Below are 68,927 nucleotides of genomic sequence, written 5' to 3'. Positions count from 1 at the left end.
TGGGCGTCCAAAAGGTCTTTGTTGGATGAATTGAATGATGAAATATTTACTGAGCGGTTACCATGTGCCAGGGGTGGCGCCAGGCCCTGTGGGCGCAGCCGATCCCACCCTGGGCGAGCGTCACTGTCTCTTGGAAGCTTGTCAAACATGCAGGTTCCCAGGGCCCCTCCTGGTGGCTGAATGAGTCTCTGAGGGCAGGGCCTGGGAATCTGCATGTTTAACAAGATTCCCCAGATGATTCATGCAGGCGGACACAGGCCACAAGGGCCCCGATCCCATCCATTCGTTCAAGGAATATCCGTGAAGCACCTACTGTGCGCCAGACACTGTGCAGAGTGCTGGGGAAAAACAGTGAAAAGCAGCGATGGTCTCTGCCCTCACGGAGATGACAGTGGGATGGGGAGACAGACATGAGCAAACAATAACCATCAAACAGATGGAGCTGCTGGGAGGGAAGGACTGGGTACCCGCCTTCAACCTTGTATCCTTCTCCTCAGTTGATAAACGTATTCCAACACCTTAACATTGTTCAGGTTCTAAATTAATGGAGGAAACAGACGTCGGCTCTGTTCCATCCCTGTCAGAGCTCAGAGATCTCAGTCAGAGAACCTGCTAGATGCACGGAAAAGCTAAACAGCAGCAGGAAATGTTCGCCTCAAAGCTGAAGAGGGCAGATAAAGCCTCAGAAGCGTGTGGTTCGAGGGCTCAGGGAGGAGGCCACCACCCCCAGCCCCATCCTGTCGTCGTCAAGCTTCAATCCTCCCCACTGTCCCCAGACACCCCTGCTCCCACCCCGCCCCCCGCCCCAGGCAACCACAAATCTGCTTCCTGTCTCCCCAGATCTGCCTTTCTGGACATTTAATGCAAACGGAATCACAAGACAGAACTTTGGGGGGTGATGAGAATGTCCTGAAAGTGGGCTAAGGCGATGCTGAGATATCTCTGTACATTTACTAAAAATCATTGATGTGTACACTTAAAACGGGTACATTTTATGGTATGTAAATTATACCTCAATAAAGTTTAAAAAAGACCACCTTCCGGTGGCTTTCTGTTTCACTCAGCTGACAACCCAACTCATTTCCCCAGAGCCCTGCGGGATCTGGCATTGGCCTGGCCCGCCCACTTCAACCCTCCCAACATGCTCTGCTTGCCTCGATGGCTCATCTTCCTCCTCTTCTGGCCAAGCTCTGTCCTACCTCCCGGCTCTGTAGTGACCTCTGCTGCAAAGCTCTGGCCCCATCTCCCCACGGCTGTCCCCTTCTGTCCCCTTCTGTCCCATCCTTTACGTCTGGGCTTACAGAAGCCTTCCCTGCCACCCCCAGGACATCGTTCTTTCTCAACCCTGCTTCTTCCAGGCCCTCACCACGCTTGCATCATTTAGTGTCTGTCTCTGCCATTAAAATCTAAGCTCCACGAGGGCAGGGCCACCGTCCGTTTCATCAGCCTCTCGCACACGGGAGGTGCTCAATTTGTTGAATCCACAAATGATGGCACAACCCGGATGAGGATGCTCAGAAGGGACCAAGGTTTTCCAAAATGAAGCGTGGGTGTGAGCACCGGAGAAAGCTGGGTTGGTTAGCTCGTTTGCCTAGCTGGCTGTCTGTGACTGGTTGTTCTGTGCATTTTGATTTCACAGCTTTGAGGCATTTATAGGCTTAGGTTTTGGTTTGCTTACGTAGGCCACCATGGCATTAGAGCCACACCAGTCTAATGGCCTCCGTGTTTAATTAACATCACAGGCTGCTCAGTTCCAGGGGAGCATTTCTGTGGCACTTCTGTGCTTAGAACAACTTGGGAAAGGAGTGACAAACAGCAGGGTAGGTAGGAGACTCACCAGGGATGGCCTGCGCCCCCAGTTCTTGGCTGCCATGGAGAAAAGAGGACTTCCGGGGCACGGAAGTGGGCGGCAGGCCTTGGCTTGTTTGCTGATGATTTTGGGGCAGCCTGGATGTAAAGATCAGAAAGACAGGATCCCTCCACGTCAGTATACTTGTGTCAGGCCAGGTCATTTAAACCCAGAGAGGATCAGTCATCGGGAGTGTGGCTAACAGAAGAGGATTAACTATGGTTTCCCCGCAGGCCTCAGAACCGCTCTTGGGGGCCCATTTGGGGTCCCTGACTCTGTTAGTTCTGCCAAAGTTAAGGTGTCAGTCGGGCCACACTCTCTCTCTAAAGGCTTGAGGGAAGACTCTGTCCCAGCCTCTCCCGGCTTCTGGTGGTTGCTGGCAATCTTCGGCCTCCGTTGGCTGGTAGCTGCGTTGCTCCAGTCTCTGCCTCTGTCCTTCTTTCCTCTGTGCTTCTATCTCTCTGTGTGTCTCTTCTCTTCCTATAATGACACCTGTCAAACTGGACTTAGGGCCCACTCCACTCCAGTGTGACCTCATCTTAACTAACCACATCTGCAAAGATCCTACTTCCAATGAAGGCCACATTTGAGGTTCTAGGAAGGACGTGAATTTGGGGGAACGCTATCCAACCCAGTACACTGACCCTGGCTGTCTCTAAGGGGCGTGGCTCAACGAAGGGCCAGAGTTCAAGCTCTAACGGTGCTGACTGTGGACAGAAAGGGGTTGGCCTGGCCCCAAGTATCCCTGGCACCAAAGGCAAACTAGACTTGCGCTGGCTCCTGGGTGGCCCGTGCATTGCACGGGCGCCAAAAGGCTGCCTAACCCTGGACACTGCCCCAGACCAGAGGCCCAAAGAGAGGCATCCTCTCAAAAGAAGCTCAAAGCACAAAATAACTAGCCAGCTTCATGGCGTCTGACCTGTGCAGGTGCACAGGGCCTGTGCATGAAAGAGCCCCACGCTTGCTTTCACACTCTGCTTTTGCCATCTTGAAAGTCTTAATTTTTAAACAAAGATCCTGTGAAAGATGACACGAGTGGAGCCATATTAAAATAGAGCCGGAGCAGCCATTTCAAAGGAATTGCCTTGCACGTCTTGTTTTCTTCATCTTCCTAACTGGGCCAAACTGCCAACATTCCAGAAGTCAGTAAGGATGAGGGTATCCTGTTTATGAGAACTGATGGCAGCAGGACTTTGCTGATGACCAGATCACTCAGCAGTTGATGAAGTACAAGTCTAGCCTTTTGCCTAATGACCAAACCTCAGGCCAATGTCTGAAGTACAAACCCAGCCTTACCCGATGGAGCACCAGTGAACTCTTCCTTGATACTGAGGAGGATCGAGTCTGCCCCAGGGAGAGAAACCCAAGGCGTCCTGCCCTACATACTCATCTGTATCATCCTCGGGTAGCAGGGGACTCCTGACCTGATCTGACCTGATTTCTTATCTAAAGCTATAGGACCACCCAATAAGCAGACTCCACCTACACTGATACCACTTTAATGACTTTCTTTACATAATCTTTCCTTTGCTTTGTAAAGAGATAACTCACATACCTATGCCTTAAATTTAGCCCTACTCTCAACCCGTTGCAGCTCGTCACTGCCCGTGGGTCCTGTCCCCATGCTATTCTCTAAACAAAAGAGCACTACTGCCAGACCTTGAGAGTCCAAGAAATCTTGCTTTCGACTCCTCGACTCACTGAGCCCGCATCATATAATATGGCTTCCTTTATGTCAACCTTGTGTTGAGCCCGTATCATAGGGACAATTGACAAAACTTGCATGTGACCTGCACGTTAGTTAATAGAATTCTACCAAAGTGAGTTGTCCTAATTTTACTTGGCCTGTGGTTACGTAAGAAAATGTCCTTGGGTGCCGGCCCGGTGGTTAAGTTCGCATGTTCTGCTTCGGCCCAGGGTTTGCCAGTTCGGGTCCCTGGTGCAGACACAGCACTGCTTGTCAACCCAGGTTGTGGTGGGTGTCCCACGTATAAAGTAGAGGAAGACGGGCACGGATGTTAGCTCAGGGCCAGTCTTCCTCAGCAAAAAGAGGAGGATTAGCAGCCGTTGGCTCAGGGCTAATCTTCCTCACAAAAAAAAAAAAAGAAAAGAAAATGTCCTTGTACCTAGAGGGTACATAGTGAAGTACTGAGGCCAAGGATGACGATGCCTGCAACTTGGTAGCAAACGGTTCCCAAAAAAATGCACAATGTATGAATAAAGTACAAATGACAAAGCAAATGGGGCAAACGTTAACAACCAGTAAAGATAAGTAAAAAGTATACCGGAGTTCATTATTCCACTCTTGTAACTTTCTGCAGGTTTGAAATCACATCAACATAAAAAAGTTCCCAGCACCAGCCTCCTCCCAAAACACAGTAAATTATAGGACGAGATCTCGCGACATCTGAAGGAGCGCAAGCAATTGAGTCAGAGCCGAAAGCGACCCCCGCAGATCTTGAGTCACGTGGGGAGAGGCCACGTGACCGGACGCCCGAGTCCAACATGGCGGCCTCCATGGGCCGCCGGCTTCTCTTCCTCCTTGCGCTGCTCGGCTTCCTCCGGCAGGCGTCGGGCGGCCTCGGCTCGGGGTGAGTACAGCTCCCCGTGGAGGGGTCGGGGGGCGAGCCTGACTGGGGGTCCCCCCGCGCGGGGCACAGCCCTCCGAGCTCACGGCTGCCCGGTCCCCGCAGGGCCTCCCGCGACGACGACGTGCTGCTGCCCTACTCCCGCGCGCGCGCGCGCCCCGCCCGGGACTGCGCCCGGGTGCACGCCGGGCCCCGCGAGCACGAGAGCTGGCCGCCCGCCCGCGCGACCCCCGACGCCCGCGGCCCGGCCGTGCGCGCCTTCGTTTCGCACTTCGCAGGCCGCGCGGTGGCCGGCCACCTGACGCGGGCCGCCGATCCCCTGCGCACCTTCTCGGTGCTGGAGCCCGGCGGGCCCGGAGGCTGCGCGGCGAGGCGTCGCGCCACCGTGGAGCAGACGGCGCGGGCGGCCGGCTGCAGCGTGGCCCAGAACGGCGGCTTCTTCCGCATGAACACGGGCGAGTGCCTGGGGAACGTGGTGAGCGACGGGCGGCGGGTGAGCAGCGCCGGGGGGCTGCAGAACGCGCAGTTCGGGATCCGCCGCGACGGGACCCTGGTCACCGGGTGAGGAGGCAGGGAGCCCCCGCGACTGTCGAGGGCAGAGGGCCTGAGATCTGGGTGTGCCGGTCAGCCAACCAAGCTCAGCCTCCGTGTCCCCATCTGCAGAATGGGGACAGGAATACCTTCCTTGCAGACTTTATTCATCCTCCAGAATCGTGGAGCTCTTGCTTCGTGTGAGGCAGTGAGCGGCGCGCTGGGGATACAGCGGTGAACAGGCACACACAGCCTTTGCTTTCACGGACTCTGCCTCGGTGCCAGGAAAAATAAACAAAAGCTAAGGAAGTAATTAAGATCAATTCAAATTGTGTTTGTGCAGCGAAGCAGTGAACAGGGCAAACCGATTGTAAATAGAATGTTGATTTTAGGGAGGGGGATCAGGAAACGCCTGTTTGAGAAGGAGACCTTGGAATGGAGACCTGAAGATTCATCATGAGTCAGTCAAGGTCAAAACTGGAGGAAGAGCGTTGCAGTTAGAAGGAACAGCAAGCGCTGAGAATCAGAGGTGCCTTCGGGCTGTGTGCGTGTGAGGAACTGAAGGAAGGAGCAGAGTATCAGAGGATGACAGGGCTGACTTTGATCATTTAAAAGCTTGCTCTGACCCTGCCTGGAGACTAGGCTGGAGTAGAAGCGAGGAGGCCAATAAAGAGGCTGTTGGAGGCATCAGGTGGTGGTTTCGCTAGGCTGACGGCCTCGGAGATTGAGGGCCTGAGATGAACTTGACATCTGTTGGGGATGGTGGTTTCTATTAAATGAGGTGTAGACTGGGATGCGAGACTGCTCCCAAAGGCTGCACTCAAGTCCAGGACCAGACAGGTTCCTGGGGCACTGGGAGGAATCAAGCAGCTAGACTGGGGCAGGTTGGGGAGCCCCACTACCCCCAGCTGCCCCTGCTGGTAAGTGAACCCGCAGCTGCCCCTGCTGATAAGTGAACCTCGCGCCTTCCCTGTGACCAGATACCTGTCTGAGGAGGAGGTGCTGGACACCGAGAATCCATTTGTGCAGCTGGTGAGCGGGGTCGTGTGGCTGATTCGAAATGGAAGCGTCTATGTCAACGAGAGCCAGGCGACCGAGTGCGATGAGACGCAGGAGACAGGTGGGGGCGGGGAGGGGGCAGCTCTTAAATCTCTCCACAAGTGCTATTCTAAGCGCTGAGGCTCGGTGGGGATTGAGACAGGTCCCTGCTCCCTGCCCTAAGGCGTTTGGATTTTGTTCTCAGAACCGTAAAAGGCTGGGTGGGTTTTTACCTGGAGGCTGATGCCGCTTGATTGACATTTAAGAAGAGCCCTCTGGCTACTACGTGGAGACTGGCTGGGACTGGACAGTGTGGGGGGCGGTCACGGGGGAGGCAGGAAGATGCTGGATGGCATGGACCAGGAGGTCGTGGTGGATCTGCAGGCAGGGGCAGGCAGAGCCCAGGAGGCCTCCCAAAGGGCCAGGTCATCAGCCCAGCGGCCTCTCTTTCAGGTTCCTTTAGCAAATTTGTGAACGTGATGTCTGCCAGGACGGCTCTGGGCCACGACCGGAAGGGGCAGCTGGTGCTTTTCCACGCCGACGGGCAGACGGAGCAGCGGGGGTGAGTGCTGGGAACCAGGCCTCCAGGCCTGGGCTATGTCAGCTTTGAGGAGCTTCGACCCAGTAGCCACCCTTCTGACCCCCAGCCGTTCCTTGGAATGTTCACACCCATCTGGCCCCACCTTCCCACCGGAAGAGGGCCCCTAGGTCTGTCCCACTTTCGAGAACTCACCGTCCTCCTCATACTTGCTCTCAGTCTCCCCAGCTTAGGTTAACTCTCCCGCGCCCTGGTTGGGGTGAAGGAAGGTATCACAAAGTTAGCAGGGAGAAGGCCCAGTCCCAGCTCGGCCATCTGCTCTGTGGCCATAGACAAATCACTCAACCTCTCTGAGCCACTGTTTCCTCCTCCGTAAGGAGAGTGTTAGTTTGCTATTGCTGCCTAGCAAATTAGCACAAGCAGCGCCCATGGGTTAGTTCTGTAGGTCAGAAGTGCGGGAGGGCTCCTCTGGGTTCTGTGTTCAGGGTACCCCATGGACAAAACCAAGCTGCTGGCCAGGCCAGGCGCTTCACTGAGCTTCTGGAAAGGATCCTCTTCCCAGCTCACTGAGGTTGCTGGCAGAATCCAGTTCCTCGTGGTTGTAGGACTGAGGTCTGTGTGTCCTTGCGGGCCGTGGGCCGGGGGCCTCTCAACTCCTGAGGCCGCCCTCCTTCCTCCTCATGTGTGTCCCCTCCCCGGCTTCAAGCCAGCAAAGGTGTGTTGAATCCCGCTAATTCCCTCGAATATCCAGTCTCGAACTTCATCTTCTGCCGCCAGCCAGAGGAAGTTCTCTGCTTTTCAGGGATCCTGTGACTCAGCTGAGCCCACCCAGCTGTCCCGGGACAGTGTCCTCATCTGTGGACAGCTGTGCCGAATAACCTAACACAGTCACGGGAGTGATCTCTGGTTATATTCCCAGCGTCCGGGGATTGGGATGGGACATCTGTGGGGGGCCATCCAGAAATTTGGGTGTGGTGGCCCCGCCGTGGGAAGTAGGACGCGTTAGCCCAGAAACAGCGGTGGGCGTGCTGGGCGCGGTGGGCAGCACTGCTCTTGTGCCGCAGCGTGAACCTGTGGGAGATGGCGGAGTTCCTGCTGAAACAGGACGTGGTCAACGCCATCAACCTGGACGGAGGGGGCTCTGCCACCTTCGTGCTCAACGGGACCTTGGCCAGTTACCCCTCAGATCACTGGTAAGCACGCCAGAGCCCCCTGGTTGAGGGTCCAAGGCCAGGTCTGTCCCCGACTGTCTCAGTCAACAAACATTGAGTACCTACTGTGTGCCAAGCCCTGGGGCTTCGGCAGTGAGCAAGAAGAGCCGAGGTCCCGGCGTCTCACTGCTTTAGGAAGTATACACAGTGTTCCAGGATGATCCAAGGGGACGAAAGGAGGTTGAGTGCTCTGAAAAACCTCTCTGATGATAATGAAGCATGAGCTGAGATCTGAAGCCTGCAGAGGTGGCTCCGTGGGGGTGACAATCTGTGGGCAGCAAGAACAGCATGTGCAAAGGCCCTGGGGTGGGAGGGATTATAAGGGGTGGGAAGAACCTATAAAAGGTCGGAAAAGGGATATTGGAGAGAGAGGCACCCCTTGTGGGCTGTAATAAGGGGATTGAGGGATCGGCTGGGGATGGCCAGCATTGAGGCCTCTCTTCACATAGCATGTCCCCCTGCAGCCAGGACAACATGTGGCGCTGTGCCCGCCATGTGTCCACTGTGGTGTGTCTGCATGAGCCACGCTGCCAGCCGCCTGACTGCAGCGGCCACGGGACCTGTGTGGAGGGGCGTTGCCAGTGCACAGGGCGCTTCTGGCGGGGTGCTGCCTGCGACGAGCTGGACTGTGGCCCCTCCAACTGCAGCCAGCACGGGCTTTGCACAGAGGGTGAGTAGGGGCTCTGGGGGGCAGCTCTGAGCTGGGCTGCCAGCTCCGCCCCCCTGGTCCTGCCCACCTGGCCTCCTCGGTCTTGTCTTGGCAGCTGGCTGTCGCTGTGAAGCTGGATGGACAGGGTCCAACTGCAGTGAAGGTAAGAGCCGCCAGGCCGGCCGGGCACGTGGGGACAGGGTGGGGCAGCTGTGAGCCTCTGAGGCCTGTCCCCCCACCTTCTGATCTGCAGGGTGCTCGCCTGTTGTCTCGCTCCTGCCTCAGACATAAATCCCCGTATAGGGTCCTGGGGCAGCCGCTACAAATTCCACAGACTCGGAGCTTAAAACAACACACTCCTCCTCATGGTTCTGGGGGCCAGAACTCCAGAATCAAGGTGTCGGCAGGGCCGTGCTCCTCTAGAAAGATCTAGGGGAGGCTTCTTCCTGCCTCTTCCTGCTCCTGGGGGCTCCAGTCTCTGCCTCCATCTTCACACGGCCTTCCCCCTGTGTGTCCAGTCTCCCTCTCTGTTCTCTTACCAAGACCCCAGGTCACTGGGTTTAGGGTCCACCTTAAATCCAGGATGTTGTCATCTCCAGATCCTTAACTTAATTGCACCTGCAAAGACCCTATTTCCCAATGGGCTCATGTTCACAGGTTCCGGGAGTAGGACATAGCTTTGGGGAGGCACACTTCACCCCACTGCCACCACCCGCAGCTAAAACCCTTTAGTGGCTTTCTTCTGCACTTGATGGAAAACCTGAACCTCACGGCATGAGCTGCCAGGCCCTGGTGCTTGGGCCCCTCCCTGCTTGCTGCGGCCGCTCTGCTCCTCGTGGGCGAGTCTCAGCTTAGGTGTCACCTCCTCAGAGGCCTCCCTGCCCCCTCCACGGTGTGCCGCAGCTGCCACAGGCGGTCACTTCCCTCTCATGCTTGTGCACACTTGTGCTCCGTCCGACACTTGCTGCCTGGCTCGCTGGCCGCCCGGCCTCCGAGCCCGGAAGCTCTGTGAGGGCAGGGCCTCGGGGCCTGGTGGGTGGTAAGTTCTCCGTAGCTGCTGTGGGGAGACCATGTGAGCCTCCGTACCGCTCTGGGGGTGACCGAGACCCGTTTGCAGTCCTGTTGGCCCCAGCCTGGGCTGGGCAGGGCCGGATTTTGCAAAGAGCCCACCCTCTTCCCCCATCCCAGCTTGCACCAACGGCTCCTTCGGGGAGAACTGTGCCCAGAAGTGCCGGTGTCAGAATGGAGCTGCCTGTGACCCGGTTCGGGGGACCTGCACCTGTCCCGCTGGCTTCACGGGAGACACTTGTGTGCAGGGTAAGCTGGACGAGCCCCCGAGTCAGCCGGGAGGGAGCACTCCAAGGGCACCTCCAGGTCTGGCCTCGGGGAGCCCAGGGGCCACTTCTCCTTCAGCCGGGTTCTGCACACATCCAGGGCCCTCCTGTCTCCTCTCTGCAGAGTGTCCCCTCGGCTGGTACGGGCCGGGCTGCCGGAGGCCTTGTGAGTGTGAACACAGGTGTCCCTGTGACCCCCAGACCGGCAACTGCAGCCTCGCCCAGGCACCCACCCTGAACGACATCGTCTCCCAAGGTACCGCCCCTGCCAGGTCCGCGGGGGCGGGGGGGTTGTGGGGGGGCAGCCCCTCTCCTCGCAGCCCCTCAGCCTCTCCCTGGTGTGTTACAGTGAAGCAGTGTCTCCGGCCATCGGAGGCCACCGTGAGGACAGGAGAGTTCTCCCTTCTCACCGGGTAGGTCCGGTGGGAGCTGGAGCAGGTGTGGGTGGGTGTGGCCTCTGCTCAGGGACTGGGAAAGGCTAGGAGGTGGCGGCTGGGCACCCAGGTGACGTTCCTCCAACATAAGCACAGGGAGTCACATTGATGCCGCCACCTGAACCATCCAGGGAGACGGTGAGCGGACCCTGGTCACCACCCCAGCAGGAGTCCAGGGGGCAGGCAAGGTGTCCTTTCCCTGGACGGGAGACTCACGGCTTCTCAGCTCCCGGGGCAGAAGCGCCGAGCCCTGAGGAGGTCACGTCATGTCTCAGGCCCCTCTGTGCACCCGGGCCTTGTGGTGGGGCTTTATCTCTGCTTTCTAGTTCAGTGGGTCTTACACTTGACCTCCAGGAGGGCGTAGTGAAAGAGACCTGGGCCCACCCCTGGAGTCTCTGCCCCGTGGGTCTAGGGTGGAGCCCAAGAATCTTATTTCATTGCAATCCCAGGGGATGCTGATGCTGCTGGGCCGGGGACCCCGCTCTGAGAGCCTCTCTCCTGGTTCTCACCTCCCATGGCCCTGCCCACTCCAGAGGTGGGAACCAGGTGTGGGGATGAAGGAAAAGCTCCCGGCCTTGTCCTCCGGGCAGCAGCTGGGAGCTTGTCAGTAATGCAGATCCCAGGTCCCTCCAGGACGTCCTCACCCAGCAAGTCTGGGTGAGGCCCCGAGAGAACTCCTGGAATGTGCATTGAAAATGCACCACAGTGGGGACAGTGGCTCCCGGGAGCCCCACGCCCCGGACCTGAAGTTCAGGCTCCTCAGATGCGAGGCTTGAAGCCCCCACACCATGCAGACCTGGAAGCATTGGCAGCTGCCAGCAAAAGAAGGGGAGACGGGGGCTGACGGGCATGGCTTGCAGGCCCCGCCCTGCCACAGCCTGCCTGTGTCCGATTCTGTGTTGAGGGCTTCAGTGAAAAAAAAGATATAGAAAGACCCGCCTGCACCCTGCCTTGGAGGGTGGGGTGCCTGTTCTCGCTGCTCTGTCTCTTCAAGGGCCCTGGAGCACAGGATGCAAACTGAAACCTCCCGGGCATCATTCGGTCCCCACCTGTATTTTCTTTGGCCTGCACGAAGTAAAAATTTAAGATGGATTAGCAGCACCTGAAAATCAGTAATATTTACATAAAAATTTTTTTCATGGCTTCTCTTTTTTTTTTAAGATTGGCAGCTAACATCTCTTGCCAATCTTCCTTTTTTTTTCTTCATCACCCCAAAGCCCCCCAGTACATAGTTTGTATATTCTAGTTGTGAGTGCCTCTAGTTGTGCTATATGGGATGCCGCCTCAGCATGGCTTGATGAACGGTGCCATGTCCGCGCCCAGGAGCCAAACTGGTGAAACCCTGGGCTGCGGAAGCAGGGTGTGTGAACTTAACCACTCGGCCACAGGGTCGGCCCGCCATGGCTTCTCTTGAACTATCAGCAGATGTGGCAGTGCTGGTCCGCGTCCCATATAGTGACTGACCCTGCTGCTTCCTGCACATGTGTCTGGAGTGTGCCCCCCGCCCTGCCGGGCCCATTTTGCTCCTCGACAGTCCCCCCATGTGGTCCCTAGAGACCCCAAACTCTGTGCCCCCATTCTGGGTGGAGGAGGGGAGGGAGGGTTCCCCTCCATCGCTCCCCATCCCAACAGCCCCATTCGGGGTCTCTCTCCTGCCCCCAGGACCACCTGGCTGGCCCTCACCCTGGCCCTGGTCTTCCTTCTGCTGGTCAGCACGGTGGTGAACGTGTCCTTGCTCCTCGGCTCCAGAGCAGAGCGGAGCCGGCACCTGGACGGGACGTACGTCTACCACCCGCTGCAGGAGATGAACGGGGAGCTCCTGGCCTCCGAGAAGGAGCAGCCGGGCGACGCCCAGAACCCCTTCAAGGACTGAAGCCTTAAAGCAGCCCTCCTGGCCTGTTCTGGAGGCTCGTCTCAACACGGTCTCGCTTCTGCAGGGGAAACGCCAAGGCCACTGATTGCCGGGGTGGTCTCGGCCCTGGTGCCAAGTGAAGCTTCTGATAGCCCCTGTGCCTCAGCCCCTCGCCTCGGCCCTCCCCTAGCCGCCTGCACTCGCACCCCCAGCCATACAGTGCTCCCCGGAGAGAAACTGCCTCCTCCCCCGCCTGCCTGTGTCTGCTGCTCACGAGGCCTGTCCCCCAGGGCCTGGCCCGCTGCCAAAGAGCCTCCGGCCCCCTGGGCAGGGCCACCCGCCAATGGAACTCACCGTGGCCACACAGTGCCCAAGTGGCGGGGGCCAGTCAGCCCCCTGGACAGGAGTGGATTAAAGAGACGATGGCCTCCTCAGAGGATCCTTTTCTACAGACCTCCTCACCGACTTTGCCGACAAGAATTCTGTTTCCTGTCACGGGAAGCTCCTTAGAAGGGACGGGGGGGGGGGGGGGGGTGTGAGATCATGTTTACAGGTTTCTATTTTGTCATCCTGCCGCCGAGAGAGTTTTTCTACCACTTGAATAAATTGAGATAATAAAAGGAGTCTCCGGGGGCGTCTGAATTCCGGATCGTGGACTTCGGGCAACTCCCAGGACTGAACAGGTCGGGCTGGGGAACCTGGGTCGGGGGCCGGAACGGGCGGCCCAGCACACACCCAGCTCCCTGGTCTGTTTCGTTCAGTCCTGGGTGACTCCCGCTTTGAGTCAGCTGGAGATCTTGCTGAAATGTGGCTTCTGGGCTGGGGCGGCTGAGAGTCTGCAAGCTGACCGGCTCCCCCATGATGCCCAGGCTGCCGGTGGCTGGACCACACTTTGAGTGGGAAAGATTGATGAGTTCACACCGTGACTTAATTTAAATTAGTTACCAGCATTTAAAAGTCAAGAGGTTAACGCTCCAGATTTCTAGTTTCTCTTTAAGAGAGAGCGAGCTAGGAGCCCCAGCTGACGCCCTCACCAGGCGGTGACTTGCCAGAGCCAGGAATCCACAGTCCCGCTTGGCCTGCCTGCTGTTCCATCACAGCCCCAGCAGCCGGCTTCCCTCGCCTGTGACCTGCCAGCCCTGTGAGCGTCAAGCTTGTCACTGTGGCCGTGAGGGGTCTTCAGGAAGTGCCCGGCAGCCCCATGCCCCCATAAACACATGTCACACTGTGGTCCAGTGGCCTTTGGGGAGGTGAGAGGGAGGAGGTGCCAAGCCTTCATCAGGTCCTCGCACGTCGTGGACTGAATAACGTGCCCTGCCCCGCAGTGTGATGATGCGAGGAGGTCGGGGCTTGCCTTCAGCAGGGTTAGGTGAGGTCATGAGGGTGGCGCCCTGCTGAGGGGGTCAGCGCCTCCTAACGAGGAAGAGAGAGCGCGCTCTCCGCGTGCGCACACGCGCACACACAGGTAACGTGAGCACACAACGCAGCCGCCCAACAAGCCAAGGAGGCCCTCACCGGGAACTGAGTCTGCGGGCACCTTGGTCTTGGACTTGCAGCCTCCGGAACCGTGAGAAGTAAGTCTGTGGTGTTGGTAGCAGCAGCCCCAGGAGACTGAGACACGGCGTAACTGGCAGTTCTCTAGGGCTGCATAACAAACAGCCCAAAACTTAGTGGCTTAAAGCAACACCGAGTTATTGCTTCCCGTCAGAAGTAATGCTTGCACGTGATTCTGGGGTCAACTGGGTCATTCCGGCGCTCAAACGGGGATCAGTGGTCTCTGCGGGGCTCACTCATGGTCTGCACTCAGCTAATGGGCCGGCGGGGGCTGGGCTGGGCTGGCCACGGCCGAGGATGTGGCTCTGCCCCAAGTGGTGTCTCAGCCTTGGGGAGGCTGGCTCAGGCTCGGGGTCAAGGTGGAGACAGGGTTCCCGGGACAGAAGCGCTTGCAAGGGCTTTTGAAGCCTCGGCTCCGAATGCCATGACCTCATTTCCACCACGTTCTATCAGATCAAGTGCCCCGGCCAGCCCGGATTCAAGGGGAAGGGAGACAGACTCCCCCTCCTTAAGGAGAGGAGCTACAAGGGGACCTGAACACAGCCGGCTAATCAAGCCCAGCCCAGCCGTGAGCTACTACCCTGCTGGGCACGTTTCCCTTTAGAAAGGAAGAATTCGGTTCAGATGGGTGAACCAGTGCATGCCGGCTTCCACCTGAGTTCCTGCGGGGATGTGTCCGTGGGTCGCGTGTCTTTCTGTGTCTCCTTCGAAGACGGGGATAGACAAGTGGAGAGCCGCTGTACCAGCCCCCGAGATTCCCTGCGGGGCCGTATGTTTTGGTCCCACAGTAGGTGCCACAGGCCTAGGCTGTCGGTGTCCTTGGCATAGCCGATTGAGCACCTGGTGAACCAGCCGCCCGGAGCCCACAGTACCGCCCGCCAAGCTGCTCCAGGTTCTACCTCCTGACCCAGCCCCTCTCCCGGGTTTGTGACCCAGGTTGGCGGGAGGAGCGGGATGGCGCTCACAGCGTGTCCAGGGACGAATGTCCTTGAACTCGGGGGCAGCCACTATGTTCAAGGAACCCAGTGAACACTGGGAGTTTTCGTTCCTCCTTCCAGGACTGTCAACAACCAAGGTCACGGGCTCCTCCAGGGAGCTTGTGTCTCAAGTCCACCTGGAAGTTTCACTCCGTGTTTTGCTTTCCTTTAACGCGCCAAGCAGCCCCTGGGCGGCTTGGATGTTGCTCCCGTGTTCAAGGCTGGGAAATAGTGACCAGAGCTCGGACAGGTCCCAGGCTCCCAGGATCACTCTGGCATAATCCGGGGACGCGGCTCCCAAGCCTGGCCACAGGGCAGAATGTATTCCCCAGGGATGTTCTGTGATTGCAGACTTGTGGACCCTGGCCCAGGTCTGCTGAATCAGAATCTCAGGATGGGGGGTGGGGGGGGCTCTGGGAATCTACCGGGAGCACCCCCAGGGGTTCAGAGGCAACAGATGGGGGGAAACTTTGTCCCAAAAGCTCTGATCTGCGTGGAGTCCTCTGTGTCGGAGGCCATGCTGGCCCCTGAGATGGGAAGTTACGGTACTGTGCCCAGGCTTGGTGGCTTCCATGGCAGTACCTGAAGGGGTTCCACCATGCAGGCCGGAGGGGTCCCTGGTTCAGTGACTAGGACACGCTGAGCAATGTGAGTCCTACCCGCACTCGTCCTCCTGTAGCCCCTTGTGTTTTTAAAGTTTGTCCTAGGGGTACCTGTTGTCTTGCCTGCCCACCATCCAGTCCCTCTGCCTTTAATGACTGCCCCGTCTTAGGCTGGGTCCCCCAGCAGCAGAACCTGATACAAGCATGTGAGGGCAAGTAGTTTCTTTGGGAGGTGACCCCAGGAAGCTGGGGTGGGGGACAGGGAAGTCAGGCAGGGAAGGGAAGGAGGCCCGTATGCGGTGCATGAGTGAGCAGCTCCCCGCCGTGGGCAACAGGCTCGACCCCCCCAGGGCCTCTGAGAGAGTGTAGAGGATGCAGGTGGGAAAGCTGGGGTGTTTGTCAGCCTACACTTGTTCATCATGTGTCGAGGGCTGCTCATGGGGGTTAACTCCCTGGCACTTCCAGCCTGCCCTGCACAGGGGCCGAGGATGCTCCCACAACCAGAGGTAGCCATCAGAGAGCAAGTTGCAGTTTCGTGCATTCAGACGCCCTCTCCGGTAATGACCGTGGGCCTCCCTCACATCTTTGGGGCACTACCTCTCCCCCACTCTCCATCCCTGTGGTTTGGCTGGCACCATCCCCTCCAAGTTCCAGGTGGCCTCAGTGAATGGTTTGGAGATAGGCATCTGTCCCAGTTGGCCAGTCAGAGTGCACCCTGGAACTTGTGCTGGAACTGGGGGGAAGAAACTCTCCACTGGGATTGTCCAGCTTCCAGAGTGTGGGCCACACAGAGGAGAGTGAAGCCAATGTGGGGAAGAATGCAGAGAGAGAGCACCTGGATCCAGCTATACCTGAAAGGCAGAATCACTCTTGGACTTCCCAATTACATGGACCAGTAAATGCCCATTTTTGCTTGAGGCAGTTTCTTTTGGCTTTTTGGGTCTCTGGCAACCCAAAGAGTCTGACGCTTATGACGTACCGTTCCAGAAGTGGCACATTTTGGACTCAGGCATTTGCAGAGCTTAGATGAGACATGAAACAGGAGGCAGAAAAGTGTCCAAGATTCCAGTACCTACCTTTGTTGGGGGTATGCATGATTTGACGCAAATATACAAGAGCTAGAGTCATCAAGCATCAAGCTTTGGGATTGTTGGTCAAGGATTAACATGGACTAGTTATGGCCAAGTGAGGATGCCCTCCCCTCCTCATGGTGGTGATGGAAGACCCCTGGGCACACATTATGGACCAGAAGTCCCGGGGGGACTGACTTGGAACCCCGAGTGTGTGCTGGGCAGTTGCCATGGTGACATGTCTCCGCTGTGGGGATGCTCTTTACAAAACTGTAGCATCGGGACAGACTCCAGACAAAGCTTCCCACCCGGGGGTCAATGGCTGCGTTTTTTCAAGGGCTCGTAGGAGCCGGGAAGTGGAAACAGAATTCAAGCATGACGTCCACAGCTTTCATCAGATTCTCAAAAGGGTTCGTGTCACAGAAAAATTTTGGCTCCAGAAAACCCTGGAGTGCGAGGTTTCAGATCGTGCTTTCTGGGGACCTGTGTTCCTCAGAAATGCCTTGAGGGGGCACTGAAGGGCAGGGAGGGGAAAACAGGCTGGGAAGAAGTTTGAAAGCCACAGCTGCCTCTGACGGCCCTGAGAGCTACCTGGTGCCTTTCCTTCTGGCTCTCTCCGGTTCCTTCCAGGCCTTGTCCAAACTCCCACGGCAGCCTCTGGTGCCCGACGGCCGCCTCTGCAGGGCCTCCAGACCCGGCTTCGGAGGAGAAAGAACTGGTCCCAGGGGTGGCCTCTGGGCCACAGGGAGCCCCAGTGTGTTCTGCCCTCTCCGGGCCCAAACCCCAGGGGGCTTCCGGAGAAGCGATCCTGCGCAGACAGACGTCAGCAGTGACCCCCGGCTCAGAACCAATCCAGCTCGCCTGCCCCAGGGAGCTCGTTCTCAACACCTACCACACCCGAGAGTCACCTGGCTGTTCCCCTGAGAGCCCTCAGCCACAGTTCCAGAGAAATCCACGGGGGAGTCGCAGGGAGCGAGTGGCCATGCCAGAGCAGGCGAGGGCTGCTTCCTCTCCCTCGGTGAGACGTCTTGGGCAGGGCTGGGAAGCAGAAGCCGGTGTAGACAGGGGCCCTGCCAGCGTCACACCAAAGATCCACACCCTCTCTGCTCCCCCTCCTTGGCCTCCAAAACAAAGGAGCCTCTTCAGAAGCCCATGATGTGTGTCCCAAGGGAGCTCACCGGACAGGCCCCGCCCCCTCCTCTCATCAGCACGGTGGCTGTCCTGGGGCCTGGGACTTGGGTAAATCCCCAGGGGACAGGGCTGGCCCAGGAAGACGGACGGCAGGGCCTCACCTTCACCTGGGTGCCTGGTGAGTGAAATCCAGGAAGCCACCCCCAAGATTCCGAGTCAGTGGCACCGAGGGGGCCCCAGGATCTGCATTTTAATACGACTGACAAGCCACACAGACACCTGTTCATGCACTGCAGCCACAGGCAATGGGTTGAATAGCGTGTCCCCAAAATTCACGTCCAGGCAGAACCTCTGAATGTGACCTTGTTTGGAAGTAGGGGCTTTGCAGATGTTCCTGGTGAAGGACCTCTGGACGAAATCATCCTGGATTGAGGGTGGGCCCTAAGTCCAACGGCCACTGTCCTTGTAAGAAGAGGAGACACACAGGGAGGAAGGCCGTGTGAAGACAGAGGCAGAGACGGGAGTGAGGCGGCCTCAAGCCAAGGAACGCCTGGAGCCTCCAGAAGCACCAAGAGGCAGGAAGGGTCCTCCCCAGGAGCCTTAGGAGGGAACCCGGCCCTGCGGGCAGCTTGAGCTCAGACTTCTGGCCTCCAGAACTGCGAGAGAATTGATTTCTATTGTTTTGTGGGTTTTTTTGTGGTTTTTTGCTGAGGAAGATTAGCCCTGAGCTAACATCTGTGCCCATCTTCCTCTATTTTTTTGTATGTGGGACACCTCCACAGCACAGCTTGATAAGTGGTGCATAAGGTCCACGTGTGGGATCTGAACCAGGAACCTGGGCCGCCAAGGCAAAGTGATGAACTTAACCACTCAGCCACCAGGCCGGGCCCCAATTTCTGTTGTTTTAATCCACCAAGTTTGTGGTCATTATTATTATGGCCCTAGGAAACCAACACAGTGTTACATGCTTTATGTATAGGGAATGTGATGTATTTTGGGCGCCCTCTCTCCCCCAGGAACCAACGTGCAACCCCTTGAGGGTGACAGTGCCCCTCCCCCCCCCAGACGGCTCCTGAGTCTTAGAAACAACAGCTGAGCGATTCTTGAGCCAGCCCCAGAAACCCCCAGGGTTTTAGGAAGTAGACAGAGGTACAGCCAAATCGAACACCTTTAATGCCTCTGGGCGGAGCAAACGATCAGGTCGACAAGAGACGGCGTGTTTTCCTGGCTGAAACAGACCGTGAGGGGAGGAATCACACTGTCACTGAACCATTCATTTGACGGGGGAGAGATCCCAAAGGCTGCAGGGGGGTGACAGAGTCTCAAACCCCGCTTCTGTCCGCCCACGGGCAGAACGCGCTCCAGCCAGTTGAGCAGACGCCCCTGGGAAGGACACTCTTCCAGGGGAGCGGATTTGCCCCCAAAACACAAGCAGTTTCCGAAAGGGAAGGTCCCAGGGAATTATCCCGACGCCCACTCCGCTCTGCGTGCACGGGGTGAACCTTCTGGAGAAACAGCAACGGGCATCCTTGGGGAGCCTGCAGTCTTTGGGTGAGAAGCCATAAATAACCAGAATAACCGCTGACTTTGATCGAGTGCTCTGTGTGCGAGACGCCGAGCTGCGGCCTCTATAGCCCCTCTCACTTCTTCCCCCTACAGCCCGCGAATGAGGTAGGCACTGCTATCCCCATTTTACAGACGGGGAAACTGAGGCACAGAGGTTAAGTCACCTGCTGGAGGTCACACAGCTAGCAAAAAGACGGCTGGGGTTTGGAGCCCACCCTGGCTGAATTTTAAGACCCAGTCTCCTAAACCCAGCGCCTAGGCAGGGTCCTTCTGCTAGTGGCTGTTTCTGTCCTGGCCACAGCAGGTTAATGAACAAGATGGAGAAAGAAGCCAAGCCAGGGAACCCTGGGGTCCGGGGAAATTCAGAAGCCAAGGGCTCAGCAGCCTCTCCTTGGATTTGTAATTCCAAGCCCCCCGAAGGTAAGGACGGCCTGTTGATTGATGATGCTCCATCGTGGGCCCCAGAGACCTCCAGCATGGGAGGAGAGCTGTACAGACACCACTGTGGCCATCTACTGCTTTTGTGGCCCAGCTTCTCTTGTCCTTGGGCGACTGCGCCCCACCATCCCACTGTCGCTTCTGGAGGGAATGTCGATCTCAAGGCCCCCAGCCCCTTGGGCATCCACAGGAGCAAGCACAGGAATTTTCCCAGGCCACTCAGAGCCTTCTGTGGGATCTGAGACAGAAAGAGTGTCTCTCTCAGCCTTAGAGATTGTGAGCCCTGTGGGTGTAGGCCAGGCGGTAGGCCAGTCACCTTTCCCACCATGTGGGGGAGAGGATGAGACCAGTGTGAGAGGAGATGCAGAGCCAAGAGGCCTGGGCGAGGCTGAAAGGATGAGCATGTGAGCCTGGGGACACTGGGCTCCTGGATCCAGCCATACCTGGAGTAAGACCCACCCTCAGCCAACCCAGTTACAGGAGCCAGGGAATTCCTTTTGCTGTTCAAGCCAGTTTGAGCTGGGTTTCTACAGAGGGAGAGGGAGAGAGGGCTCACAGGGGAGAGCAGAGAGGGCTGAGGCTCCTCGTCCCCGCTGTTAAGGCTGGACTGCTGACAGCAGACACTGTTCTCTGGAATCCAGTTGTGAAAAGGCACTTATCACCCCGTGAAAAGGAAAGGCATCTCCATCCTTCTCTGGGTGCTAGTCCTAGACAATAAATGTGCGGGGGGCGCCGGGGCAGCTTACCCCAAAGTGCTTCTAGGATGACACCTAGTTTTTAGAGGCAAGCTAGAAATTCATCGAAAGATAGTTGAAAATATCGCAAACTGCTCTCAGCGATAAATGCCTGGTGACAGGGGAGCAATCAGTTTTGAGAACATCTCCAGTCTCCCCCACCTCTCTCTCTCCCTCCCATGGTGCACAGACACCTTGACACGGGACGCGGAGTTCTGGATTTTGCTCCTATACCTGAGAAGTAAGCAGAAAACCAGCAGAAGGCGGACGAGGCTGGCTCCCTGCAGAGAGGATGGCCCTTCCCTCTGCTCCAGGGTGGGGATGAGGTTGTGCGGAAGGAAGTCCTTGCTGTCCTCGCCCCAGCACGCCGAGCCTGCACGGAGGCCACCTGCCCCACCCCTTGGGCAGGGCCCAGCAACTGTGGGTGCCGGCCAGAGATGACCCTCAGTACAAACAAGGCACCAAGATAAGAGTGACACTGAGCCTCCGAGCCCCAGCTTGCCCCCAGGCTGCCATTTCAGTGAGGTCCCACCCGCCCAGGCAGATAGTGTGAGTGAAGGGGGCAGGCTATGTGTGGGTCCACAAAGAGGAGTGGGGACTGCGGTGGCCCCATCCAGCGCCACAGCTGTGTTGCCTTTATGCAGCAATAGAGGCCCGTTGTGCCAACACTCCCAAATGCCTAAGGGAAACCAGAAATCCTGATTTCTGTGTGAAATGCCCCAATTTTTAAATCCCTGTATAGGCAAAAAGCAAAAACACTAAAGGCAGGCCAGATCAGACTGTGGGCTACCAGGGGGTGACCTCTAGCCTGTTGCCTTTTTGGAGGCCCAGAAAAGAAAAGGAAAAATGTCCTCAGACCCCAAGGAGACCCAAGATTCTCTGATGCAGGAACCTGGGGAAAGTCTGTCAATATTGTAGCTCGTTCCAGGGGTCAATTTGCCCCACAGCAGACACAACAGAGTCACAGCCCCCACCCCACAGGGGAGTCCTGATGCCATGGTGAGATCCTGGATCCAGCCTTACCTGAAGTAAGCCCTCCTGAACTGGCCAGTTATATGTGCCCATGAAAGGTTAGCCTTTTGTGTGGGTCTCTGTGACTTACAACCACAAGAAGGCATAATTAAACAGCTCCCAGGAGAGAAAGCGACCTCCACAGAGTATAAAGACAGTCACAACTACCATATTGCTGCCTGGAACTTAGCAGAAATCCTGGGCCTTTGCAGCCAAGCGCTGGGAAAATGGATTTCAAGTCCAAGATGGGCTGCTCCCCACAGAAAGCGGAGCCTATAGGTGATGTAACTACTCACTGTGCACATGCTGGGACACAGGGCATCCCTATGGGATCAGATGCCATGCTGAGCATGGATCAGTTCTGCCTGCCCAGCCTCCTTTCCCCCTTCTTCTGGGGGGACCCCAGTATTCCTAGAGGCACCTCCCTTGTGCTTTTCAGACCAGGAGATTGGCTCCAGGAACAAGCACGTGATCCAGGCTGGCCAATTACTGCATCCCCATCCCTGCACAGTGACTGGTCCAGACTGAACACAGGGCCCTGTTGGCCAATCAGTGTTCTCCGTTCGCCTGGCAACCACGATTGGCTAATCACTGTTCTCCAGTTCCCCTAGCAACCTTGACTGGTTCAGGGATGGAGCGGGACCCAAGCAGGCTGATAGACTCAATTCTGGAATGTTGGATGGAACTTTGGGGGAGAGACGTTTCCTTCTAGCCAAGCTTGGGGAAGGGTGGGAGGCAGCCTAATGGTGATGGGGTCCCCTATGTGGTGAAGGCACCTGAGAAGGAGGCCACCCCAGGGACAGCAGAGCCAGAGGTGGAGGAGGTGCTGAGCTAGTGACATCCCTGAGCCCCCTGATCTGGAAGACCAGAAGGTGGTCGGTCCACCCCTAAAGCAGATGGCCCTGTCCTTGCAACCTCAAGAGTCCACAAGCTGGATCATTGCCGTCGGCTCCAGACACCCCGACTTTGGCAGCGTCCGGACCAGGCTGCAGCCATGTGGTCCCAGTCCCCGCAGCAAGCCGGCCTCTGGTTCTGGGTATCTGCAGGTGCAGGAGGCAAGCGGGCTGCCCACAGGGCTTGGTCCCGGCTATCTGGAGACCAGGGAGCCACTGTGGGACTGGCCCGACGAGGAGGAGGAAGTGGCGGCGCTGAGCTGGGAGAAGCGGCTGGTGCAGGACGCCAGGCTGGACATGGAGCCCCTGGGGAAGAAGGGCGCCACAAACGCATCACCTTCTGGTCCGACACAGCCCCGGGGCCCACACGGAGCGGCAGAAAATCTGCTGATGCTGCACACGAGGCCCCAGGGCTCCGTCCACAGGGAGGGGAACTGCCCCAGGGCGCAGGGGCAAAGGCAAGCGAAGCCACGATGAGAAGTGAAGCCATTTCCTGCACCCCCAAACCCCAAGCACAGAGCCCAGCCTGCCACAAACCATTCAGGGGCCTCCCTGACCTGGGGGCCGAGCCCAGCGCAGAGGGCGCCCCATCTCCAGCCTCGTCCCCCAGCCCCTGTCAGCTCCTCCGGCACCCGCCTCCCCTGCGTGGGACCTTTGCATGTCTGCACCTGCCGCCAGAAGCCTCTTTCCTGCCTGCTCTGTCTACTCAGCCCCCACTGCAAACTTCAGAGCTGCACCGTTCCGGGGACCCCTCTGCGAGGACAGACACGTTCTAGGTCCACATCGAAGGACGCAGCAGCCATGGGCCACGCAGAGCTACCGAGTGCGGGAAACGTGGCTGGTGCACTGAGGAACTGAATCTTCACTTTTATTTAATTGTAATTGCAGGTTGAAATGGCCTCACGTGGCCAGTGTCCTGGGTTGGACCGTGTAGCTTTAGGGCCTGGCCACTCAGAGTGTGGCTGGAACCCCAGCAGCGCCGGGAGCCCGTTACAGGGGCAGACGCTCGGCGGCCCCAGGGCTGGAGACAGTCTGCCTTTCTAAGAGACCCCCAGGTGACCTGGGCGCACACCACCTGGCTCTCAACTCCCACGTCACCTCCCAGACACCATCTCCACACCCCCACCGCCCTGTGCCGGGCCCCGCGTTCTGGGCTCTGACAGCGCCCTGTGTGAATATCGCCAGCACCTCCTGGCTGTGTGACCTCAGGCAGGGACCCCAGGCTGGACATACCCCCACGGCCTCCATCACTGCTCCTGATGACACAGCTGCGATTCTGTGGCTCCATGATGGCAGACCGTGTCCGTCCAGTTCCCCCCCAGGGCCCAGCCCAGCACCTGCCCACTGAGGGCGGCCAGGCCACAGCCCTCGAACTGGTCCTCTCGTGAGGCTGTTGCAGGGCAGGGCGGCAGGATTCCCCACACTGACCCGGGCAGACAGAGCGGCAAGAGCGTCCGGCCCATCGCCAGCCTCCACCATTCCTCCCAGAGGCAGCCGCCCCCCGATGCCCACGTCCACAGCTCTGGGTCCTTCTGCCTCAGTCTCTCTCCCCCAAAAACAGGCTGCTTTCCAAAGAGGGGATGCCAGCCCCCCAACACTCTGCGGGTCTCTCTTTGGAGTAAAGATGCTGGCCCCATATTTCTAGTGCTGGCCTGCATGGGCCCCCAGGATTCCTGACGTGGGTCCAGATGCAACACCCACCTGGAACCTCAACTTAAAGTGCTATTTTTAGAAGGAAACCAACACAGTACGTCATGAAGCAGGATGCGAAATCACATTCGTTTCTAAAAGATAAAACGTGAGGCCTGGAAGAATTTGCCTGTCCAGCCCCTCACCCTCTGCTTCATTTCTGCCGTCAAGCGCTTACAGGGTGCCCAGCGGAAGGGCAGGCTTCCCCCAACCATCTCATCCTCCTGACGACCCCACGACGTAGGGGCTCCAGTGGTCCCCAGTTAACAGATGGGGAGCCTGAGGCTCAGAGAGGGGAAGTGACTTGCCCAAGGTCACACAGCAACCAGGAAGTGCCAGAGGTCTTAACCACTACACTGCCCTGTCTCTCTGAAAGCAACACTTGGGGAGAGTTGTCTGTGAGGCACTATTCTAGAATGTTCTAGAAGAGTCCAAACTCTGTTTTATGGAATTCTAGGAGGGACCTCAGGGCCCGGGCCTGGCCTGGAGGGGAGTCCGGGGGTCCCTGGTGCCAGGTCCTCTCCCGGCCTCTTGTACCTGAAGTCTTCGGAAGCCAGCACCTCGTAGTAGTAGAGTAGTTTGCACCTGGCGCCGGGGCTATGCAGAGCCGTCAAGACGTCCTCCATGCCCGGGAGGCTGCAGGCCACGTGGCCGGGGGGGCCGTGCATTTGCCACTGGAGCAAGTAGACTCCGGGCCACCGGGTCACGTGGGAGCCCTGAGACACAGCAGCCAGGCCTGAGGCCCCAGTCCTCCTGGGGAGCGAGTGCCTGCTAAACCACTCCACCAGCAACTCCTCCCTCTAGGGGCCTCCCGGAGTCATCCTTGTCCCCCTCCACTGCTACCCCACAGCCCTGGCCCGCTGAGGGCCCCGCTCTGGGTCTGGGGCAGTGGAGGCCTGGGGTTGGGGTTTGCGGGACAACAGAGGCGTGATCTGGTTAAACGCCTGGATTTTGTTGAGTTTCGTTCTGCTGAGCAGACTCTGCAGACGGAGGCAGGTGGAGAGGCATCTGGGCGGGGAGCTGGCGGGCGGCGGGAGTGTGTCGAGGGCCGAGGGGCAGCGAGAAAGGGGGCGTTAGCTGTTACAGGAAGAGCAACCGCAGGGAAGGGCTGGGATGTTCAGGGGGGTCCCGGGGGGGAGGTGCCGGTGTGCCATGTGCAAGACGGCCCTCTGCTCACTCCCACGGAACCGTCCGTGAGACCTGCAGTGCTCGCCAGTGCACGTGTGAGTGTTAGTGTGTGTGTGAGTGTCAGCGTGTGTTTGGGGTCGGTGATGTTTGACCTGCAAACACTGCCTCGTGGAGAACGTGGGGTCGCCAGGGGCGGCTCATGTTCCAGTGACACGGCCGAGTCCTGTTCCCAGCCCCACAGCTTCTCTGTTGCGTGCCTTCTGACACTTGAGTGCGCACCAGAGAGCAGCTGGGGAGGGCGAGGGACGCGGACTCCAGGCCCCCTGCCCAGAGCGCCTGAGCGAGCCCGGCTGGCAACCTGCATCTTTACAAGAGTCCCAGGGCATTCTGAGGCTGGGGTCCTGGGGTTCCCCAGGCTCCTGGATCTGCCAGGATCTTTCTCCCCCACTGTCCCGTACGGTCCCTGAGGCCGAGGACCAGATCCAGTCTGTCCACTGCTGTGCCCCCAGAACCCTGGCACACGGGAGATGCTCAGCCCTGCGTGATGAATGAATAAGTGAACCCAAGAACGCAAACCTGGATGCTCTCCCCTTCCCGGCAGACAAGGGGAGCCTCCACGCGGCTGTACTCTGAGCCCAGGACCCAGCCTTTGTCCGTCAGCTGCCCGCCGGCCCTGGCTCCGGGCTCCCGGGGGCCCGGCCTGGCTGCTCGCTTGGTGTAGTACAGGCTGAACACCACGTCCCCTCGTAGGATGTCGAAGTCCCAGGTGATGACCGACTCCCCCTCCAGAATCTCCACCTCGACCTGCGAGGGGACAGGCGAGGTCTGAGAGTCCAGTCTGGAGTCCCAGCCGGACGGGGAGCTGAGATGGGGACGTAGGCGGCAGTAGGTGCTGTGGGTGCCCCCCGGGGTCTCTGTTCCCCACTGCAGGGAGGATGGCTGCTCAAGCCCAGGTCCAAGAACTGCTCTGGGCAAAGGGACCCCCGCTCTGTGCCATGCCTGGGAGGTTCCACCCTGCCGTGGGGGGTGACCCACAGCCAACGACCTGCTGATGTGGGGGTATGAGAGCCAGCCCATCCTGCAGGGCCCCGAGAGCTCGCCTTCCACAAATCATTGCCACGAGAACCCTTGCTTCAGGCTCTGCTTCGGGGGACACTGACCTAAGACAGCACCCAGCCCAGCTGGCCCTCCCAGGACCCCAGCACCTCATGGGGCGCCCCGCGGAGCACGCTGGCCGACTGGTAGGTGTCTCTCCACTGCCTCAGCTGGTCCGCGTGCTCCTGCACCTCATCCGTCAGATAGAGGGACTTGGGGACCAGTCCTCCTTCAGGGACATTACACTGGGAAACAAAAGACAAAGGCGGCAGGTCAGGGCCCAGCCAGGCCCTGCTGACCCACAGAAGGGTGCTCTGTGACTCCATTTAACCCCCACAACCACCAATGCAGTAGGAACTATTATTCCTCCCATTTCACAGAGGAGGAAGATGGAGGTTCAGAGAGGTCAGGCCACTTGCCAGAGATCACACAGCAGAAAGTGGCTGAGTCAAACGATGAATTTTGCCCCCTCGTTTCATTTGCAAAAATACTAATATCAACAGAGTGAGGTCACTGTCACTGTCCTTCAATAAGTCACTCTCAGACGCCCCGGACTGAGACCCCGGACTCCCCTGCAGGCCCATTTACTAAATACAAACCATGCATAAGACATGTTTATGTATCACAACAACTGGAGAGAATGGGCAAGCCTGGCAAAATTCCTAGGAAACGTCCTTTGGGTACCGGCTCCCGGGTGCAGGACACAGGGACGTTCCAGACCCCGCCTCCTGCAGCAGAGCAAGCAAAGCCAGCAGGTGAACGCTTACTGCTGCCGGCAACGTCTTGGATGGGGACCACGGAGGGGTAAGCATTTGACTGGCCTGGTCCCTGGGCTTCCAGAAACTTCCCTCTTGCTCACTAAGCTTGAAAGAACCAAGGTAAGGTCCCTCCTGCAGAGAGAAGTCGTCTCTCCTTGGGGCAGCTTCTAAAACAAGCGCTGCCCCCAAAGAGCCACAGGACCCCCCAGGTACGAGCTCGCACCGCACACGACGGCCTGCCCGCTCCAGCCTCCTTCCGCCCGGCATCCCCACCCCAACCATGCACGGGTGGACCTCCCAACCCCGCCCGGGTCACCCACCAAGGGCGCCCCCAGCCCCGCCCCGGCATCCACAGGCAGTCCCCATTCCAGAGCCCAGGCGCCTGGCTGGGCCTCACCAGGCACTCCCCGCCCAGGAAGTCGGGGATGACTTCCTCCTCCAGGTAGTCCACCAGGCCGCCCGGGCCCTGGTAGTTGCTGCCACTGTAGATGAGGAACTTCTGCCTGGTGTTCTCGTTGATGAAGGGGCTGATCTGAAGTGGGGGAGAGGAGGCGAGACGGAAGCTCTTTCTATTGAGGTCTAATTCGCATAACGTAGAACGAACCGTTTCAAAGTGGACGATCAGTGGCTTTTAGTTCGTTCACCATGTTGTGAAACCATCCCCTCCACGTAATTCCGAGACATTTCCATCACCCCAAAAGGAAACCCGGTACCCATTAGCTGTCATTCGCCTCCCCCTCTCCCGCAGCCGCCGGAAACCACCAATCTGCTTTCTGTCCCTATAGATTTGCCTATTCTGGATATTTCATAGAAATGGGATACTATGACACGTGGTCTTTCGTGTCTGGCTTCTTTCACTTACAATGTTTTCAAGGTTCATCAGTGTTGTAGCAGGGGTCAGTGCTTCATTCCTTTTCATGGCTGAGTTATATTCCATTGTACAGAAAGATCTCTTTTTTTTTTTTGATAGAGAAGATTGTCGCTGAGTTAACATCTGTGCCAATCTTCCTTTATTTTATATATGGGACGCTGCCACAGCATGGCTTGATGAGTGGCGTGTACGTCCACACCCTAGATCCAAACCCACAAACCCTGGGCTACCAATGCAGAATGCATGAACTTAACCACTACACCACTGGGCCAGCCCCTAGTCCATGTTTTGTTTGTTACAGATGGAAAGTTATTTTAATGCCAAGCTCTAAGCTGCTTGTTGATCTGTTTTTCATGGCATCCCTGATGCTGGCGTGCTGTCTGACTGAATACGTAGTTGGGGAAGGAAGGAAGGACTGAGGCCTTTAGCATGGCAGGGCACAAGCCAATCCAGCGGGGAATGCCACAGGCCAAACATGGGTCAGGAACTGGGAATCCTTCAGCCCCCACCCTGGGCCCACAGTGGTCCCCTGCTCCATGCTGCTGGTGTCCACCTGGTGTGGCCAATGGGAAGGCAGCAGCAGGAGACGGGAGGTGGCAACAGAGAGTGGCCAGGGTACTTCTCGCCACTCCCTGCCCACCTCAGTGCTGCCCAGAAGGCACAGCTCCCACGGGCAGCCCCGCCACCCACCCCCATTCCAGCTCTCAGGGGGCTACACCAGCAAGGCCATACTCCTCTGGTCCCTCCTGCCCTGGGGTGGTCTGCGCTTACTAACAGCTAGTCCCTGACAGCCTCTCCATCTGCTCACACCTCTGCAAGGAGTCCCTTCATGTCACACCCCGTCTGAGCCATTTGGGTGAATCCCGCGTCCGGCCAGGACCCCAGATGATCGGCTCCCACCCCCACCCAATGCACACCATCTTAGGAGAGCTCTATACAGCGAAGGAACTTAATTTTCACAAAGATCAGCCTATTTTGGGGTAAAAAGCTGCAGTAGCAGGTCCTGCTTGTCCCCACCCCATCCCCCAAGCTCCTGCTCCCAAGCCCCTTGATGTAGCCACAGAAGCCAGAGAACTTTCCACCTCGGAAGTCAGCTCACATCCTCTTCTGCTGACAACCTGCCCGTGGCTCCCTACTGCCCCGGGACAAGGTCCCATCAGCGCCGGACCCTGAGCATCTTCCCAGCCTCCCCCGGGGCCGCGGCCTCTGGCTCCTCCTCGCTCCAGCCCCCTGCACTGGTTTCCCAGTTCCTCCAGGGCGTCAGGCACCTCCAGGCCCTGGCCGTGCTGTGCGGGTTGTCCTCCTCCTGCATTTCCCTGCTCGACTCCCGCTCCTTCCTGAGGTCTCAGCCACCTGTCACCTCCTCAAGGGGACCTTCCCCAACCTAAATCACCCCCGAGTCACCCTCTGCCTGGCTTAGTCTCTCCAAGGACCCTGAAGGTCCTCACGCCCTCGTCACAGGGAACTGTGACACTTTTACTGGTGGGGGGCTGTCTGCTCTCTCTCCCCCCGATGACAGTGGGGGAGACGGTGGCTGGCCTGTTCACCCCGAATGCCCAGGGCCTGGAAAGGTACCCGGAACATAGTAGGTGCTTACTAAAACACTGCATCCACTTAACTCTCAACTCTGGAATCTCCATCCTGATTGATCCGCTGCTGACAGCGTGACTGCTCAGTTTCCTGGGCCCTGAATCCCTGGGGGTGCTCGGTCAGATGCTGCTGCTGAGTCTGCAGGGCTGAGAGAGGCCTGACCCGCAGCACTGGCCTGGGGACCACACGTCAGTGGCCTAGACTATTTGTGTGTGTGTGTGTGTGTGTGTCTGTACCCACACACATGCCGGGTTGCAACATAAAGCTTATTTCTTACTGTGGGTCATGGAGCAAAAAGTTTTTAAATTCCTATAGACCGGTCCCAACGCAGCTCGGAACCAGCTCACCGGAGCCCCAGGGTCACCGCACAATCCTGAGTATGACTCTCGTGTCCAAAAAGCTGGGCGATGGATACGTGAAATGATGGAATATTATTCAGCCGTAAAAAGGAATGAAGGACGGATTCCCACTGCAACATGGATGAACCCAAAATCACTGTGCTCAGTGAGAGAAATCAGACACCAAAAGCTTCAAGTCCTGTGATTGCATTTACAGGAAATATCTAGAACAGGCAAATCCATAGAGACGGGAAGTAGAGTAACGGCTGCCAGGGGCCGGGGGAGGAATGCAGAGTGACTGCTGAGGGGTACGGGCTTTCCTTTTTGGGGTGATCCAAATGTTCTGGAATTGGATGGTGGTGACAGTTGCACAACTCTGTGAATATACTAAAAACTACACTTTAAAAGGGTGAACTTTATGGGAAATGAGTCATATCTTAAAGCTATTATTTAGAAGAAATGAGACGGGACAAGTGGGCAGCTCACAGAGGGAAGCCCCATCTCGGCCTCTGTGGGGCACGGGGGGGGGGGGCCTGGTGCAGGTTCCCGCTCTTACCAGCGTCCAGAGCACAGGGAAGACACGGGGGGCGCGCACGATGAGCAGCCGGCCCAGGGTCTCGGGGTAGTTGGCCTCGACCACCTCGATCATCCGCAGCAGGGCCTTCACCCACGGCCGCCACAGGTGCCGCATGTTGAGACCCTCCAGGTCCACCAGGCAGGTCCAGGAGCTGCGGCAGAGACGGGCCCCTTGCTCCACCTCGTTCTGCCACCTCCCGGGGCCTCCGACACCCTCCTCAGGGACCCCGGGGCCAACAGACAGGGATGGACAGAAAGACTCAGAAAGGCAGGGCCGGGAGCAGAAGGGGCAGGGTCCCCTGGACACTCTCGTGGATCCTGTCCCCACGGGAGGCCACGTGGCAGGGAGATGATATACGTAAAGCTCTCTGCAAGGACAGCACATAGCAAGTGCTCAAGAAAAGCCAGCTATTACCAGCAATGTTGAAAAGATGCTGACAGATAAATAGAGAGAACACAAGTACCATGAGTACACACTCCAGAGCCAGACGGCCCGGGTTCAGATCCCAGCTCTGCTGCTCACTGTGTGACCTTGGCCAAGTTACTTAACCTCTCTGTGCCTCTGTTTCATCAGTACTAACTCATTTGGAAAATAACCATTTTCCTGCAGCGGATAGTCCCTGGGAGCCTCTACGTCCTGGCTCTGTTCTCTTCACCCCACCCGCACCTCTGCAAGGCATTCCTTTGTGACACCCTGTCATCTGAGCTATCTAGGGTGAATTCCACTTCCGGCCAGGACCCTGACTGCTCAATTCGCCACTGCTACCCCAACATACATGCCCTTAGGAGAGCTCCAAACAGCAAAAAACGTTCATTTTCACCAAGATGAGGATATTTCAGGATAAAACGCTTCAGCAACAGGTCCTGCCCGCCCCTCCCTCCCAGGGCTGAAATAAGGACGATGGGAATCAAGCTGCTTCGAAGAAGACCTGCCACCCGCCTAGTGCTACGTGTGCATTTGCATCACCTCTTCACAGTTGTGTCTTTGATCATGCAGAAAGACCCCCGAGGACGAGAGATGTTAGTCCTGCTTTACAGACGAGGACGCTGCAGCTCAGAAAGGTTAAGCGGGAAACTCAGTTCAGGAAGAGAAGTCGGGGCAAGTCAGAGAGGGACGGTGGGTTACTGGAGGTGCCGTGACACCTGCAAGTCCACCCGCCCGGGAGACGGAGTCAAGGTGGAACCTGAGCTGGGACACCTGGTCCTGAGTCCAGGAGGCTGAGTTACAGCCCGGCGGATAAAGTCCTCGAGCAGAAGCCGGACAGGAACAGAGTCAAGTCCCAGCTCGACCGCCTGCCCACTTAGTGACCCCAGACGAGCATTGATACTCTGAGCCTATTTCCCCCCCATAAAGAACCAAGACGCTATCAGTCCCTGCCTCACGGGAGCATTGTAAGAATTAAGTGAGGACACTGCTGGGAAGTGCCTGGCACGGCGTCCACGCTCAGCGGACCTCGGCTGTGTTTGCTATTTCGGGGGAATGTGTTCCCGGCTGGGTTCTTGCCTGATGGGACGGCCAAACTGTTTCGTGTTCCCTTCACACCTCTTCTGTCCTTCCTCGTTGACGGAGAGAACCTGGAAGGCAGAGAATGTGCTGGAACACCTGCACGTGGCGGCTCCGGCCGCGGGCAGCCACAGGACCTCCCGGAGGTGGGGACGTGGCCACTCACGTGCCACAGCAGCGCCTCCTCCCCCACGGCCTTCATCAAGCCTTTGGTGTCCATGTGGCCCAGACGCAGGATGTACAGGGGGCGGCCGTCTTGGTGGGTGGGGCCAGGCAAAGAGAGGACCAAGAAGGAAACAGAAAGAACGATACCCTAAGAGAGCTGATTCTTGTTATTCAAGGTAGTGACGTTCTGTAAAGTCACCTCGAATACGGAACCACGGCTTCTAGGGGAAATACGGGGTTAGGGTCTGCGTGCCTCTGGTCCTAACGTGTTTGTCACCCCATCAATACATAACCTGATTTTGTGTGTGTTTCTATTCAAAGACACTTTATTTCATATATATTGTCAATTCCTTAACATTGAACTCATGGCCAGCAGCACAACTCACACCTGAATGGGGTTTTTCTTTTCTGGTTTTTTTTTTTTTTTTTTTTTGAGGAAGATTAGCCCTGAGCTAACATTTGCTGAGAATCCTCTTTTTGCTGAGGAAGACTGGCCCTGAGCTAACATCCGTACCCATCTCCCTCTACTTTATATGTGGGATGCCTGCCACAGCATGGCTTACCAAGCCGTACCATGTCCACACCCGGGATCTGAACCAGCGAACTCCAGGCCGCCGAAGTGGAACGTGTGAACTTAACCGCTGCACCACTGGGCCAGCCCCTCAATGGGGCTTTTCTAACTCACATATTTTCTCCGTGAGTCACATCATGGCCTTCTCGAGCTTAGGAATGCTAGAGAGTGCTTCTGGACTTTGCTGGGGGGCCATTTTTAAGAGCAAAATCACCCCAAAAAATGTGGCGCTAAAGAGACGGCAACAAGGACACTGGTTTACAGGATGAGAGACGGGGGATGTCTTGTTCAGTCAGATGGGGGCACGCAGGTCGGGTGACTCAGAGTTTCCACCACTCTGCCCACATCCATGAGTGACCCCGAAGGTGCCCTGAGTATTGATTTTGGGGTTAAAAATAAATGTTGGTGACTAGGCAAATTCACAAATATGCATCCACGAAAATGAGGATCGAGGGTATACTAACAGAAAGTGTGCCAACCAGTCCTTCGGGAGAGTCAGGCACTGGCCTTAATCAGTATAGATGAATTTTTATATAAAGGACATTGAAAAGCATAATGGGCACTGGCTTCAATGGCAGTTTAATAAAAAATCCAGAGAAGGTATTTGTAGTGGGTTGAAGAGTGTCCCCAAAATTTCATGTCCACCCAGAACCTCTGAATGTGACCTTACTTGGAAAAAGGGTCTTTGCAGATGTAACTCAAGATGAAACCGCACTGCATCAGTGTGGGCCCCACATCCAATGACCTGGGGTGTTTTTAGGGAGACAGAGAGATACGCGGGAGGGATCGGGGTGATGCGGCCACAAGCCAAGGAACCCCTGGGGCCACCAGAGGCTGGAAAAGGCAGGAAGCGCTCTCCCCTGCAGCCTTCAGAGGGAGCACGGCCCTGCTGACACCTTGATTTTGGACTTCTAGCCCCAGAACAGTGAGAGAATAAATTCCCATTGCTTTAAGCCAGCCCGTTTGTGGTCATTTGCGATGGCAGCCCCAGGACACAAATGCAGTATTCATGCAGCCGTTATGTGTAGGATCCCAAAGATCAACAGTCATGGTGGGTTCGGGGCCGGCCCGGTGGTGTGGTGGTTAAAGTTGCGTGTGCTCCACTTCAGAGATCTGGGTTTGCCTGTTCGGAACCCCGGGCGCAGACCTACTCCACTCCTCAGCCATGCTTTGGAGGCATCGCACGTACAAAGTGGAGGAAGGCTGGCTCAGGGCTAATCTTCCTCAACCAAAAAAAAAAAAAAAAGAGGAAGATTGGCAACGGATGTTAGCTCAGAGTGACTCTTCCTCACCAAAAAAAAAGAAAACAAAAGTATTGGTAGGCTAACCCAGCCCCACGGAGAAATGTCTCGCCTCAGACGCACAAGTCTATTCCAGCTCTGCCTTCTTCATGGCTGGGTTGTCACCTCAAAAGCATCTCCAGATGCCCAGAAGGATCAAAAGGAAAATAGGATGCTAGCATGAAAAGCAGCATTCGGCCATGACCGAAGGGGGCACTGTACACGACACAGGTAAAGCAACGCACCTACGTCCTGGTAGTGCCAGCCGCCCGCATAGAACTCCTCCAGGACAGCGGGGGGCCGCCAGGTCTGGCAAAGAAGATCCACCTGGTGCTGCTTCCGCCAGCTCAAGGACTGACACAGCATCTCCCGGGCCTTGTCCAGGTGGAAGTCACGAGCCCGCAGGAACCGAAGGATGTGCTGGTCTTTGGGGATCTGAGAGAAGGAGAAAGCGCGTGGTATTCCCTAACGCGGCAGGTAAAATCGTGGAGAATGAGTCTCCTGTCTTATCTGCAAAATGGCTACGAAAAGGACCACACGCTCACCCACAACACAGTCAAAGGGGGGACTGTAGTATCTGTGAGTTTTGGCCGCCAACCTTCCTCTGTCCTCACGCTGGCAACAGCATCTCTTTTCTTTTAGGGAACCGTCTCCCCCGCACCAGAGTCCCCCACTGCAATCGTGGTTTCAGTCGGCGCAGCCAATCACAGAACTCCACTCCCAAGGCCTCGGGGGTGGACACAACCACGCCGGGCCCACTGGAGCATTGAGACAGTTTTAAATCAGAAGAAAGAGACAGGAGCCCCTTTCTCTGCGGGGGCCGAGGGGTGGCAGCCCCAGTTCCAAGCTCAACAAGACAGTGTCTGCGGGAACGAAGCCGAAATAACAGACACGAGAGCTAAGGGCTCCCAACAGCATTTAAGTCCTCATTCAGGACGTCCCTGAGACAGGCTGCACGGCCTCCTGTGCTGGGCTGGATGGTGTCCCCTCAAAATTCATGCCCACCCAGAACCTCACAATGCGACCTCATTTGCAAGCAGGGTCTTTGCAGACGTAATTAGTTAAGATGAGGTCATACCGGATCCGGGTGGGCCCGACTCCAACGTCTGGCGTCCTTATTAGAAGAGGAAATGTGGACACAGACACAGAACAGACAGAGGGAAGGAGGCCGTGTGAAGGCGGAGGCGGAGACTGGAGTGATGCGTCCACAAGCCAAGGACTGCCAGGAGCCGCCAGAAGCGAGGAGAGAGGCATGGGATGGACCCTCCCTCAGAGCCTCCGTCTGGGAGGACCCAGCCCTGCGGACACCCTCACTGCAGATTCCGGCCTCCAGTGTGAGAATAAGGTTCTGTTGTTTTAAGCCACATGGTTTGCAGCATTTTGTTTCAACAGCTCTAGGAAACCAACACACCCTCTTAACAGGTTGTTGTAGGAGCCAATAAATCTCCCCCCCCCCATTTTTTTGCTTTGTTGATTCAAGCTGCATTCCTACCACCTGTAACCCCAAGAGTCTAGTGAACACGCTGCGATTACAGGCTTGGACCGCGCCAGCTCCCCTTCCTTCCATCAGGCAAAAATCAACAGTCAAGGGAGAGCCAGCCCCCAGAAACGCTCCCCTTTGCTGAGTGCTCTTCTGAGCCAGGCTCGCTCTAAGCACTTCTCATCCATCATCCCTTGGAATGGGCGCTAGCAGGTGTATGCTAACGTCACCCCATCTTACTGACGAGGACCCAGGAGCAGGCAGGTCACATCACTGCCCACCTCGTCTGCCCCCAATGCAGGGAGGGCGCCTGGGGAGGAAGAGCAAGCAACTCACGACTAAGCTGCACGCTCGTATTCAACAGAGCCGACGGTCAGGTCCGTGCTTGGGACCCTCCGTGCACGGTGGCCGTTCCTGTTGTGGGGCTTAGAGTCTAAAGGCAAAATCCACATGCTGCCTAAAATCAACCCCCGCGAGTCTTTAAATCTCTTAGAAAAGAACAGGATACATGGTTTTGTGAACGTGGGTGTACACGGGTGGTTCTCAACTGGGGGTGACCGTGACCCCCCAGGGGACAGTTGCGATGTCTGGAGCCATTTTTGGTTGTCACGATTGCAGGAGAAGAGCTCCTGGCATCTAGTGGGTGGAGGCTGGGGAGGTGGTTCGACCCTACAGAGCACAGGACGGCCCCCATGATAAATGTCAGGACAGGACGGCCTCAAATGTCAGCAGTGCGAGGACGAGCACCCTGCAGGCAGCCGGACGCACAGCAGGTGTCGTGTCTACACGAGATAGAGAAGAATCAAAGGGAGGTAACCAGGGTTGCTAATTACACAAACCTATCTCCTCAGCCCCCTCCCCCAGCGCCGGAGGCTGGCAGCCATCACTCAACGTGTATCTGCTCCCCTAGCCCCAGCCCGGCACCCACCTTGCCTTTGTGGTTCTCCTGCAGCCACTGGCGAAGCTGGATCAGGCAGCTCTCCTGCACGGGCGTGAGGTGGCCCAGGCGCCTCTCGATGTAGTCCACGTCCAGCTTGTCCCCTGGAGGAGAGGAAGGGCGTGCAGGACAAGAGATGCCGCCTCTCTTCACCACGTGGTCCACCTTTCTGGAACCCTTGCCTTCCTGGCTGCCTCGGATCTGAGACGGACTTCCAAGTGACACAGTGGCCCTTTCACCAAAACAGCATCCGCGTGGGCGCCACGTCCTCTGGTCTTTCTTTCCAACCTGTTTCTAAGGTGGTTCTGAAATCTCGTGCTGGGGCAAGCCTGGATTCACTGTGGCAGGTGATCTGTCCCCCGCTCACCCTCGGAAATCAAGATAATTTGTGCCCTCTGGAGCTGTCCCCCCTCTGAAGATTATTAGCAATATGAGCTCATGTCCACTGACAGGCGTGGTCTCTGTGAGTCCTACCAACACCCCTGTGAGGCGGACGTCTCTACTGTTCCCACTTTAGAGAAGACAGAACTGAGGCTGGGACAGGTTAAGTAACTCAAGCAAGTAAATGCATGCTGTGTGCCCAGCACAGAGGAGGTGGCCAGTAAATACCAGCTCCTCTTGCCCTCCCGCCTCCCCAGCCCCCTCGTGAGGTGTGAGGCTTTTCGGAGATAGAGCCCGGACCCAAAATATAGCCCGGGAGCTGCACGGATCGCTCCCACCCTTCAATGCCCTCTCACACAATGTGGCTGTCTGGGGTCAGCATGCGCCGCCATTTAGAGACTAGGCTCCAACCTGGGGTCCTGCTGCTCACTCTTAGCTGTCGCAGGGCGCCGGTGCTGGCAAGGTGGGGCCTCTGGGCAGTGGGTGGAGACGTTCCACAAAAAACAGCCCCCATGGGCATAGCCCATCCCTTGTGTGCAGATGGCACAATAAGAAAGCGGATGGAATGTCTGCACATCCAGCAGCAGGACCCAGTGGTTCCCTCAAAAAAAAAGCCCAGGGCTGGTGGTCACGGGAACTGTGCCAGGAGGCGTCTGGGTAAACAGAGGCTGGAGGAATGCTGTGGGAGGACTGTCCAGACGCTGCAACAGCTCTGAGTGGTCAGAAGGGGAGATGCTGAAGACAGGGAGGGGCGAGGAGGGGAGGAGGGAGAGACCACGAGGGAGGCAGGAGAGACCAGTATCCTTCCGGCCTCCGGGCGGTTCTGAAGGCCCCTTTCTCCTTCCGAGCACAAAGGCTCAGTGATTCAGAACAGAGCGGAAGGGGCATGACTGTGCCTCCTGCCAGCCATCCTGAGTACCAGCCCTGCTGGTGGACAGCCCAGACGGAGAAGGAAGGAAAGGCCTGGTGCAAAATGAGGCACAGGGCATGACCCGCTGAGTGTGTGCACAGGAAGAGGCAGAAGAAGTTTTAATTTTTTTACTATTTTAAAGTGCACATAAAACAGTAGCCAGCTAGTGCACACAGTGGGTGCAGAATAAATATTTGTTGAACGAATGAATTTTGTTCTCCCTAAACCCTGTCCCCGATGTATTTTTGGTTACATGGCATATCTCCAAGTTGGGCAAACCCTTACACTTCAGTGACCCCAAAGGGAATACTGAATCATTGTGAGTGCAAGTACACATGGTTAAAACCGAATTCATGGGGTACGTGCAGTTTTGTATCCTAGGGTTTTTTTTCTCTAATATCATATCATGAACGTTTTCCATGTCAGTATAAGTCTGAAATATGCCAAAGGGCTAATTGCCTTAATATGTAAAGAGCTCTCACAAACCAATAAGAAATAGATGGGTAAACAGAAAAATGGACAAAGAATAAGAACAGGGATTCACAAAGGAAAAGAGTCACTAAATATGAAAAAATAGTACTTGACCTCGCTCCTAAGGAAAGACGTGATCGCTCATCTCCCAATGGTCACTCTTTGCCTTTCCAAAGTTTGAAATGTTTAATAAGAATGTCGTGGGGAGCCAGGGTGAAGTCAGGAACAGACACAGCCACACCCTTTTGGGGGAACATTGATTAGGACAACCTCTTTGCAGGCCTAATGGGTAAATCTACCACAATTTTAGTGGCATATAACCATTGACCCAGCAATTCCACTTTTAAAACTGTATGCTACATATATACTCATACAAATATTTTTAAAAAACGTAAGTACAAAGATGTAACACATTCTTTGTATTTAAAAAAAAATGAAACAACCTAAACGTTCCTTAATAGGGGACTAGCTAAATAAACTAATTAAAAATGATGGATAATCAATAAAAGTTTATTAATAAAAAAGTTATGGAGGGGCCAGACCCGTGGCCTGGTGGGTAAGTTCAGCATGCTCCACTTTGGCAGCCCAGGTTCAGTTCCTGGGCACGAAACTACACCACTCGTCAGTGGCCATGCTGTGGCAAAGACCCACAAACAAAACAGAGGAATATTGGCACAGATGTTAGCTTAGGGCGAATCTTCCTCAGCAAAATAAAAAATAAAAAGTTACAGAGCAACCACACCACGAAATACTGCCAAGTAGTCAGACACACACACCGACACAGAAAGCTGTTCAAGCAATATTAATAACTGAATAAAAGCAAAATATCAGGATGTACGACATGCTCTCAGTCGTTCAATGTAAGTTATACACATATGTACACACATATGTACATAAGTGTGCACATATGTGTTATGTACGTATACGTGCCCAGACACTTTCAGGAAATATAAACACAAGACCACTGCTGCCTCTAGGGAGAAGAAAGAGTCTGAGTTCCCACTTCACATCTTCCCAGCAGTTTGATTTTTTTTTCCTGCCATGATCATGCATTACTCATATCATTAAAAATAGTAATAAAACCAGAGGAAAGGGCAGCCCCGAGGCACCAGAGCAGGTCAATTCCTGAGCTAAAAATAAACCAGTTCCGGCTCTCGGGCCGAGTGGAGAGAGGGAGGAAGCCGAGTCCTCCCAGGACCAGGCCCATCCCCAAGGGACCTGCAGCAACTCTCCCCCCACGGAGCCAGAGGACCTGATGCAGCCTTCCTAGGACTGTGGGGACCCCGAGGGCGCAGACCGGGCCAGCCTCCGCCGCAGCGACCTACCGTCCAGACCGACCGTCTCCGGAGCGGGGGTGGGGGGGTTGCTGGGCCCACCGACCTCCAGGGAGCCAGGATCCCTGGGCCCAGCCTGGGCGCGAGCGTCCTCCTCTCGGACGGGGGCAGGTGTCCACCGGGGGATGTGAGAGATGCCCTGGGAGACGAGCTCGTGCAGGTAATGCTCGATCACCTCCTTCCCCTGGAAGCCGGGGAGACCTGCGTCACATCAGCGCCGGGGCAGGACAGCGGGGTAACCGCGCCAGCCTGGGTGTCCCCCCGCCCCGGCTCCAGTCCCAGCCCTGACTCGTGGCTGCCGAGCAGCTGACATGTGGCCGGTCTGAATGGAGACGTGTGCGAGTGTCAAACAGACAGCGACTTCCAAGACTTAGTACGAAACGAAGAACATAACACAGCTCATGGAGAAGCTCTATACTGACAGCACGTGGGATAAAAGATGTGATCAAAATTAATGTTGCCTGCTTCACTACATGAACAGGCCTCTACTCAGGGATGGGTCTGAGATCTTTAAACAGAAAGAAGCACCACACGACGTCCCTCCTCTGCCCAGAGAGATCACCACACAAGCCCGGGAGCATCAAGAGAAGGATTACGGGGCCCCCATGACAGGCAGGTGCTCTCCATCCATTATCTCTCGTGACATGCTCATCGTTAGAGCCCTCAGTCTACAGGGAGAGACTGAGGCCGACATCACACGGGGTGTCAGGGGGCTTGAACCGGGCCCGGTGGGCTCTGAGGCTTGTGCGCCTTCCCCTCCGTGACTGACAGAGCCGGCCCCTCACCCTCTTGACGTTGGCCGTGTACTGCTTCATGGCGATCTTCTCCAAGGCGCTCTCAAACCCAAAGAAGGAGTGGATGTCGAGCGAGGCCGACTGCTCAAAGCATGTCCAGTCTTCGTTCTCGGGGTGGACCTGAGAGCCAGCGGGGGCAACGAGATGGGCTCAGGGTGGGGGACGTCCTGCCCTCCCCCGGGGCTCTCTTGTGACCTGGGCCCGGCCAGAGCCTGCAGTGGACAGCACATCACACCCAGCCACACCCGAGGAGGCAGTGGTACCAAGGGGCCCTGCGAGGGAACAAAGGCTAATGTGTTAGAGAGCAGAGCGCCTTCCAAGGAGAAATGGGGTTGACCCCTGCGCTCCTGTCCCTTAGAGATTATATGTAGGGGCTGGCCCAGTGGCGCAGCAGTTAAGGTCACACGTTCCACTTTGGCAGCCCAGGGTTCGCCAGTTCGGATCCCGTGGGGACATGCCACCACTTGGCAAGCCATGCTGTGGTAGGCGTCCCACATATAAAGTAGAGGAAGATGGGCACGGATGTTAGCTCAGGGCCAGTCTTCCTCAGCAAAAAGAGGAGGATTGGCAGCAGATGTTAGCTCAGAGCTAATCTTCCTCAAAAAAAAAAAAAAAGATACTGTATGCATATAATGATGTATATAAATAATATGCATATATTTAATATAACATGTAACATTAATAGAATATACAATTATACATAAATACTATACATTCTAGATAGATTTTTTTTAAATATTTACTATATATTAGGTATTTATATATAGTAATATATATTTATTGTAAATAAATACTTATACATATGGAAGGAAAGACAAACTTTGCTGACAGAGCCACTAGGCAGACCCAAGCTTAGTGCCGCTCAAACTTCCATGAGCAGAAGCATTCCAGGGAGTCCATTAACTATGCAGGTGCCTGGGCGGAACAGGTCCAGGCTGGGGCCCGGGAATCTGCATTTCACCAGCAGCTGTGGTGATGCTGATGCAGCTGCTGGCGGAACTCGATCTGAGAGACACTACGCTAAAAGGGATTTACAAAAAACTACATGCAAGGTAAACATCCTGGGCCTGGTTCCCAGGAGGCCCCAAGGGGTGGAGGTGTGGAAAGAAAAAGTGATGGGCATTTACTGAATGCCTGCTGTATACGAGGCACCATGCTAAGTGCTGGGGACCAGATAGATGAGCAAGGCAAGGTCCCCCCGTGGTGGGGCTGGGCGAAGACACATGAGAAACATCTCTAATGGGCCGTGGTTGCTATACTGGAGTTATCATGATGAGGACCTAGCACAGGCCAAGGGGCTTTACCGACATGACCCCATGTACTCGGGCCAGCACCCGATGAGGCAGGTGCTGCTGACATCCCCGTTTCACAGATATGGAACGGTGTCCCAGAGAGGTGAAGCAACTTGCCCAACGTCACTCAGCAAGAAAGTGGCAGAGCTGGGTTCCCTCTCAGCCAATGCCTCCAGACTCCTCGCTCCAGCCCCCAGGGTCAGCAGGACCTTGTGGCCCCCATTCTCAGACCCGGTTCATCCACCTCAGGGTCTTCACACATGCTGTTCCCTCCCTCAGAACTCTGTTCCCAGCTCTCTCAGCCTTCAGGTCTCAGCTTCAGTGTCAGAGACGCCCTAAGACACTGTTACCTAAGACAGTGTCCTCCTTTGATTTCAGGCAACTCCATCTCCTGGATCCCTTCTTAGCACCTGTGACAAAGTTGTAAGTATACACTGATTTGTGGTTTTTTCATCTGCATCTCCCACTCGAATGGAAGCTCTGTGAGTGCAACAGTCAGGAAGACTGCTCCACCCCTGGGTGCCCGGCACTCAGCGGGGTCCCCGGCACATGGTAGGTGCTCAGTCAGTATGTACTGGAGAACCATAATTATCATTACTCATATTCAAAGGTAACACACACAGGACGCAGCACGGGCCAGGCACTAAGAGGTGTGGATACTTCACTTAATCCTCGCCATACCCTGGGTGGTAGGAATGATCATCAACCCCATTTTGCAGATGAAGAAACTGAGGCAGAGCTTCACGAAGGAAAGAAGGAAGGAAGGAGAGAGAAGGGAGGGAGAGGCAGAGTTGCCAGGTTTAGCCAATAAAATGCAAGACGCCCAGTCACATCTGAACTCAGAGAAACAAAGAACATCTTAGTATGAACGTCCCAAGCAGTATTTGAGACGGCTTAAACTAAAAGAAAACTAAGTATCAGGTGTGTGTCTGAACCGCAGGTGTAAGGGGTCCTCCTACATCTTACCCACAAGGCCCTGGGCGGGAGGGACGGTCCAGCCCCCCGGGGGGCGGGGTCTCACCGCGTAGCTGCAGTTCTCGCGGACCACCACGCGGCTGGCGAAGGTCTCGTTATGCGCATCGATGAGGAGCGTCCTTTCCCTCCAGTTCAACACGTTTCTCTGCACGAAGACTACGTGCTCCACGCCGGCGATCTGCAAAGGCAGGGGCAGCGGGGCGTGCAGGACGTAGAGGGGAGCCGGGGTGACGCACATCCCTAGGGACGGCCCGGCCACCCCGAGACCCTGGGCATCCCCAGTGCCCTCCCCCCCCCCAGCGCCTGCCTACCAGCCAGGCCTGGATCCCCGGAGCCTGCCCCACTCCCACCCCTGGCCCGCAGGACCCCCGACTCCCGCCCCACCGCCAGCCCACCAACCCCAGCCCGGAGCACCGATTCCATCCGAGCCCAGGACCCCTGCTTGGTCCTAGTACCCCGACACCACCCAGTTCCAGCCCAGCTTCCCCGACCCAGGTGGGGCCACCAACCCAGACCACGCCGCCCTCCACCCATGAGCCCCCCTCCTGGCACCGACACACACACACACTCTCGCTCCACCTCCTAGGCCCGCCCCCTGGCCTCCGGGTCCCCCCCCCCCCCCCCAGGCGCCCACCTTGCGCAGCAGCCGCGGGGCCTCCACGCGCAGCCTGCAGCTCCGCTCCACCACGTGCACCGCGCCGTCGGCGCTGCGGGCCTCGCGCAGCACCTGGCTGCCCAGCAGCACCGGGATCTCCGGGCAGGTGGGGAAGCGCCTCTCGTAGGCCTGGGGGCAGAGCGCCAGTGAGCCTGGCCGAGGCCCCCAGCCCCACAACTCAGCCCAGCACGACCCCCGGCCCGCCCCGCCCTAGCCGGGCTGTTGTCTCCTCGTGGGCCGCGTGGAGCGCGCCGACAGGCATTCGGGCGCGGACAGCACGGTGACCAGACGCCCATCACTTCTACACCTGCTGTAAGCAGGCGGACATGCAGAAGTGCGTGAGCGAGGACTGGGAAAATCACAAATTCGAGTTGTCGCCCTCAGAAGGAAGAGTGGGGCATTTTAAAACAAGGCATCTTTCAGGGGGAAAAATTTTAACAAAATCCAACACTCCTTCCTGATAAAAACACTCAACAATCTAGGAATAGAAGGGCGCTCTTCCAGCCTGATAAAGGGCGTCTACAAAAACCCACAGCTAGCATCACACCCAACGGTGACACTGCGAACGCTTGGTCCCGAGGGTCAGGAACGAGGCAAGGCTGTCTGCCCGGGCCCCTCCATCCGGGCAGGGCGGTTAGGCAGGAAAAGGAGGAAAAGGCATCCAGATGGGAGGACGGGAGGATGGGAGGCTGTGCCCGGGGCCGGCCGAGCCGGGGTCTGGGCCGCCGGGGGCAGTGCCAGCATCCGTGGCTGACGCTGTTCCAGCGAGGTCGGCCCCCAGTGCCTGTCACGGCCCACATGCCGGAATCAGGATCAAACCGAGCTCCGAAAATAGCGCCGGCATCTGAGGACACACGCCTCCCCCCGCCCCCGGCACCGAGAGGAGAGGCGGCACCCACGCCGCTCGGAGGGCAGGGGTGGGGGAGGGGGCTAGGAGGACATGGAAATGTGCCGGGCGCCCTGGATGTCACCCCAGGCCCCGCAAGGCCAGCCCAGCGCGTCCTCAGCCAGGGTCAGGAGGACAGGGCTGCCTCCTGCCATATGTCGAGGCTGGTTGCTTTGTACAAACACACCAGTGTTATAATAAGGAGCCCTTGTCCTCCAGGGGAGAGTGCACGGTGGGACTCCCAAGTCTCTGCTACTTTCTCACTGGGTGACCTTGGGCAAGTTCCTTGCCCTCTCTGAGCTTTCGTTTCCTCATCTGTAAAATGGGGTGATGGTGAGGATGTCGCCAGATTGCGTCGCAGAGCAGTTAGCATGCACCAAGCCTTGACTCTGCTCCTCCATTTAATCTTCTGAATGGCATCTTCATTTCACAAATAAGGAAACTGGAGCCCAGAGAGGCTAAGTGACTTACTCAAGGTCACACAGCACAAAATGGTGAGCCTGGATTTGAATCCCAGGCCGGCCCAGCCCCCGCTCCCTCAGGAACCCCTTGCTCAGCAGCCAGGCTTGTTCTCCTGAGCAGCTCGGAAACCAGAGCCAGGCATTGCCCTCTGGGGCTGTGTGGTCACAATTTCTCCTTTCTCCACCCTCAGCCCTTCCACTCCTGCCAGGCAGTGGCCACACCTTGTTCTGCACACTCCTTACTGTGGCCCCCCCAGGCCCTGGGCGGTCTGTCCCAGCAGCTCCCTCCCAGCCAGCCTCCTGCCCTCTGCTCCAGCAAGGCCAGCCTTGCTGTTTCTAGAACACTCTGTTAGGGGTTGAGCTGTGTCCCCCTACCTCCAACAAAATTCATCTGCGGAAGTCCCAACCTCCAGTCCCTCTGTGTGTGACCTTATTTGGAAAGAGGGTCGCTGCAGATGTAATTAACGAAGATGAAGTCACCCTAGAGTTGTGAGGCCCTGAATGCAATATGACTGGCGTTTGACCCCAGACATGCACACGGGGAGAAGGCCATGTGAAGGTGGAGGCACAGATCGGGGTGAGTCCTCTACAAGCCAAGGGACACCAAGGATTACGGGCGATGCCAGAAGAGGCGTGGAATGGATTCTCGCCAACAGCCCTGCAAAGGAACCAACTCTGCCGACACCTCAATCTCAGACTTCTAGCCTCCAGAATTGTGAGATAAAAAAATTCCTGCTGTTTAAGCCAGTTTGTGGTACTTGGTTAGGTCAGTCACAGGAAACACCCACCAATCTTGTTCCTGCCCCAGGGCCTTTGCACCTGCTGATCCTTCTACTTGGAACACTAATCGGTTCACTTGACAGTGAAGGGGGAGGGAGGCCTGAGTTCCTGGGGTTTCCCACAGGGGTAGGAGACCCGGATCCAGCCTGAGGGGACACAAATCTTCAGGGACTCATCATCCGTGCTGGTGCCTCTTCCCGGGACATCCTCCCCTCCTTCTCCCCTGCAAGGCTGACTCCTCCCACCTGCTCTGTCCTTTTAGCCTGCTCATTTTCCTGGTGGTACTTAATGCACCTTTTAACCATGTACTTGCTTGCATGCGACGTGCGGAAGGCCTGGGCTGCGAAGGACGACTGCGTGCCTTCCCGCAGCACTGACCTTGTTCCTGCATCCATCTCAGTTCTTGGCACCCACTAGGGCCTGAGAGAGAAATGCGAACAAGCAAAGAAAGAAAGAATCTAAATTGGCCAAAGGGCCAAATAGCACCAAGAAAGGTGTCCAGGGAGGAGGATGACAGGCCGTGGGCTCAGCGCACGATGCCAGCCAACGGCAGTGGCTTCACCGGGCCGACTTCCTGCCATAACAAACCTCCTGTTAGAGGAGCCCCGTCTGGAGCCCCCAGATAAGGCGGGGGGGGCTGGTCAGCAGCAGGCGGGCGCTTGGGCACGACTTCCCCTGACTGTGAAGGGAGCCACTGCCTTCCTCGGGCAGCCAGCGGCTGCTCCAGCCATGGAGCCACCCCAGGCATCGGGGTGCGCCTGGAGCTCAGGCTCCATCTGGAAGGCAAGGACCCCAAATTAAGGCGTGCAGCCCAGGGCCAGCTCTCCAGTGTCCAAGGGCTGCCGGTGGAGAGTCCCTGGGGTGGTGAGGTCTATCGTCGGACACTGTTGTCACTGACGTTCACGGAGCACTGACTTGTCACATCGCCCTTGTGAGAGGCATAAACTGAGAGGAAGCGAGTAGAGTATTTGGGGTCTCAAGAATTGCAATCGGGCAGCCGAGATTCAGGCAGAAACCCAAAATGTGTCCCGCTAGGGAGTAAAAGTCAGGGGCTTTTCGAGGCAAAGGAGGGAGTTTGCATTACGAAGAGCTTTAACTGGAGTTGGAGGCAGAGGGTTAGTCTTGGCCAAACATTGACTGACTGTCGATTCCGTCTTCAGAAAGTCCACCGTCCTCCGTCTTTGTGATGGTGTCCGTTCTCCTGCTGACTTCTCAAACAATTACTTGTGAAACAATTCCCGTTTGGGTCCAGTCCAAAGGTTCAGGAGAGCAAAGCAGCTGAAAGGGAGTGCCGGTTCCGTTTAAAATGGCTCCACTATCGTCAATCTTGACGCCCTGAGGAGATGGCAGCTAGATTTCCCCATTTTACAGATGAGCAAGCTGAGGCTCGGGAAGGCATTACAAGGCCAGGGGGCGGGGGGTTGGAGCGCAGGCCCGTCGGACCCAGGCCCCTGCCCTGAAGCACCCAGTCCTGCCTCTCAGGGAACTTTGGCTTCATCACAAGTGTCGGCGTTTGGAAATGCTGAGTCACGAGGACCTAAAACCCATGAATCAGGGGCCCCTTTGCCTCTGGCAGGTCACAGGGTTTTACGGGACCAAACAGTTCCAGGGCCCTCCCTGTGGGCTCCTGTCCCCACAGTTCAGGCCTGAACTGCTCCCCCTTGAACTGACACGTGGTTAGGCCCCCTCAGGGATGCAAGGTAGCAGAAGGATTCGGTTACAGCCCTTCTGCCAGGTGGCGGGAGAGGGACACCCCAGCCCGTCAGCTCAGAAAGGGAGCTGATCCCAGGCCCAGAACCCACGCGTGCAGGGCTGCGGCTGAGGCAGGCAGGGGCCAATGGGAACAGCCCCGGAATGCCTCCCATGGGTCCCCATCCTGCAAAATGCCACGCTGACACTTCACACGTGGACACAGGAGGCTGGATGCCTAGCCAGACGTGCCCACCTCCAGGCCGGGCACCCTGAGCACAGCACGTCCCTTGTCCCTTCAGCTCATCTGTAAGTGGAGTCATTGCAGAGCTTGCCCACAAGCGCTCGGTTCTGTGTCCCTCCTTCGTGCATCACAGTTGCTGAAGTGGGAAGTCCTCGGTCTCCTGGCACCCGGCTTGTCACCTCTGAATCCCCCGGTGCATTGCAAAAGGCCCAGCACATAGTCCACACGCAACAGACATTTGCATGACGAATGAGCGAATGAGTGCCAAGCGTAGCCGCTCAGGGCGTGGACTCCGGGCCTGGGTTCAAATCTCTGCTCGGCCTCCTACCAGCTGCCTGACCTTGACATCATCAGGCTCTCAGTTCCTTCATTCATTCATTTGCTAAGAGGAGAATAAGAAAAGTGGCGACCTTGCTGAGTGGCGGGCGAATAAAGGAGCACGGTTTTTGGAAAGTGCTTAGAACAGTGCCTGGCACACGGTTCGTTCTCCATCAGCATTTGTTAAGTAAATTTAAATTTTAAAAAAGAGTGAGATTCTATAAAGTACAGAAAAGCTATTTCTGCTACTCACTTGACAGCTGCTCCCTCCCGCCCGCCCTCCCTCCTTCCTTCCTGCTCTTCCTCCTGCAAATTCAGAGGGAGCTGCTCACCCAAAACCTCCCAGCGCAACTATGCCAAGACTATCCAGACCTCACCAACGGACCCCGGCCCAGGGCCTCGCCCTCCCTCTCCATGTGCAGGCCGGATTCGGGGCGCTGCCCGCCACGCGACCACTGCACAAGGCGCACTCCTCCCCTCCCACAGTCCTCAGGAGCCTTCAGTGACGACCCCCCTCTCCCCCTGCCGGCCTGGGAGACCCCAGGACAGGCAGGCATCAATCCTTTTTTAATTGAGGTATAATTCTCACACCATAAAATGCATCCTTTTAAACTGCACAATTCAGTGGCTTTTAGTACATTCACAAAGTTGTGCAACTATCAACACTAATTCCAGAACATTTCATCACCCCAAAAAGAGACCCCACACCCAGGGCCAGCCTGGTGGCAGAGTGGTTAAGTTCACACACTCTGCTTTGGCGGACTGGGGTTCGTGGGTTCGGATCCTGGGCATGGACCTACACACTGCTCATCAAGCCATGCTGTGGCAGGGTCCCTCATGGAAGAACTAGAAGGACTTACAAGTAGGATGTACAACTGTGTACTGGGGCTTTGGGGAGAAAAAAAAAAAGAGGAAGATTGGCAACAGATGTTAGCTTGGGACCAATCTTCCTCACCAAAATAAAAAAAAAAAAGGAACCCTCAGACCCATTAGCAGTCACTTCCCATCCCCCCACCCCAGCCCTAGGCAACCACTAATCTACTTTCTATCTCTATGGATTTGCTTTTTCTGGGCATTTCGTGTAATTGGAATCAGGCAACATGTGGCCTTTTGTGTCTGGCTTCTTGCCCTGAGCATGATGTTTTCGAGGTTCATCCTTGCTGCAGCAGGTGCCAGCGCTTCGTCCCTTTTCATGGCTGAATAATATTCCACTCTATGGATCTCCCAACTCTTGGCTGAGTTGCTCGACCAGAGCCTGGTGAATGAGCCATCCGCCAGCCGATGGCAGCAGTGTCATCCCAGCTGATGAAGGGAAGCGGGCACAGTTGAACCAGGGGGAGGTTATTCTGGAGCCTTTCGAAATGACTGCTGTATACAATCTTAAAAACAGCTATACCCAGATGGCCCTGTCGCTGAAAACCTGCTGCTATTCTAGTCAAAGCCAGCTCGGGAGACAGGAAAGATGGAGACAGGGGGCAGCTGGACACGGCGAGGGGGCAAGGCTGGGTGTGGCGGACAAAGCAGAGAAAAAACCCAGGGTTTAGATGCTGTCTCTGCCACTTGGGAGCTGGGCGACCTCAACTTAACTTCCCTGAGACCCAGTTTCCTCAGAAAGAAAGAGGATGAGGAGGAGGATGGTACCCACCTCCTAAGGACCGCTATAAAGACAAAAGGGAGGCGATACGTGTAAGGCACTAGCACAGTACCAGACACCGCACAGTCGATGTTTTTTAATGAACAAGAGTAAACCAACAGGGATCTGAAGCGATATTTGCACATCACAGCAGCATTATTCACAACAGCCAAAAAGGGGAAACAACCCAAGTGTCCATTGACTGAGGAAAGGATGAACAAAATGTGGTCTATCCATACAGTGGAATATTATCCAGCCATAAAAAAGGAATGAAGTACTGAAACACGCTACAGCATGGATGAACCTCAAAAACACAATGCTCGGTGAAAGAGGCCAGACATGAAAGGACAAATGCTGTCTGATTCCACTGATATGAGGTCCCTGGAGGAGTCAGACGTGTAGAGACAGAAAGTAGAATGGTGGCTACCAGGGCTGGGGGCGGGGGGGTGCGCAGGGCAGGGAGGTAGCGTTTAAGGAGTGCAGAGTTTCAGTTCGAGAGGATGAAAAAGTTCTGGAGAGGATGGTGGTGATGGCCGCACAACAATGTGTGTGTACTTAATGCCACTGAACTGGACACTTAAAAATGGCTGAAATGGAGGGCCAGCCCGGTGGCGTAGTGGTTGCATTCGCGCCCTCCACTTCAGCAGCCTGGGGTTCGCAGGTTCGGGACCCCGGGCGTGGACCCAGCACCACTCGTCAAGCCACACTGTGGCAGCATCCCACATAAAATGGAGGAAGATGGGCACAGACGTTAGCTCAGGGCCAATCTTCCTCACAAAAAAAAAGACAAGAAGTAGTTAAAATGGGAAATTTCGTGTTACATATATTTTACCACAATTTAAAAAAGAGAGAGTGAGTCATCTCCTGAGCGGTTCATGGTCCTATCAGAGGCATCGATCATGATTTGTAATAGGATGTCGAGTCTGTGTTTATTTGTTTCCAGTCAGCGCCTCCATCACTGCTTTCTTCGCCAGTGGACTCCCCAGTGCCCTCGCACAACACCTGGGACTCCGTAGACAGCGGCCAATATTTGCCCAAGGGAGAGAGGGAGGGAGGGAGGGAGGAGGCAGGAAGGAGGGGGCGGATGCTGGGGAAAGACGGCAGGAAGCTGGAGCCCTCGTCACATACACACCTGCAAGAGCAGGCCGCTGCACAGATCCCCCGTCTCAGCGTGTGTGCACCTCTGTCTACACACGCTGGTGACCATGGCAGGTGCACAGCCCAGAGAGGGGCCCAGGCCTGCATCTGGCTCTCCCTGCCCCGCCCTGGAGAGCTGGGTGCTGGCAGGTGCTCAGTGCTCAGGTGAAGGAAGGCCCGTGCGGCTCCCTCTGTGGTCACAGTGCGGGGGCAGCCGGGGCTATTGGCCAATGAACTGCCCTGAACAGGGTGCAGAGGCACCGTTTGGCCGTTTTTCACAGTTTCCTGCCCTGAGGCTGCAGCAGGGACACAGTTAGTGGGGTCTAGGTATTATTTTTTTCTGCTTCTGTCGCCTTATTGCACGCCAGGACTCGGACGGCCCTTTGCCCCAGCGGGGACCATGTATCCTCCACCTGAGCTCACACCTCCAGAAAGCCCGGCCTCTCCAGCACTGGGGGAGCGTGCAGCCTGGCTGCCCGGCCTGGCGACTGTACAAAAACCTGCCGTGGATTCTCCCCCGGGCATGGGGAGCAGGGCAGGGGGTGCCCTCCTCTGAACAGGCTCCATGCCCACGGACTCCCAGGATCAGCTGGTGCCCCTGCTGGCTCAAGGAGGGACGAGGAGGCAGCAAGTCCAGCCCAGCGTGTCTTGACATTTAGCGGCATGTCAGGATCTTGAAGGGAGGGAAATGCTATCTTAGATTTTCCAAGTGTTCCAGGAATGCACGCGCCTCAGCTCCTCTGTTTTCCTCATGCTCTCCAGGCCTCCGGGATGAAAACTTCCTTCCAACCCACTTAAATAGCAAATCTCATCATGTCACTCTCCTGCTTCCAACCTTCGCAAGCTCCCAAGGTCCTTGAAGAGACAACTGACCCCGCGTGTCTCTTTTTAACTCTCACTGGGGCCCAAGTGAGCCACATTCATTTCTGTAGAGAGACAAGTTCTGCCCCGGGGCCTTTGCACATGCTGTGCCTTCCTCCCCTCGGCAAGGCTCTGCTTGGCTGGCTTAAAAGACCCTCGGCTGGCGACCAATGGGTTCTTCTCTGTGTTCCTACAATGCCCTGTTCTTCCCCTAGTACAAATCATTCTACATGACACTGGCCGGGCTTCTCTCTCTCTCTCTCTCTCTCTCTCTCTGTCTCTCTCACACACACATCACACATCACACACCCCCCCACACACTGCCAGCTTTATGAGGGCAGAAAGGGACCATGTCAGGAGAACCAAGTCAAGACAGAACCAGAACAAGACAGACACGGCCCCCACCTTCCAGAAGCTTACTTTCATGAAAAACATCCATATAAACAAGGAAGCAAGACAACGAACAGAATAAGGATGTGTTTCGAAAAGTGCTAGGAATCAACGCACACCCAGCCGGGTGCCTGGCACCCAGCGGACACTCAATACGTATTTGCCAAACGCATACACGCTCGCGAGCACGAATGAAGGCACGCATGAACGGACGAACAAGGGCCCACAGCTTCCTTCAGGGCCTCTGGAACCAGAAGATGGCTTTGCTGGGCAGTGGGCTACCTCCATTCTCCCGGCCCAAATCGGAGTGTCAGGGCCCTGTAAGCAATCCAGGGTGGAAACTGTCGCTTCCCTTAATCTTTTAGCAGCGGGATCAGATGACGGGCCCCAGGGAACTCATTTAACTCATTTAAATAAGGCCCCTGCTGCTTTGTCAAAACTACATCCATGACAACAATTCCACCTGGATCTGCCCTTGGCCTGGGCTGCAAGGATTTGCCTTCAGAGGCCGCTCCTTATGAATAACCCATTTGCTAAGTTACAAGCTGTTTATCAATCCAAAAGGCCAGGTCTTTAAATATTTTAACACTTCGTTGCTGGACAAGGGCCCTCCCCTCCGTAACCCTGGCTCCGCACGAAAATCCTATTGCTGAGGAAATTCAACTCCGCACCATCTGCCTTTGTTAGGTTTGCAGAATCTGAGCTGACCTGAAGCCCCAGGCCCTTAGAGCCCCACAGGGCCTCCTGGGCAGTGGCCGGACAGGAGGCGGCCACTGTTGCACAGATGTCTACTGATCATCGGAGCCAGAATCCAGAATGCCTGGCTGCCAGCTCGGGCTGTGGGGTCAGATTCCCTGAGATCGAATCTCTGCCATTGACTGAGAATGCCGTTTACTGAGTATTAGGGGCTAAATTATGTCCCCCCCAAAAAAAGGAATGCTGGAGTGCCAACTCCAGGTACCTCAGAATATGACCTTATTTGGAAATAGGGTCTTTACCGAGGTAACCAAGTTCAAATGAGGTCATTAGGGTGACCTTATAATTCCACTATGACTGGCGTCCTTATAAGAGAGGAAGTTTGGGCGCAGAGGCACACACACACGGAGTAAGCCGTGTGAAGGCTGGAGTGATGCTGCCACAAGCCAAGGAGCCACCAAAAGCCAGGAGAGAGGCCCGGAACACATCCTCACCTGGCATCTCCAGCGAGAGCACGGCACTGCCAGCACCTTGATCTGGACTTCCGGCCTCTAGAACTGAGGCCACAACCTTTTGTTGTCCTAAGCCACCAGCTGGGGTACTTTGTTACGCAGCACTGACAAATACACTGACTAACGGACAGTCTCCTCCGTCTGTCTAAGCCTGTTTCCCCTTCTACTACAGCTAAGGCTGCTGTATTGGTACCCGCCTCTGAGCTGGCCTAGGGGCTGGGCACCCACTGCTCAGGGAACACACCCAGGCCCTGTTGGCACGTCTGTCCTCTGAGAGGCCAGGGTCCGTGCGTTTTGGCTGTGCTCCCCTTTGCAGGGTCCTGACAGGGTGCAGGCATTCTGGACACAGTCCTGATGGTAACCGCCCTGGTGGGACCACTGACTCGGTCCAGATGCCACCCCCATAACTTCAGATCCTCAGCTCTGAGAAGCAGCAAAGCTCATGGTAGGGAATGTAAATTCTGGAGCCGGGGGGCCGGCCCAGTGGCGCAGCAGTTAGGTGCGCATGTTCCGCCTTGGTGGCCCAGGATTCACCAGTTCAGATCCTGGGTACAGACATGGCACCACTTCTCATGCCATGCTGTGGCAGGTATCCCACATATAAAGTAGAGGAAAATGGGCACAGATGTTAGCTCAGGGCCAGTCTTCCTCAGCAAAAAGAGGAGGATTGGCAGCAGATGTTAGCTCAGGGCTGATCTTCCTCAAAAAAAATAAATAAATTCTGGAGCCAAACTGCCTTGCAAAATTCACTTAACGTATTCCAATGAAGTCCCCACCTGTCGCGTGTTCACTTTGCAGCCTTGGGTAATCCATTTGTTCTCTCTGTGTCTCAGTCTCGTTGTCTGCAGAACAGAGCACCCACAGACCTATCTCATGGGCTGGTTAAAGGAGCCCATGAGTTAATATTTGAATGCGCTCAGAACAGTGCCTGGGACCTAGTCTGTTCTGTGTACTGTTTGTTACAGAAAATTTAAACAAGAATCTGCTTAAACTCGTCCAATAACCATTACCATTCAGAGCAGGAATTTCTTTGGAAGGAATATAGCCATACAAAGACTGTGCATAAATGTTCATGGCGGTGTTATTCATCATAGCCCAGAAATGGAAACAGTCCATCAACCGATGGATGGATGAGCAAATGTGGTCCATCCATAGAGGGGAATATTATTCAGCCATGAAAAAGAATGCAGCACTGACACACGCTACAACCGGGATGAAACTTGAAAGCACGATGCTCAGTGAGAGAAGCCAGTCAGAGAAGGCCACATATTGTATGGGTCCATTTATATGGAACGTACGAAATAGGCAAATCCACAGTGACAGAAAGTAGACTAATAGTTGCTTGGGGTGGAGAGAGGTTGGGGATATGCGGGGATGGTGACTAAGCGGTGCAGGGTTTCCCTTTGGGGTGATAAGAACGTTCCAGAATTGACGGTGGTGATGGTTACACAGCTCTATGAATACACTGAAACCCACTGACTGTGCCTTTAAATGGGTGGATTTTATGGTATGTGAGTGATAGCTGAATAAAGCTGTTCAAACAATAAATAATGATAATAAGCTTAAGTAACATTTCACAAGTATTAAACAATGTGCCAGGCCTGTCCGGGCGCCCATGTCCCTTCATTTAATCCTCGCTTCAGCTCTCTGAGGAGCAGGGGCCTTTGTTATCTCCATTTTCCGGGTGTGGACCTGAGAGTGGCTGTCAGGACTCAAGGGGCCACAAGCCGCAGTTCAAGTCCCAGTCTTTGCATTCCACACACGGGGATCTCCACAAAGACCTCCTGACCTTCTGAGACCCCACAGTCACAGGGACTAAGGACCCGCTCCAACCTTGGATGCACAGCGGCCTCCTCCATTATCTTAACTGCTTTCCCCTGTTTACCAAGATAACACAAGCTGATTGTCCTGAACCAAATAACAGAGAATGTTCTCAAGAATTAGAAAGCAAAGTCCACGTGGAACGCCGCCCTCAGGAACAGAATTCCCGTCCAGAGATTTGGCCCAAGGAGAGAGACGCCCACTCACTGGATTACAGTAGTTAAATCTTTGAAATGAAAGAGAAAAATGATTTTTAAAGGTTTTTCGAAGCTGGGTCTAGAAAGGTTGCCTCTGTGATATTTTATGAGCAATTCCACGGGCCCAATTCCGGCCATCCGTATCATCGCTGGTGCACTTCTGAAGGAGCAAGGGACGCTTTGATTCCCAAGTGGGCTTTGTTAAACAGGAAACCGAGAAGGCCAGCTCGTCCAGGCACTCGGACGCAGTGAAAAGGGCTGAACGCACCCAACACTTCCCTGGCATCTGACCCGAACTGAGGACAAGTGTCCGGCTGAGAAACAAAGACGGACAGTAAGCGCAGAAAACCCCTTTTGTGCCCACACAGCGTGCGAGTTCTGTTGAGTTATGCAGGCTACTGGGGACAATGGTGTTTTGTAAACAGTCGGCAAAGTGGCTTTGTCAGCCGCGTGGCTGCGGTTGGGGGGCCCTCTCACCAACAAGAATTGTATGGAAGATAAGACGACATGGTTGCGGCTGTCCCTTTGAAAACTACGAGTAACTCACATTAGCTCAGACACATCAGCTCATTTACAGAGTAAATATCAGAAAACCTCTGCTTCCTCCTGTACCCACAGCGTCTACACATCGACGCCCAGAGACTGAGAGCAGCCCGGGGGTCAAGCGCATCCTCCTGCCTTCACTGAGGGAACTCGATGCTTACAAAACACGCTGAACATATTCCAATGAAGGCCATGCAAGTACGTTACTAGTCCTTTTAATAAAGTCTTCAGCGCCACCTCAGCGGGCATGCTTTATCGCAAAGTGCAATGATGGCAAATATTTTGAGACTCCTAAACATGCTAAATTAAGTTTGCATTTATCAAGTTCATGCAGTACTGAAACATTATTCGTTTTCCATTCTGTACTTATTGGTCTCAGCTTCATAGCAGAGAATTGGGTGCCTGGATTGTTCCAGAAGACTGGGGACAATGCCTCTCTTCTACTGAGTGAATGAATGAATGAATGAGTCCCGGGGTCTTAGGATACGTGAGCTCCCTGGAGCCTTAGACGGAGGACGAGTCTTTATACTCAGCTACTTAGTCTGGATGGAGCCCTGTGCTGGGCACCCGCCCCCACCGCCCCCACAAACTGGCATCACCTTTATCCTCGTGACAACCATCTCCATCTCACAAAAGAAACCGAGGCTCAGACGCATTCAGTGGCTTTCCCAGGACACACAGCCAGAGCAGGCGGGGCAGCGGCAGGGACCAGTGCTTCTGACCGCTTGTCCCCAAGTCTCTTCATCATCCCTGGCGTCCCACCCACTCTACAAATGAAGGAAAGTCGCACAGCTGCAGGCAGCGACAACACTAACAACAGTAACAATAATAGTAACGGCATTTGGTCTGTGCCAGACCCTGCGCTGGGAGCTTCACACGCATCGATTAGTTTAATCCACAGCACGATGCCCAGATTTGGAAACCATGGAATCTTCATTTTAGAGATGGGGAGTGAAGGTTCAGAGAGGGTAAGTAACTTGCTTAAGTTCACCCAGCTAGTCACTATGACCCCAGGCCTGTCCCTGCCTCTTTCCTGACCTGGAACCATCTACCCATAACAGCACACGGATGGACGGCTCCAGGGAGGCTTTTAAATCCTCTATGAGACTATAAACACATACGCAGGTGGATTCATAGAATAAGATCAGGCAGGACACACACACGCGCAGAGGCACAACTGATATGCAAGTCCTCGGATCAAAGACTGGAATTGAGCAGCCAGGGTTGGGCTGGGAGAGACGGGGGTGGATGCCTGCCCGTGTTCCTTGCACTTCCAATACAATCATTTATAACACCATGTGGTGTAATAACAGGGGCAGGTACATTTAGTGAGCACCTACTGTGTGCCAGGCACTGAGCCAGAGGTAGCAGGCGTTACCTCATTTCCCCCTCCCCACACCTCCAGGGCATTGCCCCTATTTTACCAGGAAGGGTGGCTCCGACAGGCAGAGGGGACGGCGCCAAGAAGGAAAGCCATGTCCACCGGCTCCAGCACCCACCCCATGGAACAAAGACCACTGATCCAGGAGCCCAAGAGCCTGGGAGCCGATTCTAGGACCCCAGCTGACTGGCTGCCCAACTTGAGTATGAAAATGACGGCTCCCAGACCCTTCCTGCCCCCTCCCCACCCCCACATGCTCCTCCTGGTCTCAGCTTCCTTGAAGAGAAAGGGAGGCAGTGTGTGGCAGGAGGAGGACCCTGGGGGGCACTGTAGTTAAATCCCAGCTCTGGAGTCCCCCTCGCGTGGCTCTGAGCCTCGGCTCCACCTCTTGCTAGCCACAGAACCTGGGGCCAATCCCTTGACCATCCCAGCTTCAGTTTAGCGGAGGTAAAATGAGAACAATGCCAGCTGTTAGGAATTAAATGAAACCACGGATGTGAAGACAGTACCGTACACCCTCAGTGAATGGCTGTGTCATCACCATCATTGTTATATTTACTATTATTATTATCATTACACAAAAATGACAGCAGTGGCTTGGCCCCTGATATCCTTGTTTCCTGTCAGAGAAGGCTGAGGTGAGAGAACATGTAAGCTTCAACAAGGAAAAAGAAAGACCTTGTGTTTTGGTCAGTGGGCAAGGATTCCAGAAGTTGGGTGGATGGTGGGCTGGCCAGGTAGAGAGTCACTGGTTAGCAGCTGGACTCCCCAGGTCAGTGAAGGAGCTCAAAAATTCCTTCTGATCTGGGGGGTCTCCGGGGCTCCCTCTCATTCCCATCACAGATGACCTCCTATGTCCCTCCAACCTCCATACGGGGGCCGGAGAACCAGGGTCACTCACCGCCATGACCAGCTCGAACGGGTACTTGTAGATGCGGACGGGAGACTGGTACTTCTGCACCATGTTCTCGCAGGAGCGCCAACTGAAGCCAGGCAGGAGTGAGCACAGGGCCTGGGTGACGGGGGACTGGTGAGGCAGCCGCTCCCTCCACATGAAGCAAGAACCCTGCCCACTGCTCCCCATGCAAGGGGCAGGCCCAGCCCCCTCTGGCCTTGCCCACACATCTCCCCAGCCCTCAAAGCCGGGGGGGCCAATATGATCCCCAAATTACTCCTGGCCAGGCCCCAAACACCTCCACTGTCCATTACCCACAGCCTCAGACCACACTCCCCCTCCAAGAGCAATCAGCACCCCCAAACTTTCCTCGGTCCCCACCTCTTCAAATTGAGAACCCCAGAAGCACCCCTCACCGCCACTCACATGGAAACACACACATTCGCAGTTCTTACACTCCCACAATTCACCACCCACGCACCCGCACAGCTCGCACAGACATCCTGATGCTGTAAGTGCCCCCAAGTATCATTGCACCTGCCCTCCCATTTTCCTCCAAAACACCCTGACATACACACATGATCTTTACCAAATTTCACACCCACTGTCTCTTTCACACACACACGCACTCATATGCACGACTCTCCTCCCACACGGGACTACTTTTGCACGCTCTTGAAATTTTGCGCACACACAAAGCTCCCCGGAGCACGCACCTCTCCAACTCCACGCACCTAGAGAATTCCCCCGGTGCGCACAGACGTCCACACACATGCACACACACAGGCACCAACACAGGCGTGCACACACAAGTCCCCGCAGCCCTGCTCACCCTCGCCTTCGGAGTCTCCGGGGATGCGGAGCTGAGCTCTTTGGGGCCCCCGCGGCCACCTGTCCCAGAGCGCAGTGCGGGGGGCGAGGCCCGACCGCGGCCGCGGAGCCGGGGGCGTCGGGCCCTGCGCACCCTGGAGACGGGCCGGCCAGGGAGACGACTGCGGGGCTGGAGCGAGACCTGCCGGGAGGGAGCGCTCCGGGACCCAGGACAGCGGAGATCCCGGCCTGGCCCCGCCCCCAGCCTGGCCACGCCCACGCCGCCCTGCCGTGGCCACGCCCAGATTTCCCCGCCTCCTGAGGGGCTCCGCCCCAACCGTAGCCCCTCCCTTTAGTTTACATGCCCTCCGTTTGACCACGCCCCCAGCAGGCTCTTCCTCCAGATTGGCCACGCCTCATGTAGGCCCCGCCCACATAGTGGTCCCGCCCCCCAAGGCACCCAGCCTCGGGAGTGGCCCAGCCCCAGGCAGACTCCGCCCCAAGGCTCCACCCCCAGTCTAGCTCCGCCCCCAGGCGGACCCTTGCCCCGCCCAGCCCCGCCCAGCCCCGCCCCTCCTGGGAAAGTTTAGCTTGGCTTCTCCCCTAACTCGGATCAACTCGCTCCTCCCGGGCTCTGAGCCCCGCCCCTCCCACGGGCCCCGCCCCAGGGCCCTTCTGGCCCTGCCTTAACCCCGCCCATCATCATTCATTCACCCTACTGCTAAGCAACTACTAAATGTCAGGCCCTTCCAGGCTCTGGAGAGTCATCAGTGAACAAAACACAAAAATCCTCGCTCTCGGGGAGTTTGCATTCGGGTAGGGGAGGCACACCTTAACCGAATAAGGCGAATATGCAGTACTGTTGGAGATGGCGAAAGAACTAAGCAGGGAAGGGGTTCAAGAAGCCAGCAGAGTGAGGATACGATTTAAAACAGGGTGACTGGGGCCTCCTTGGGAGGGTGACATTTGCCCATCATCCTCATTCTAGCTCACAGCCAAACCCTTCCAGCCCTCCCAGGATCTCTGGGGACCCAGCATCCCGTCCATAAGCCCTCCCTTCTTCCTCCCCGTCTGTTCTGCCTGGAAGTGCCAAGAAGCTGTCTCTGGACAGCCTCGTCATCAGTGTATTCATTCATTCGACATTTACTGAGCGCCTATGTGCCAGCACTGAGTGACTTCACCCATTCACAGGAGGGAATCAGAAAGACGCGCCTGCCCTTGGGTGGTCCACAGTCCCGGGCACGGAGAAGGGGGTGCCGATCGGGAGGGAGACAGACAACGCTCCGTTTATCAAATATATCCTTGCACCCTGTGATAATTAGCCTGCTGGTTTCCTTTCTAGCGTGGATCACGCTCTGTGATCATCTTCTTCATTCATTCACTGTATTTATTTGTGGATTACCGATTGTGTGTCCTGGGAGACTGTGAGCTCCGCGAGGGTAGGAACCTTGTCTGTCCTGTTCATCTGTCCCCTGTCCGCAGGATCTTACTGGGGACCTGGCACACAGTAGGTGCTCAGTGCATTTTCTTGGTTAAGGTTATCAAGGAGGGAAATGGAGCACAAAGTTCCCATCTCTGCCACAAGGTGGCAGCAAACAACAGTCCGTGGCTCCTGGGTGTCTCCAGGAAGGGGAATTGTCGGGGGAGACCCCGTCCAGGGATGTTTCGCTTTACCCCGTGCTCATCAAGGAAACTCCCATGCTCCTCCTGGGCGTCAGTGCAGGGCGCACCCCGAGCATGAACACTTAGCTGTTGTTACAGCACGAAAGGCCTTAAGTTGGCATAAGGTGACCAAGAGGGGGAGGTTTACACCTGGAAGGATGAGGTGGAGCAAACTGTCCCAAACTTCACCGCTCCTAAGACTCCTCACGGCAAGGGCGCATGTCAAAATGCAGATTCCTTGGCATCGCTCAGAATCTGCTTGTTTGAAAGGCTCCCCAGTGGTTCTCCTAACTGGACAAGTCTGGCAGTGCTGGCTGCCAGATCTTGGGAGTCCTTCCAAGGGCCTGGGGATCCTGGGTTTCTCAAGGTCCACGCCGGCCCTGGGGAGGGAGGTGGTGCTCTCCTAAGGGAGGAACAATGGGTCATAAGGGCTCCTCCCAGAGGTGGGTGTGCTTCCACTCGAGTCCATTCTCTTCCACCCAGGCGGAATCTTCCCGGTCACCCCACCCCCACACGGGAGTCCTCTGCCACAGAAGGTGCCAGCTTGGGGGAGCAGGAGTGGGCATGGGAGGTGCAGGGAGCGAGGCCAAGAAGAGCCAAAAGGAGCAGAGGAGAGGCCCTGGGACTTTCGGGGCGGCTCGAGATTTCCTGGCTCCCATCAGCGCCTCCCCTGCCCCTCAAATCAGTGAGGACAGGACTCCTGGGGCGGGGGTACAGCGGGGTGGGCACAGAGAGCGCAAAGTGGAAAACACCGCCCAGATGGGCGGGGGTGGCGAGAACCTAACTCCTCCTCCAGCCCCAGGGAAGCGAATTAATAAGAGCCCCGCCTGCCACGTGTTATCTATCATGAGCTCTGTTCTAGTAAGCACTGCTCCTACCACTTACCCACTTACATAGCACTCGTGGGCACTCGCTGTGCCAGGCGCTGCGCTAAGGCTTTACAAACATTCAAACACTTGATCTCAGAAACAATCCCTGCCGTGATGAAAACATTTTTGGAACGCCATACCGGTGGTGGGTGCACAACATTGTGAATGCACTTGATGCCACTGAATTGTGCACATTAAAATGACTAATTTTATGTTATATGATTATTGCCTAAATTAAAAAAAAAAAAACCCTCAAGGTCAAAACTAGTTTAATCCTCATTTTAAAGACAAGGAAACGAAGGCACAGAGAGGTTGAGTAACTTGCCCGAGGTCACACAGCTAGTAAGGAACTCAAACCCAGGACTCTGGTTCTTCAATGCCTTCTTCCTCCAGGGATGCAGTGGAAGTGCCAGGAAGATGTGATTTTCCAGTCTGAACTGCAAGGATATCCAAGCATCCCGGCCCCGGACTGAGAAGGTACCAGAAGGGTGGGCTGATTCGATGGGAACACTGGGGGCATGAAGTCAGTCCCAGGGCGGGACCTTCAGCCTCAACCTGCTGCATCCTGCACCCTGTGGGAATGATGAAGCCAGAGCTGCCTTTTGATGAGGTGGGTTTCGAAGCCTCCAGAAACCACCCCACATCTCTTATTATCTCCCCAAAGATGGGCTACTGCCACAGGAAATTCAACCATTAGAAAAGCATTTGTTTGAGTAAAACCCTGGGCCCAAATGAAGAAGCCCCCGGAAGGCATCCTGCGGAGAAAGGTCCTCAGCTAGACAGCTCAGTGTGACACCGACAACAGGGGGGTGAGGGGGGTGTAGGAGTGAGAGGGTCCGGGATCCAGGCCCTTATGGGACATGAGTGGCCCTCCACCTGGGCCCCACAATACAGAAGGGCCCTGAGATGGTGCTGAAGCTGGGGGTGGGGGCGAGGCATTTTTTTTTATCATTGTGGTAAAATACACATAACATAAAAGTTACCGTTTCAACCATTTTTTAAGTGCGCGATTGAGTGGCTTTTAGTACTTTCACAAGGTTGTGCCCCTGTCACCACTGTCTGGTTCCAGGACACTCCCATCACCCCAGAAGGAAACCTGTACTCGTCAGGCAGTCACTCCTACCTTCTCCCTTCCCCCAGCCCCTGGCAACCCTCAGTCTGCTCTCTGGACCACATCTCATTTGCCTGGGGCTCCTCTAAGTCGTGTTCCTTCTTCCCCTTCTCAGAGCACAGCTCAGAGGCCCCCTGGATTTGGGAACCTCCAGAGCCATCAGGGCCATGGGCAGGATGGCCATGTACAGTTGTGCAGGTTGTAGACTGCACAGCTCTTTGCAGGGCTCCTGGTCATTGGGTGGCTTTGATTTAGCAGAGGCTGATTCTGGGGGAGCCTGACCCAGAGGGCTGCACAGCCAGGCTCTGCCCACTTTGACCCCCAGCCAGGCCCTCTAAGTCCAGTCAATTCCATACATGCTTTGGGCTTTGGGACTCCACCAGGCACTGTATGTGGGGTCAGCGTCCAAAGGTGAAAGGTGAGTAAAAGGCTATCTGAGCCCTAGGAGCCCTCAGTGAGGAGGAAAGGGGGCGAGAGCAAGGGTAGGGGTGCGGTGGGGCTGGGGGGAGTCAGCATGGGGCTTGGGAGGGGGCTGGGTAGCAGAGTGGTGAGTGGAGGGTGTGGAGTCAGGACAGCCTGGTGTGAGTTCTGGCCCTGCCACCTTCCAGTGTATGTGGTCACAGTGGCCCCTCCTTTCAAAGGGGGGAAATATGGAGATTATTCAGCCTTAAAAAGGAAGGACATTCTGACACCCGCTACCACATGGATGAAGCTGGAAGACATGACGCTGAGCGACAGAACCAGTCACAAAGGGACAAATACCGTACGATTCCACTTGCAAGAGGCCCTTCGAGTCGGCAGATTCACAGAGACAGAAAGAAGAAGGCTGGGTGCCCAGGGCGGGCGGGCGGGTGGGAGGACAGGGGGTTAATGTTTAACGGACGTGGAGCTGCAGTTTTGCAAGAAGAGAAAGTGGAGAAGGATGGTGGGGCCGGTGCACAACAGCGTGAAGGTTATTAACGCCACGGAGCTGTGCACTTGGAAATGGTTAAACTGGTGAGTTTTATGTTATGTATATCTTACCACAATAATACAAAAAATCACACTGAAGAGTCCAAAAAAAGTTAAAATAGGGGCCGGCGTGGTGGCATAGTGGTTAAATGTGCAGTTCTTCCGCGGCCTGGGGTTTGCTGGTTCGGATCCCAGTGCAGACATGGCACCGCTTGGCAAACGCCATGCTGTGGTAGGCGTCCCACATATAAAGTAGAGGAAGATGGGCACGGATGTTAGCCCAGGGCCAGCCTTCCTCAGCAAAAAGAGGAGGATTGGCAGCAGTTAGCTCAGGGCTAATCTTACCCCCCCCAAAAAAAAATTAAAATAGGGGAAAAGCTAGCACTAGCTTGGAGGGAGGGACCGACTCCCGTGGGACTTAGCGGGGCGGGGGGGGTGGGGTGGCATCTGAGATGGTGCAGATCGGGAGAGTGATAACTGCTCTGTTGAGACAATTCGCACACCATACAATACACCCATTGACAGTGTACGAGTCAGTGATTTTTCATATATTCGCAGAGCGGCACAACCCTGGCCATCACCAACTTCAGCACATTTTCATCACCCCAAAAGGAAACTCTGCAGCCATTGGCAGTCACTCCCCACTTCCCCCCTGTGCCCGGCTTTCTGTCTCCGACAGATTCACTCATTCTGGACATTTCATATCATGCGCTTTCGTGTGGCCTTTGTGACTGGCTTCCTTCACTGAGCATCGTGCCTCCGAGGTTCATTCATGTTGTAGCAGGTGTCAGAGCTCCCTTCCTTTTTACGGCTGAACTGTTTTTACTCACAACGCTTCTGACACCAAATGTGTGGGCTTTTTTCCCACGCCAACAACCAATTCTCCAACTCTCCGGACCCCGACGGGGCGTCCGACAATTCACCTCGATTCTGACACTAACGACCTGGCGTCAGTGAAGACCCCACGAGGACAGAGTCACAGAGTCTGAGCCCAGATCTGCACCTGGGGCAGCATCAACCCACTGGCCTCAGGGGGACCACAGCGTGCCGCCCCACCTTTTGGGTAACTGCAGTGGTGGGGGTATCAGGGGTGGACTCGCCTGGGTGGACTCCCGGGGGACCGGGAGAGGAAGGGGGCAGAGGGTGGAAGGAGACACTGTCCCATCTTCACCCATGACCTTCCTCAGGCCCCAAGTCATCTTGATGGCAGCCCAAAGTCTCCCTGTGGGGCAGGGAAGAAGGAACCCCCATATGCTCATTTCCTACGACTGTTGCAACAAATTACCACCCACCTAATGGCTTAAAAAACAAATTTATTCTCTTACCATTCTGGAGGCCGGAAATCCGAAATCAGTCTCTCCAGGCTAAAGTCAGCGTGTCAGGTGCAGCTCCTCCTGGAACCTCTGAAGGGAGGACCCGGGTCCCGGCCTTGTCCGGTTCTGGAGCCCACCTGCATTCCTTGGCTTGTGGCCTCTCCTCGTCCTCAAATCCCGTCACTGCCATCTCTGCCTCCGAAGGTCATCGCAGGCCTTCTCCGCGTGTCTCTGTCTCAAATCTCCCTCTGCCCTTCCCTGATAAGGACGCCTGTCATTGGGTGCAGGGCCCACCCTAAATCCAGGATGATCTCATATCGAGATCCTTAATTACGTCTGTAAAGACCGTTTTTCCAAATAAGACCTCATTCCCAGGCTGCAGGGGATGAGGATCTGGACCTGTCTTTTTTGGGGGTCCGCCATCAGCTCACTGCAGGGCCCAGCTTGCAACTGCACCCTGGGTTGGTCTGCCTCTCCTGGTGCTCCCTCCGCAGCCCCACTCCTGGGCCCTGAGGTCACTTCCAAAAGCAATGTCCCTGCACCCCAGCTCTGGCTGCGGGGGGCCCAGGCCAGGATAGCTGCAGCCTCTCACTCCTCCTGGTTGGAAGGAGGACACATCCCCGTTGACTCTCAAGCAGATCAGATGTGACGTCGACCCCCCCATCCCCCAGAGTGGGGAACAGCGCAGGGGGAGCGGGGACAGGCAGAGGGAGCCGGTCAGAGATCCAGGAGAGATGCAGCAGGCTGGACCGCGGCGCGCCAACACAAAGAGCTCAGCTCGGGTGATGATCCTGCCCACCAAGCTGGGGTGAGACCCGGAGCCGGGCAGGTAGGGCGGTGGCCACAGGCACCAAGAGCCAAGCTCGGCCCCATCAACAGAGCAGACCCCAAGGGATTCCCCAGCTCAGTCCCTGAGGCCCCAGCTGCCCAACCACCGCCCCCGAGCTGCCCCTGCCTGGGGGAGAGGCCAGGGTCTCCCCGTCCACTTGTCCTCCATGCCTGGGCCCGGGCTGACTCTCTGCAGCCACCCAGCGTGACAGCCACCAGCCACAGGCGGCTATGTAAATTTAAATTAATGAAATGGATGTGAACGATCATATATTTATATAAATAATAATAAATAGAATATAAACACTAAAATTAAAAATTCAGTTGCACTAGCTACATTTCAAGCACCCCGTAGCTGTATGCGGCTCGTGCTTCCCATATATACAGAACTTCCATCACGGAAGTTCCGGCCGACAGGGCGGCTCTGGAGTGGGTCTGGACCTGCAGAGGCTGGGCCCAGTGGGGGCCGGGATGGACTGGGCGGGGCGGGGACCTCAGGGCTGGGAGGACGGTGTCGGTCTGTAGCTGACTGGTGTTGACTCATCAGTCCCGGAGGCCCGGGCCCGGCCAAGGGATTAAGCCTGAGCCGGTGACCAGAGAATGGCCTGGGAGGGCGGCCCGTGGGGGGTGGGCACCGGGTCTCGGGCAGGAATGCTTGACCTCAGCAGAGAGAGCACACAAAGGGCCTGGGCAGGGCCAGACGGAGCCGGCGTGCGTGAGGGAGGACAAGCCCACGTACTTCTGGGGCAGCTCTATTCTACATCGCAAATGGCAAGAATACGACACCGAGGGGTGGGCCACTTCTTTTTGTCACCCTCCAAGCCCTCATGAGGCCTGCAGACCCCCCAGCCTGACCCCTCTCCACCCTCGAAGACTGTGGTGGTTTCATCGTCTAACAGCCACTCCCCCACGGATGGGCACGTAGGTTAGTTCATTCCTTACAAATGTGGTTGTCCGCTCGGTTTTCTAGCCCTTTCCCTCCGCAGACTGGGAACACGCAGGCTGTTGCGTTAGCCGCTCTCTCCCCAGGTCTGGGCATACAGTAGGTGCTTCATAAGTGGATGAGCAAATGTGTGGGAGGCACTGTGGGGGCAAGAGGTCAAGATCCCCCCCGACCCCATGGCCAGGGAGTAGCTGATTCCCACGGCAGTGTCAGTGAGGTGCAGGAGGGTGGATGGTGAGGGAACCGGGGGTCGCTGTGAGCGAGGGTCTCCCCCTCCTTCCTCGCCAGGCCTCCCACCACCCTCGGCCAGGGGTCTGGCCACTTTCCTCACAGCGTCCCCAGGCCCCCAGTCTGTGACTTTGTCTGCCTGGGGTGCTCCGTCACTGGGGACACGGGACAGGTGCCATCATCCACCCGCATGTGACCTCAAACTCGTGTCGTCCCCCCCACCCCCACCCCGTCCTCTGCTGCGGGCTCTGTGAGGGCGGGAACCTCCGTCTGTTGTATCCGATCTCGTGTCCTGAGTGCCCAGAGCAGGGCTTGTCACAGATGGGGAGCTCAGGGCATGTTAGGTGAATGAATGAGTGGATGAATGAATGAGGCCCTTCTCTCCCATTGTGGTTCCGACTCAGGACCTCCCAGCCCGAGGTGGGTCCTCCTCTGGGGAACGTCCCTGCGACCACCTCCCATTCGTTCACTCATTCACTCAACCATGACATCATCTGTGCCAGGCCCCCTGCTGAAGGGTGGCAGAGGTGGGGACCAGGACGAGGGCTCGGAACGCAGGGTTTCAAGCCTGAGGCTCCTCCTGGTGGCCCTGAGCTGGCACGTAACGGCCTGGAGCATCAGTCTCCACTCTGAAAGAAGGGGAGCAGAGGGGGCCAGGGCGCCATCTTCGTTGTGGCGATGGTTTCACCCTGCGCTGCTTGTGTCCAACCCACCAGCTGGTCCCCTTTACGTACGTGCACTTTATCGTGTGTCCTCAGCACGGCTGGAAAACACGGTGCCCAGCACCAAGCCAAGCACTTAGCACAGGGCCTGGCCCACAGTAAACGCTCAACAAAAGCCATTTTTCATCATTATTCTGTGTCTTACTTCACTGAATCCTTTCAAGACACTATGGAGCAGCTGCCAGAGTATCCTTATTTTGCAGGCAGAGAAACTGAGGTTCAGAGAAGTGAAGACATTTCCCCAGGGTCACACAGCTAGGAAATGGAGGAGCTTGGATTTGACGTCTTAGCTCACTGGCTCTTCTCTGTTTTACAGATAGAGCAACTAAGTTTCAGAGAGGTGAAGCCACTTGCCTAAGGTCACACAGCTGGGTTCATGGCAGAGCCAGGATTCAAACCCAGGTTGGCTTCAAGCTAAAACCTGATTTGATTTTGTGTTCTGCCCCTTGCGGCCTGACCTGTCCATCACTCAGGCCTCCAGGCTCAAGAGGAAATGGAGTCCTGACCTCCTGACCTGGGCCATCCCCGGGGGCTGTCACACCCCGGACATGGGCCCCAGAAATGCAGCCCAGCCGGTCTGGGCAGCGTGAGCTCTGGCAGGGCCATGAGAGGCGGGCCAGGAGGAAGCAGGCTGGGGTGCTGCGGGCAGGACAGGGGTTTTGGGGTTGGGCTGGGCAGCCTGTCCTGCAGGGATCCAGGCCCGGAGGAACCTGTCAGGCCCCACCCAGCTCACTCTCTGCGCTGACAGAGTGACCTCCTCTCCAGGTGCGCGGCCCTCACAGCCTGGTCTGAGAGGCCCAGGGACGGACTGGAAACGAGGTGCTCGGAGCACATTGTGCTGGAAAGCAATCCAGGGTTCAGGATGAGGCCGGGATCTGCCAGAGGGGCTGATGGCGCAGGATGGCTGGGTCAGAGTGGACGCCAGCCTGTGGGGGACACAGGGTCCAAGGGGCTGAGGGTTAACCACTTAGTGGCTGGGTCCTGGGAGAAGGGCCAGAGTGGCCGGGGGCACCGAGAGCTCAGAGCAGGTTGGGAGCTGCTCCGATATCTTGACAACAGACACAGCTGTACAGGTACAACCTGCATCCCAAGAGGGCTGCAGGAGGGGCATCCGGGCAGCGGCTCCTGGCAGGCAGTGGGGAAGTGGCAAGGATGGGGCAACCTGGCAGGGGACCTGGGTGGGTGGGGCCAGGCACATTCTTGGGGGATGACTCAAGGCAGGCATTGTGCATGACTCACCCCAGACCCCCTCTGTTCCTGCCGCCAGGGCCCTGCCTCCCCTCTGGCCCCGGGGGAGCTGTGGGGAGCTCACCAGGCCCCCAGCCCAGGACTGCGTGTGAGTCAGCCCATCTGGGCTGGAGGGCTAGCATGATTTTCCATCCCTTGCATTGTTCTGCAAGAAAAGTAAATACATGTTACAAAACACGGGGTGAAGCTGGGTCAGCCCCCTCCCATCCCCTTGGAGGGCAGGGAGGAGGAGAGCGTCCACGCCAGGCGCCCCACACACATCACAGCACACTGGTTCTTCTCCATTTTACAGAGAATGAAACTAAGGTTCAGAGAGGTTAAGCCACCTGCCCAAGGTCACACAGCTGGATGCATGGTAAAGCCAGCATTCAGACCCAGGTTGGCTCCAAGCTACAGCCTGTGGGCTCTTCCCAGGCGGGTGTAGACCAGGGCCCAAGTGGGTGCTGCATCTCTTTCTGTTGACAGCTGTGTCTCTCACGGTGGCCTGGGAACCACCTGCTTCAGCATCCCAGGGGGCAGGTGTATGTTAACAATCAGATTCCCGGGCCAACCATAATCTCAGAGGGGGTGCCGTGGAATCTCCCTCTTTAAATGCTTCCCAGGTGGGGGTGAGCCATATGGTTGGAGATGGGAGAATGGCTGTCCACAGGAGGACGGGCTGGGCCCCCCCCCCCCCCGGGAGGAGAAGCCTCTGCGGGAAGGAACAGGCCTCCGGTCCTGCACACCCCTCTCCCGGGCTGGGGGAATGCTGCCCTTCTTGTTTCAAACTGGTTCACAGAAACACCCCAGCGGGCACGCGCCTGCCAGTGCCCTTCCAGCTCCTGGGGAACAATGACAGCAAACAAGCAGGGTGTGGGCCACCCTTGGAACGTTGTGGCCTCCTGGGAGCTGCAGACTGGCCCAACGGCAGAGAGGGGACAGGGTTCAGGGGCCCAGGGTGGCCTGGTTGCCAGGGAAGCGGCTGGCCCTGCAGGTGCCGTCTCCGTGGGGTTAACCATCAAGCA

The 68,927-nt window shown here is 56.3% G+C and overlaps 3 protein-coding genes across 5 annotated transcripts in view; 2 read left to right on the top strand and 1 right to left on the bottom strand.

Annotated features, from left to right (window-relative positions):
• C7H16orf89 (chromosome 7 C16orf89 homolog) overlaps positions 1-976 on the top strand; it is a 17,748-nt gene extending 16,772 nt beyond the window's left edge. The window contains exon 8 of the mRNA XM_046665373.1: positions 1-976. This exon is cut by the window's left edge and continues 1,503 nt beyond it. The gene's annotated coding sequence lies outside the window, so the exon portion shown is untranslated.
• A 3,321-nt stretch (positions 977-4,297) lies between these two features.
• NAGPA (N-acetylglucosamine-1-phosphodiester alpha-N-acetylglucosaminidase) lies at positions 4,298-12,547 on the top strand. Of its 2 annotated transcripts, XM_046665273.1 has the most exons (11): positions 4,298-4,440; positions 4,543-4,998; positions 5,949-6,088; positions 6,460-6,568; positions 7,609-7,737; positions 8,220-8,425; positions 8,520-8,567; positions 9,593-9,721; positions 9,863-9,994; positions 10,088-10,151; positions 11,835-12,547. In XM_046665273.1, the coding sequence occupies exons 1-11, from the start codon at positions 4,355-4,357 to the stop codon at positions 12,043-12,045; spliced, it is 1,710 nt and encodes a 569-aa protein (XP_046521229.1). In that variant the 5' UTR covers positions 4,298-4,354; the 3' UTR covers positions 12,046-12,547. The 2 variants fall into 2 exon arrangements, with proteins under 2 accessions (XP_046521229.1, XP_046521230.1); XM_046665274.1 differs by lacking the exon at positions 10,088-10,151 and having other exon boundaries at positions 11,835-12,028.
• Positions 12,548-18,532: 5,985 nt separating this feature from the next.
• On the bottom strand, positions 18,533-58,187 carry SEC14L5 (SEC14 like lipid binding 5). Of its 2 annotated transcripts, none has more exons than XM_046667473.1 (16): positions 58,071-58,187; positions 57,245-57,355; positions 42,774-42,923; positions 42,186-42,317; positions 39,864-39,992; positions 39,070-39,262; positions 35,974-36,086; positions 33,811-34,000; positions 31,716-31,804; positions 31,550-31,620; positions 30,026-30,197; positions 27,068-27,202; positions 26,023-26,157; positions 25,394-25,621; positions 24,227-24,405; positions 18,533-18,903 (listed from the first exon to the last, which is right to left on the bottom strand). In XM_046667473.1, the coding sequence occupies exons 2-16, from the start codon at positions 57,305-57,307 to the stop codon at positions 18,681-18,683; spliced, it is 2,202 nt and encodes a 733-aa protein (XP_046523429.1). In that variant the 5' UTR covers positions 57,308-57,355; positions 58,071-58,187; the 3' UTR covers positions 18,533-18,680. The 2 variants fall into 2 exon arrangements, with proteins under 2 accessions (XP_046523429.1, XP_046523430.1); XM_046667474.1 differs by lacking the exon at positions 18,533-18,903 and adding an exon at positions 22,195-22,306.
• Between the last annotated feature and the right edge of the window lie 10,740 nt (positions 58,188-68,927).

The sequence above is a fragment of the Equus quagga genome, chromosome 7 (assembly GCF_021613505.1).
Source record: "Equus quagga isolate Etosha38 chromosome 7, UCLA_HA_Equagga_1.0, whole genome shotgun sequence".
NCBI classification, from domain to species: domain Eukaryota; kingdom Metazoa; phylum Chordata; class Mammalia; order Perissodactyla; family Equidae; genus Equus; species Equus quagga.
This window is presented reverse-complemented; position numbering and strand designations above follow the sequence as displayed.

What these genes read in the sequence shown, in the direction of transcription:
- NAGPA (XM_046665273.1), top strand. Translation starts at nt 4,355, where the DNA reads ATGGCGGCCTCCATGGGCCGCCGGCTTCTCTTCCTCCTTGCGCTGCTC. An exon ending in GGGCAGACGGAGCAGCGGGG is followed by an intron (nt 6,569 to 7,608) that starts GTGAGTGCTGGG and finishes CTTGTGCCGCAG; the next exon opens with CGTGAACCTGTGGGAGATGG. An exon ending in AGGGTCCAACTGCAGTGAAG is followed by an intron (nt 8,568 to 9,592) that starts GTAAGAGCCGCC and finishes CCCCCATCCCAG; the next exon opens with CTTGCACCAACGGCTCCTTC.
- SEC14L5 (XM_046667473.1), bottom strand. Translation starts at nt 57,307, where the DNA reads ATGGTGCAGAAGTACCAGTCTCCCGTCCGCATCTACAAGTACCCGTTC. An exon ending in CCCCGCGGCTGCTGCGCAAG is followed by an intron (nt 42,318 to 42,773) that starts GTGGGCGCCTGG and finishes CTGCCTTTGCAG; the next exon opens with ATCGCCGGCGTGGAGCACGT. An exon ending in TCCGCGGGGCGCCCCATGAG is followed by an intron (nt 25,622 to 26,022) that starts GTGCTGGGGTCC and finishes GTCCCCTCGCAG; the next exon opens with GTCGAGGTGGAGATTCTGGA.